Raw genomic sequence first — 72,089 nt, forward strand, 5'->3', positions numbered from 1 at the left:
AAACTCCCAGTGTTCAACCCAATCCAATTCTTCTCATCATAAACCATCTCATTCCATCCGTGCATCACCAAGTTGTAATCTTTATACCTCTCCCACGGAAGCTCAAACGCCATGTCCGTAAACATAGCATCACTATCCATCCACCAGAGAAACTCAATCTCAGGGTGAGACAGCAGAAGCTTCCTTATCAACGGCAGCTTCGCCCAAAAACCAGCCATCTCAGCATCGAGGAGGGCCATGTTGTAGAAAATCTCGATCCCGTGAAGCCTACAGTAATCGATCTTGTTCTTGATCGACTTCAATAGGTAATGGTCTCCGACGGGATTCTCACACGGTTTCGGCGCCGAACCAGTCACCAAGAGGACACGTGGCTTGTTTGGTCCGATGAAGTTGGGGAAGGTAGGGTTCTTAGCTAACCAGTCGGATCTCTGTTCATCCCAATCGGATATCTTGGGTCCGAGAGTGTACGGCTTATTCGGGTCGGGTTTCTCTTCTTCTCCTTCGTCAACGAATATCTTGTTGATGTCAAACGTCTCGTAGTTATTGCTCCCGCCGCCGGATGAAGAAGAAGAAGAAGACGAATCGCCACCGGTCTGTATCTCTTCGAGTACACGGTGAGGCTCGACCCGTTTGCGCGATGTGTAGATATGCTGACGGATCTCGTCAAGATCTTGCTCCGGAGTTCCGAACTTGCCGGCGCCGATTGTGCAACGTAGGACGACTACGGTGAGAACGAGACACATAACCGTTACCTTTAAGTGACGTAAAGCTCTCTGTATTCTCCGGCACCGGTTGGCTCCTAAACACCTCTCCATCATCGTCTCTTCCAGTCCAATCTTCTTACAGATTCTCTCTGTTTGATAACGATCTAATCGGTGGTCTGTTTATGAGAAGATCTGAGTTTCCATTAATGGAGATTCGAAAACTTGATATAAAAAGAATATTCAGACACGAAGTTACTATTACAACATTTGACATTACAGTTAAGGCTGTCTTATTTTCACTCGGTTTTGTCGGTGATGGTGGTGTGTTAGTAGTGTTGTTTACACGTGGCCGGATTTTAGGGTATGTGACTTGTGATCTATTGTCCTGACCGTTGATGCAGTATGGATCTACAGATCCAACATCGTTGAAAAGTCAGCTCAGTAATACTGTGGTTTTTATTTATATAAATAGAAAAAGGTTGAAAAGAAAAGGGAACATTAATAGGAAATGATTTTCAACTTGTTTGATACGGTTAATTACTAATTAGAGGTTGGTAGGTTATCAAATAATAACTTTTTGAAATAATTATGGTCCGATATGTGTGTAAATTTTTAAAAGAAAGTGACTGTTTCGATACATATTAGACCATTAACTTACCTATTTTTAAAAATAATTTGCCAAAATTTCTCTCCTTTAAAAAAAATCTCATTTATTTATCAAATTCTAAATTCTCTTCTATTTATATACATAAATGAAAACGACAGAAGAAAACACGAGAAAGTTGGTATAAATAGCTATTTGAATATATTGTTACGAGTGTTCAAAAACAGAGAATAAATTGTTACGATTGTTTTTTTGGCAATAAATATAAACGCATTTCACTATTTTGTTTTCAAATTAAGAACAAAAAAATAGTTAAACCAAAAGAGATTTATTTTATTTACAACAACAATATTTAATTATTAAAAACGCAAATAAAATTCACAGTTAGTCTCTTCTTCTTTTTTTAGATGTATATGTTCATACATTTTCTCTCCATAAATAAATAAAATAAAGTAAAATTTGTATAAATTTCCACTTCAGTTTATCAAACTGACTAACAAACTAGTACTAATATACTATATGTAAACTATTTCTCTATGTTTTAATACCGAGCAAGATTTATAACCATTGCAAACAAAGTTTCTGAATTAATTTTTCTGAAATGGTATACATTATTATGTATTTATGTTACAAAGTCATTATATCGAAGAAGAGCATTTGTTTAAAATAATATAATTTATGAATTAGTTTATAAGATTTTGAATGTAGACTTTTATATAACTATTTTGTAGATCTGGATACTTTACCGGATCCAAAAAACCAAACTAAAATCAATCTCAAAATATAGTTTTCATTTTGGTCTGGGTCCAAGGAAAAGTACATATTTGATTATTTTTTCTTCGACCCACGTATGTTCGATTACGGATCCTACCCGATACTCGATCGGGTATCCAAAGTACATGAAATGTTTTGTGTTTGTGTATTAGGTATATTTGGGTATTCCATATATGTTTTCAATATTTCGAATGTGTTTTCGGTATTATGAATACTTTTCAAGTTTTGGATTCAGGTTTCCGATTATAGTTTCGAGTTTCTGGTAAAATTTTAAATTTTAAAAAGTATATTTTGGGTATTAGGTTGCTCAAGTAAGATTTATGGTAAACTTTTGGGGTTTTTTTGGGTATTTGCATATTTTTTCAGGTATTTGTTAGTGTTTTCAGATATTTTTCGTGTTTTAGTATTTTTGAATTTTCAGATACTTCGAGTATTTTTGAGTCATAATATATATATATATCCATATTAATTTGTACCCATTACTTATCCAAAAATTATGTTTTTTACATGTATTTGAATTATGGATCCAGACCCACACTTAAAAATTTGATATGTATGTCACGTGACGTTATTTTGAATTATTAGAAAAATATAAGGTAAGACCAATAATTAGCTAATGAATAGATGCGATAGCTTTGTTTTAGTAGATTTTGGGATGATTCCTTTTTAATAATTTTTATAATCATTTTCTGTATTCTTCTTTGAAATCGTATATATAATATACTCTTAACAAAAAAAATCTCAGAATATATATATACATAGCATATTCACAATATATTCGTTTTGCTTTGACATTGTTTGTTATGATTTAAGCAATACTAGCTTTTGACCCGCGTGTCTGCGAGGATGTCATTTTGTGTCATTTTCTTTCAATGAATAATATATATATATATATATATATATATATATATATAATATTTAATATATTAAATAATTTGTTTTATATGACATGTTTGCTATAGGGGTGTCCAATCTGATATTGGTTTGATTTCGGTTTGGTTTTTCTGGGTTTTCGGTATTTTGGTTTATAAAGAATAGGTACTATATTAAAACCATATCTACTTTGGTTTGGTTCGGTTTATATACAGTCGGTTTTTGGTTTATTCGGTTTTATACCAAAAAAATCATAAATACATTTATCTTTTATAATATTTTGTAAATTTTACTTTATATGGTTAGATATGAGTTTTAATATAACATGAAGATATTTTTATTTTTAAATAGACCATTTTATTTTTATTTTTACTATTTAAATAATTAGTAAACAAAATAAGTTAATAATTGTAATATTTTTAAAATAAAAATAATAAAAATTTGTAATCCATAATACTATTAAATAACTAAATATTAGCACACATATTTGTCAACAAAAAGATAAAAAAATATGTTTTGTTTAATTTGATAAAAATAACCTTTAACTTATTATCTAATAAATTGTGTATATAATCTAATAAATTCTGTAAATCATATCAGTAAAATAAATTGTGTATTTATTATTAGTTATATTATATAATTTACATATAGTTATACTACAATATTTTAATTGATCAGTTTATTCGGTTTATTCATTTTGATTGGTTTATATACCAAACCATATCTATATACTGTGGTTTTCTAAAAATAACATTCATTCAGTATACTCGGATATTACCAAATCCAAACCAGAACACCTCTACACATAAACATTCGTATTGTTTATATGTTCTAATTTATTGTTTAGATTATTCAGTTCCTTTAGTTGTTTATTTATATGAATGTATTGCACTTTGTAAAAATTTGGAATATAAATTAAAAACAATTTATACGAACGTGTGTATATGGTTTTAGTAAGAGTCTCTCGTGGCTTAATGACTCGAGAGACTTTCGAAGAAGATATAACTCATACTTTTGCTAAACTTTATAACATCTATCACCCATTTGGGCACAACTCTTTCAAATATCCCCAGCGACTCAGCCTTGTACTGCAGCGCAGCTTCTTCACCAGCTGAGTTATTTACCCAAGTTAAGGTGAATGATAAACCTGTCATGGTCAAAAGCCATGGAGAAAGATTCAAAATTGGTGCTTTTCTGGTGGCTGATGATCTAAAGTGTATTTTTTACGTGAGAACAACCCGCATAACTATACAATGACATAACTATGTGCCAAAAAACAAAATGACCGCTTGATGGATGGGAGGCAACAATGCAGACTCGTTTGTCTTTATTAATTTTTGACAATTTCATTCCTGTCAAGTGTTCCCCAAGAGCTTGAAATGGATAACCAGCAGATTACTTGATCCATAGTCAGTTGTTTTACAGAATTGTGGTTCAGCAACCAAGAGAGTTTCCATGAAACAAAAGCAAGAAAATAGTATTAGTAAGCAAAATTTTGATGACTCACTTAAAGAAGATGATTCAGCTTAAGTCAATTTGTTTTATCGTTGTTGATATGTGACGTATGCTAATATAATATGAGGTGATACCACATCCGTTTCCATGATATCCTCTGTCTGCCTGCTATGTTTCGTCATGCTTCTCGTAGGTGATACCGTGTCCGTTTCCACCATATCCTCAGTCTGCCTGCTACGGTTCCTCATGCATCTTGTTGTAACTTGAGGAGATTTAGGAGTCTTTCGTATTCTTCCACTTTGATTTTTGTTATTGTGAGGAACTCCCTCTGATATCAGCTCTTTTAGTTTCTCAACTTGCTGGGAAAGTGCCTTGTCTGTAATTTTTTTTATGCCCAGTTAGTAAAAGGACAAAGCATTTGATGCAGAAATCAAGAAAGGCTCGAGAACACTCTCCATTAAGAAAAAAGAAACTTTCTTACTCTTTCGTTCTTCTTCCACAAGACACTTTTGAGATTCCAGACGCTCCTCGTCCCTGGTCTACCTGTGGACCAAGACAGCCATGGTTTTACATTTCACAAGAATCCAGAAGCAAGTCCAGGGGAAGAAGATTAACACAGTAATATAGGGTACTACATGACTGATTTCAGCTATCTCATTCCTCAATCTCTCCATGTTCTCCGTTAAATTCTGGTTTTCACTTCTCAAATGTTGTGTCAACGCCTCTGAGGCTACAAAAGCAAAAGAGATAAGGACATGCTAAGAGCATACTTTTAAAACACTGGAGTTCAGCAGAGTCCAGCATGCAATAAACAACATAAAAATAAAAATAAACTGAATTGTTACATAATTCCAAATGTTTACAAGGAAGCTTAGGGATTCGGAGTGGCATTGATGCTCTTCTTGTTTCCTATTAACCTCGTCCAATTCCGAAAACTTCTTCTTCTAAAAAACAAAATCGAAACAAAAGTTTTGTAAGATCGAAATCCCTAGAAATTAAAATCAGAAATCAAACCTTGAAAGTGTGTATTTGTCGTAGAGCTTGGCGTAGAGAGTTTCCATCTCCTGCTGAAGAATCAAGAATAATTTGGAGATATAGCGACCCGAAGAAGACGAAGCAAAATCAAGAAGAAAAAAATAGAGGGTAAAGTAATGTTACAAAACGACCGTGTATAAGTCCAATGGCATTAGATTATAATTATTTAGAAAAAATTAGGGTTAAGTACTAAATGTACTTTTGTTTTAATAGATTAGATAGTTAGTGAATTTAAAATTTTAAAACAACGTTTTCAACAATATATATGAACAATTTTTTTTAATTTAATTATTTGTTAATTAGCAACTAATCTTATCATTTTAACATTACAGGAATCATTTTAATAAAATGTATATCAAAACATTTTAATAGCATTGAGGTGAGAGTATGATCGTAATATAGCTTATGTGATGAACATGTTATGATTGGGTCATTTCTATGGGGGTCTAGCTATTTAACAATGTCATGGTCTTGATATGAACAAGTGTTTTGACATCTTGTATTTTTGTTTCAGGAAGAGAAGACATGTAATGGGAAAATATATCTTACATTCTCCATTATCAAAGAGAAGCTATGAAAACTATAAAGTTAACATGAGACATCGAAGGAGATTTTTCATTTTAACAGACAGAAGTTCGATCTTGTAAAGGATGGAGTGTACCTTATAGTTCGGTCAGATTTTTATTATGATTTTAATGACAAAGGTATAGGTGTTATAAATCATGGAGTGGATTGCCATTAACCAAGACAAGAGGAGAAAGTTCGTCGGCCACATCAAGCCCAGCCGCGGCCGCAAGGAGGAGAGAGAGACGGTCAATGACCTAGCCGACTTAGAACTTAGGATGTTTTCCTTTTCTATGTTTTAGTAGTTTTCCTATTTCCTGTTGGATTAGGATATGTAGTCTTTCCATTTATCTTTATCTTGTAATCCTTATATAAGGAACCCCCATTGTTCATTAATATACACATAAATATTCAGTCTCTAAACTCTCTAATTATAACACGTTATCAGCACGATAGACTCCAAAATCCTGAGACAAAACCTAACCTAAATCCGTCACACATAAATCCTAAATCAGGCGCAACCTAAAATCGATCTATCTCTCAAACCCTGAGGAACCAGACGACGAGCCACATATCATCTTGAAGCTCTTGACGAGACGAATCCATCAGCGTTCTTCGATCCGATCTCAGACGCGCCCACATTCGCAGAAACAATACGCGGCGCCGTCTTGATCTTTTGGAACCCTAATCCCGAAGAACCCTAAACTGTTCTTGCTTGCGTTCCGGCTTGCAAACTCCGATCAAGCTCAACTCCGATCAAGCTCAGCTTCAGGCGTTCCCTGTCCGTGATCAACGTCCTCAGCCTCAGCTCAGCTTACAACTCAGACCAAATCCCCGACCAGACGCAACCGTCCGCAAGAAGAAACAAGCTCGCGATAGCTCTCGGCAACGCGACCCGATAGGAGCCGTCCCGCGTCCGTTCGTCTCAGCTCGTCTCTGATCTTTGGTGGTCCGGTTCAGACCTGCAAAAACAAAGGTACAGACTTAATCTGAGAACATGAATCAAACCTGGTTGTTTTGTAAAGATTGAAATCCTAAAAGATAATCTCTAAAACTGAAAGCCATAGGTTAAATAGATCAATCCCCTATGAGTAAATCGAAGCTCTATAAGTTCGATCTAAAACCTAAAAACGAGATTGATCCATTGATCAATTAAAATCAGAACCTTAAAGGTTTTTGAATCTCAAATCAAATCCCCTTGATCAAAGATCAAAGTTTTCGAAATCCCCTAAAACCCTAATTTTGGAAAATCGGTTTTTAATTTTGATTTGAAACTTGAGTGTTTGATTGATCGCCTAGAGCTATGATTAGTATTGTTTTAAAACTTGAATCTAAATCTTGTTTAAACTGAAATCCTAATCTCGAATTTAAAATCCTAAAGGTCTTGAAACCTTAAACTTTAAAGATTGAAAGTTTAATATTGTTTTGAATGAGAGTTAGGTTGCTAGAGTGCTTGATTCTAAAATCTAATATTACCAACCTTGAAATTGGTAAAACTTAATAGATATGCAACTAAGAAATAGAATTGAATGCATCTAGATCCCGTTTTGTATATGGTCGTGTGGCCTAATACATTGTTCATACTTGCGGCCTTGTGCCCTTGATTGATTAAAAGCCGTGTGGCTTAGTGAATATCAAAGTGACCGTGTAGCCTAGTATCCGGATGGTTTAATAAACCGGATTGCATTATGATCCGATCCTTAAGATCGTTGTATCTTATAATGGCCGTGAGGTATAAGCATCACAAATGCAAAGCCGTATGGCCTAAGTATCATAGATATACTTATGAAATCATATGCACTGATTATTTGAATTGGTTGCAAGAGTTATAAATCATAAATTGATTAAATGATTTCAGATGTCGAGATTTGAGCCTTCGGATTATGCTTCCCTAAATCTCTCTGGAGATAATTATCAAGAATGGAAAATGAACACTTCAATTGCCCTGAAGTCTAGAGGACTCAGGAGATGTATCATTGAAGGCAATAATGCAATTGAAAGTGAAAAGCATAGAGCCATAACAATTATGCGCTACCATCTCACTAAGGAACTGAGAAATCAGTATGAAAATATATAGGATCCTTGTGAACTTTGGACAAGACTAGAATCCAGATACTCAATGATATTTTAGTGAAAGACCATGAATGAATGGAAGCTTCTCAGGTTCTAGGATTTTGAATCCTTGGAAGAATATAATTCTGCTCTAATCGCCCATAGTCTTGAACTATGTGGTGAAGTGGTAACATATGATGATTTATTATATAAAACATACTCCACATTCCATCCAAAGGATGTATTGTTATCACATAAGGCTAAGGGTTTTATAACCTATAATGACCTATTGTCATACCTATTTGCAATCAAGCAAAGAGAGCAGAAACTTAAAGATACTATTAGTCGATTTGAGAAACTTCAGAAAAGATACATTGAGCAACGAGATAGTGAGATGATACTTCCTGAAGCCAATGAGGCTAGAAATGATAAGGAAGAATCCAAGAAAGCCGCCTGGGAAAATATAGATTGCGAGGCCGGCTTATACATTGACTAAAGAAAGATCTCGACATGATAATTTTATTTTAAGTCTATGATTTTGTGATTTGCTTTTAAACCTATTTGATGTTTCACGATTTTATATATATAATAGAATTGATTTTGAATTCATTATCTTGTCTGATCTTACTTGAACATATGAATGTTTTAAAGAGTTGCCTAAAGGGCATAAAACCAAGTAAGAAATCATGAATGGGTATAGTAAGCATAGTAAAGAAACTATGGCTAAGGCATTGCCTTAAAGGACATTATACACACCCAAAAGAACATGTGACCCATTGAAGTTATAATGTATGGTTTCCAAGTAGAAACAATGGGTAAGGAAGGAAACAAGTTCCTTTAGACTTTAAGAAGAAAAACGCCTAAGACCTTGAAATGATTTCAGATGTCGAGATTTGAGCCTTCGGATTATGCTTCCCTAAATCTCTCTGGAGATAATTATCAAGAATGGGAAATGAACACTTCAATTGCCCTGAAGCTAGAGGACTCAAGAGATGTATCATTGAAGGCAATAATGCAATTGAAAGTGAAAAGCATAGAGCCATAACAATTATGCGCTACCATCTCACTGAGGAACTGAGAAATCAGTATGAAAATATATAGGATCCTTGTGAACTTTGGACAAGACTAGAATCCAGATACTCAATGATATTTTAGTGAAAGACCATGAATGAATGGAAGCTTCTCAGGTTCTAGGATTTTGAATCCTTGGAAGAATATAATTCTGCTCTAATCACCCATAGTCTTGAACTATGTGGTGAAGTGGTAACAGATGATGATTTATTATATAAAACATACTCCACATTCCATCCAAAGGATGTATTGTTATCACATAAGGCTAAGGGTTTTACAACCTATAATGACCTATTGTCATACCTATTTGCAATCAAGCAAAGAGAGCAGAAACTTAAAGATACTATTAGTCGATTTGAGAAACTTCAGAAAAGATATATTGAGCAACGAGATAGTGAGATGAGACTTCCTGAAGCCAATGAGGCTAGAAATGATAAGGAAGAATCCAAGAAAGCCGCCTGGGAAAATATAGATTGTGAGGCCGGCTTATACATTGACTAAAGAAAGATCTCGACATGATAATTTTATTTTAAGTCTATGATTTTGTGATTTGCTTTTAAACCTATTTGATGTTTCACGATTTTATATATATAATAGAATTGATTTTGAATTCATTATCTTGTCTGATCTTACTTGAACATATGAATGTTTTAAAGAGTTGCCTAAAGGGCATAAAACCAAGTAAGAAATCATGAATGGGTATAGTAAGCATAGTAAAGAAACTATGGCTAAGGCATTGCCTTAAAAGGTATTATACACACCCAAAAGAACATGTGACCCATTGAAGTTATAATGTATGGTTTACAAGTAGAAACAATGGGTAAGGAAGGAAACAAGTTCCTTTAGACTTTAAGAAGAAAAACGCCTAAGACCTTGAAAGAAAGTGGTCGAGACTATACCTATGATCTCTACTGATCAAAACTATGCTACAGATCAGTATGATAAAGAGGCAAGAGATGTGGTAACCATATTGAGATAACACCACGAAATTTTACACTATATGGCATGATAGGATTAGCCATCCTAAAGTCTAAACTTGATGCAAAGATTGAAAAGGCACAGAGTTATCCCGTAAAAGATCTCACGTTGTGAAACATGTACACAAAGGGAAACTCATTAGGCTTAATTGTCCCAAGCACCACGACCTTATAGTATTGTCATGAGGGGGAGAGAGGATAAACCCATGATCAATACTACAATTTCGTGTATGGTCTACGACCATGTTATATGGCTCGGTCATTACTCGGCCATAAAAGACCATTCCTCGGCCGTAGAGGCCATGATACAAACAGCCAAACCGAAGAGGCCATTACTCGGCCGAAGAGACCATGTTATGGTCGGTTGCAAAGACCATCACCTATAAACGGCTTGACCACGACTTGGCCATGAATTGGCTGTATAGTGCAGGCTTGGCCGCATACAAGCCATTACCTATAAAAGGTTCGGCCATGTAAGCCATTATCTATAAGACTAAGATTCTAAAGTCTATAAGCTTGGAGACATTATGTTTTACATGTATAGAATGATAATATGCATCAGGCCATATAAGTGAGCATAGATATTCCCATCTCAGATTGAATACGGGTCATAAAACCAGACATACACCATCTTAAGATGTTTTGAATAAACCACCACATACATATATGTGCCGTCTAAGATGGAACCTCAGAAGAGGATTGGGAATATATAAGAATAAGATCTTCTCCACGAATTCAAAGGACCGTGAGCCAAAACATGGGTGATTAAAATAGTGGACAGGTACGGATTGCATGAAACAAATGAACCCGGATATTTAATATTAAAGGAGAAAGATTATAAGCTGGACAAAGAAATATTAAAAAGTAAAAGAATGATAAGAATGGTTTTAACCATCATTGTCTTGGTAAAAGATCCTCGGACTAGAGATTATGATTTAAGACGTCCAAAGAAAGATTATATAAAGCTAGCTAATTGAGAAGCTAATTGAAATGCCAGACATTGACCCGAGAAATGACTAACCAGCTTAGCACCAAATGAATGTCCTAGAAGAGACATAATCAAGTTGCTATAGAGTCTATACAAGATAGACCAAGTGTTCCATAAGATAAAGGAATCTCGGATAGAAAAGAATGGTGCATAGAATACAGATCCGAGATTATAAGAGAAACCATACCAGACATTGAGAAAAGGTCTGCGCAGCTACACATCTAAGGTACCAAACCATGTGGCTTGGGACGCCAAGCTACTAGGTAACAAAGGTCCTGGATAATAAGATCTCAAATCTATAGATCATGTATGGAACCTAATGGAACCACATGAAAGTGTCGACACACACACATTTGTATAAAGATACATAAACTTATAGCACTTGAACATAAAGAGATGAACGAGGATCATGAACCCACGAAAGAGTACTCATGCAATCATAAAAGATCATAGAGATTAGAAAAGATAAAACGTGGAGGTTCAAAGTATCTAAAAGAGAGATGGGTGTATTGGCCATATACATATACAGATACGCATCTAATAAACCAGTGAAATAGATGGATCTTGTGAGAAATAAAGAAACCGTGAGAGATGTACATGATGTAAGAGTATTCATGTTTTCCTAACTAGCAGCATTCGATTATAGCTTGTTACACAAGGTACTCACAGAGATCAAATGAACAGATTATAAGGAGATGAACTCCTATGTGGTGGATGCTGCTACAGATTTTCGAAATTGACAATGGTCTGGTCATAAGAAAGAAATTAGATACAAATGATGTAGTAAGCAGCATATGGATCACTGGATAAGATGACAGAACAACTTCGTTCCTAAGCTGATTCATGGACTGAAACATAAAGCAGCTGCTTATAGTATGTAAAAGAAATTGATCACGCATGATCATTGATCTTGGAGTTGTATAAAGGACAATCCAATACAGTCCATATATTTGAAATTCCTTGTGATTATACTAAACCTAAAAGAGGTTAGTAGGCATAGAATAAATCTATGTGGGTGTCCAACCAAAAGCGTCCGGCCCCGGCCCTTCAAACTAAAGATGTTCGACTCTGTCCGTCTAAGGACGTCCGGCTCTTCAGCAAAGAACGTCTGGCTCTTCTGCTAGACGCGTCCGGCTTTTAAGACTAAAAGGCGTCTAGCCCTTCTTCTTGATCACGGGCTAGTAGAGACAAAGGATCAACTGGATACAAATGTATTGTAGTCCATAAGCTTGTGAAAGCCGAGATTCATGACCTAATAATATATACTTAGCGTGTGATATGATCCACAGCAACTAAGGTCTTGAGACGCCATCATTAAGATAGGAATGCAAAATGAATACGGCATTACCTAAGGCAAAGAAATCGATGTCCACATACATGAGAGTGTTTCAGCCGCAGAGCCATAATAAGAGATTATAAACTCACATCAATGATCATTGATCTTGAACACTCATGAGACAAGTAGTGGACATGTATAGACGAGGTCTATGACCCAGACATGGATCGGCCAGATCGGGACATAGGTTCATGATAACCCTGTCTAGTACATTGTCCATAAGTACTTATTTTGTCCGACCAAAGTAAAGAGTTAACAGTAGACGATCACGTCTAGACTATGGACACATGCAAACACGATTTGCAAAGACCCAATAGTGATCCCCGAGAACAATATGGTTCACATTGTTTAGCACACATGTTTTACCGGGACACTCAATGTCAAAAGACATGAGAAACGACCTAAGAGGTTGAAGTGGTCTAGATACGGCTTAGTAATGAACTTGGCCGATTACTCCCTTCCTACATATACAGGAAAGATCACGCACCAATATGCGTAGAATGTAGAACCTACACTGAGGTTCACATCAGGGGGAGTAGTGCGTGTTGTACTCTTTTTCCTTCATCATGGTTTTGTCCCACTGGGTTTTCCTGATAAAGTTTTAATGAGGCAACATGAAGTGTACTACAAGTCCTGTATGGTTATGGCATCCAAGGGGGAGTGTTATAAATCATGGAGTGGATTGCCATTAACCAAGACAAGAGGAGAAAGCCCGTCGGCCACATCAAGCCCAGCCGCGGCCGCAAGGAGGAGAGAGAGACGGTCAATGACCTAGCCGACTTAGAACTTATGATGTTTTCATTTTCTATGTTTTAGTAGTTTTCCTATTTCCTGTTGGATTAGGATATGTACTCTTTCCATTTATCTTTATCTTGTAATCTTTATATAAAGAACTCCCATTGTTCATTAATATACACAGAAATATTCAGTCTCTAAACTCTCTAATTACAACAATAGGAGATTGGTCACGTTATTGACTAAGGTATTGTTAGGAAAATATAAGGTAAATATATATTTCCTAACGTGAGTTACATCATTCGGTAGTCTAAAAATATATAATGGGATTGACTAAACCATTTAATTTGATATATATATCCCTGTTACTTTGTAACTAGGGAAATATTAGGTAGAGCCAAAAAAATAATTAGTTAATGGTCCAATAATTTTTTTAAGTAGATTTTTGGAAATGATTTTTTTTTAATAGTATACTAGAGCTTGACCTGCAAGTCTGTGCGGGTAAAATTACACATGAATAGCTTTAATATAATCGTAAACATTTTAAATATATGATTTACATTTTAATATTATATATAATGTAATTTTATAATATTTTTTTTTATGTTTTTTATTTGACAATATCAATATATAAAGATTTGTTTTATTCATTTTACTTTGTTATTACTTATTATTACATACTAATATAATATTAAGTTTGGTGTTATAAATTCATAATCATAAATAATGAAATATAATCCCTTCAAAATATATCCTCTTTTTTTTTGTCGTCTACCCATCTAAGCTAGATCAAGTGAAAAATATATCATTTTTTAATTTTTAGAATTTGCATACAAAATATTTTAAATATTTTATATTGTTATACTATAGAACAAATATTTGTTCAAGATCATTTATATATCCTTGTTGTGTTTAAAAAAAATATCCTTTAGCATCTATAATTTTAGTATATAGCATGATTTATAAGTAAATATATTTTTATGTTTAATTAATTTAGACTTATTATTTTAGTAGATTTTATATATAGTTTACAAATTTTTACCCGCCTTAATGGTGAATGATATTTTAAATGAATTTTAAAAAATAAATAAAATAAGTTCATTTATCAATTTAATTGAATTTTATATATAATTCATATAATCATTATATTTTAATATAATATAGACTGTAATTAAAAGTTTATGAAAATAACATACAAATTTTATTTTCTATTTTATAATAAAATATTAATTAACATTAATTTGTCGAATATTATACTAGTAATTACGAAATTAATCAATACATTATTTTATAAAAATATTATTAATATTTTGTTTGATTTTTTTTTGTCAACAGAATTTTTATAATTTAAAATAAAATAATGACATTTTTATAGGCGAAGTTGTTATATGTGTTGATTATATAAGATTTAATATTTTAATGATGCCAAAATATCAATAGAAATAAATGAAATGATTTTCTAAAGAAGGTCCATTTAAAAAAAAAATCACACGTGAAGAGAAGTTGTGACTTCTATTTTAATATAATAGATACTAGATTTTGACCCGCACAACCGCGCAGGTATATATTTTCATGTTTATATATAGATATTTGTTTTACACAATCAATATACATTTTTAATGTTACTCACATATTTAAATGTTTGTATAATTAATTCAAATACAATAATTTTATAGTTTTCATGCTGTAAAGTTAAATCATCACATATATATGTTGCTTCTTATTATATATTTGTCATATTGAATTTGCATTTGATTATTAAACCATTTTTATGCATGAAAAACATATTTGAAAATTATTTTATATATAATATATTATGATCATAACCCGTAATTCAAATCGCTAGATTTTCTTTAGCAATATTTTTATGTTTTTTCATTTTATATAATAAATTACTATATATAAAAAGTTTAGATAAGTTAACTTTTTATACATGTATTATATATTTTACTAGTGGTAACCCGTTATGCCAACATATTTTATTTTTAGCATATATATCTTATATATATTTTAAAACTTAAAATAGAAATAAATATTTATTTCTAACAAAATATTTTAAAATTATTAGTAGAATGTATTTTGAAATTAATCAATTTCATTTTTATTATGACTGAATATAATTAAAAATATTTAAATTTTTAATTTTCGTTTATAAATCAGAACTAAATTCAATTTTAATTTCTAATTATATTTTATGATAATTTAAATTAAAACTAACTAATTTTTGAAAGTAAATTTAAAAAGATTGTAAAAAGATTTTGTTAGAACATTTTAAATATATTCATTTGTATTTCCAAAAAAAAAAGACAGGCCCCTAAAAATATAAAGTTAAAAGATATAATAATGAACTTATGTTAAATTTGATATTTTTTTATGAATTGTCCAAACTAAAAAATTACACATGAAAGAAGTCATAACTTCTGTTTTAATAGTATAGATAGATAGACAGTTATATTTTATGATGTCTCTGCCTACCTATAACTGCAGTATTTTTTTTGCATTTCTCACAGAATCTTGATATGATGTCCGTCTATGCCTCTGATTATTTCACACATAGTGCAACTCTGTGAAAACTATACATTGTTCTTTAGACCCAAAAAAACTATACATAGTTCTAATGCTCCGAGAACACAATAACAAGCCGTTAATCTATTGGTTTGCATTACTCATGTGTAGAGGATGGATTTGACCATCCCACAAGGCCCGAGGAGTAGAAAGGCCTGGCCCGGATTAGGTAGAGCGACGGCTCGATCGATCGGCTCAAGTGTCAGGTCTCTCGGCTTGACTCTTAGGTACTTTTAGTCGATCATCATCGACTGAAGTACATCCAGCTCAGCGGCTGCTCGGACGCCTACGGGCTTCTCGGCCCAGCAGAGGAGGCCCACCAAGATGGCGTAAATTAGGTCAAGGACGAGGCATCAGGACGTCTATATAAGGGAAAAGGGGAGACAACGAGAGAAGGATCCGAAATCACTGACTAACACTTGGCGGCTAGATTAGGGTTTTCACCTTTGCTTCATCTCGCCGCTAGTTGTACTTTTCCGGTAGCTCATCGAGCCACCGGCTTCCTTTTTGTCGCACTCTCTTCTTTCCCCTTGTAACCGATCGAACGTTTATATTTCCGACCATTAATAAGACGTCTTTGTTTAAACCCACATCTTATTTGTTACCGTTTTCCGATTAAACAGTTGGCGCCCACCGTGGGGCCACTAGCAAAGTAACGTCAGAACTATGGTCGTTAGCAACGACAGTTCTTCGTCAGGCGAGGAGCGCGAAGCTCTCGAGGTGACACCGGCTCCAGAGGTGACACCTACACCTACACCAGTAACTCCACTTCCTCATCCTGCATCTATGGAAACTATCCTGGCACGCCTCGCCCTACAAGAAGCGGCGCAGAAGGCGGCAGTTGACCAAATCACGGCGATAGCAAAGATCCTTGCTCCTCTCGCTGCAAACGCCGAAGCTTCAACGGCGCAGTATCGTCGACACCTGTTCGCCACAGAACGAACCACCGACTTGGCACCTATGCGGGATAACGATAACCAAAGCGCCGGTAACGACACCAACGCGCACACCGCAAGCGAACTAGCCGCGTTGAAACAGTCGGTCCTCGACATCAATTCGAAGATCCACCAGGTGACGACGTCCGCGCCCTAAATCGAGCATGTACTCGCGGAATCTCTTCGTACACCTTTCACGCAAAAGGTTACCGGCGTGCGGCTACAGAAGATGGAGAAACTCCGTCTTCCAACCCTCAAAGGTCTCTCTGACCCTTCTACTCACGTCACGTCTTTCAACATAGTGATTCGACGCGCAAACCTGACCGACGAAGACAAAGACGCCGGCTTTTGCCAACTCTTCGTCGAAACCCTAGAAGGACCGGCCCTTACTTGGTTCACCGGCCTCAGAGAGAACTCCGTCGACTGTTTCCACGACCTCTCGACGGCTTTCCTTAAGAACTATATCATGTTCACCAACCAGGAAGCGACCGTGTCAGAATTGTGGAACCTCACTCACGCCAGCGACCAAAGTCTCCGTAACTTCATGGAGAAATTCAAAGCTATTGTCTCGAAGATCGATAATCCCGACCATATCGCCGTCGAATCTTTGATGAACACCTTGCACGTCGACTCCACATTCCGCCAGGATCTTTACCGATATCCGACAAAATCTGTCTCCGACGCCATCGCTCGCTCGCACAATTTTATCCGCATGGAAGAAGACACCAGAGCAAAGTTCGCAAAAGAAGCAGCAGCGAGACAACGATCCTCCCGAACAAACGACACCCGCCCCGAGCCTCGCCAGCACTCCTCCGGTGGAAATACCACTCAGAAGCGAGGCTACGTTATCTCGGTCGATGATGAGGAATCTCCAAAATCAGCAGCCATCACGCGAGAGAAAGGCTGCAACCACTGGGATCGTGACTCCGCTCCGAAGCAATCAACCCCAACCGAACCAGCGAGTTCAAACTCCGAGGAGCCGAAAAAATGGTGCCTCTACCACCAAAGGGATTCCCATGACACGAAGGAATGCAAGGTCCTCATCGGGCAGTTTTTCGACGGGATCACTAATGGGACAATCCAAATGCCCACTTCTCCTACGACACCGAAAAACACTAAAAGCTGGAGTAAGAACAAGGAGAAGAAGGCACAGAAGTCTCAAAAGAACACGGCCCCGAGCGAGGAAAGAGCAAGCCCTGAGCGCACTCCCATCAACAACGTCGGCCCCGCCAACGATTCGTCAGAAGACGAACACCCGCGTCGCCGGCGATGAGTGGAAGTCATACTCTCTCGCCCTTGCGACTCCTCTGATGACGACGTCCCGACAGTGCAACCAGATCTGCGCGATAAATTGGACAGCAAGGATAAGCAGTCTCTCGCTCCCTCGAAAGCAGATAAAGACCTACGCAATCTATTGAAGCGAAAAAGCACCACGAACGAAAACACAGGAACCACCGACCTCCGTGCGACCATCTCAAAATGCAACGCTCGGAGAGTCGGTCAAACTGGTGACTTTAGTGACCAGCTCAATTCGAAGGCCGATGACCTGCGAATCCAACTCAACCGTTCGAAAGGGTCCGATCTGCGACGACGTCTTGAGTCAAAAAAGAAACAGCCCGCAGAAATTCCTACATTCGAGAACACAACTGACGATTTGAGGAAGCAACTCGAATCAATGCGAGCTACCCGAGCCCCGCACATTAGTGTCGTAATGGGCGGATCACCACCTTGCGGTGACTCGGTTCGAGCCGTCAAAGATTACAAACGTCAAGCAACCACCTCTCAGAAGTGGCCTTCTCCAGTCGAAAATGATCACCAGATCACTTTTTCGGCACTAGACACCAAGGGCGTCCACATGCCACATAACGATCCTCTCCTCGTCGACCTGGACATCGGCGAATGTCTGGTCGCAAAATTCCTTATTGATACCGGCAGCTCAGTCGATTTCATCTTTCGCGACACGCTCGACAAAATGGGAGTCGATTTAAGGGATATGAAGCCTTCCTCTCGCACGCTCACCGGCTTCAACGGAGCCTCGGAGCAAATGATCGGGACAATTCGCCTTCCAGTTTACGCATGTGGTATAACCCGCACCGTCAAGTTCTCTGTCATCCGCGCCAAAGCACCCTATAATGCCATACTCGGAACACCATGGCTGCATTCCATGAAAGACGTCCCTTCGACTTATCATCAATGCATCAAGTTTCCCGGAAAAGACGGCAAAACTCAGACGATTCGGGGCGATCAACAAGCCGCAAGAGAACTGCTTATCGCAACTGTAAAGATGCAGCAACAAGCTTCCCTTGTCAACTCCGTCAGTAAACCACTCAACAAGATATACCCTCAGAAGGAGGAAGTTCGCCTGGAAGACTTCCGACATGAAGGGAATCGACCCCGCAGTTACCTCTCATGAACTGCACGTCGATCCAATGTTCAAACCCATCCGATAGAAGCAACGAAAACTCGGTCCAAAACGATCTAAAGCCGTAAACGAAGAATTCGACAGGCTCCTCGACGCGGGTTTCATAACAAAAGTCCGATACCCCGAATGGTTGGCTAACCCGGTTGTCGTCAAAAAGAAAAACGGCAAATGGCGCATATGCGTCGACTTCACGGACCTCAACAAGGCATGCCCAAAAGACAGTTACCCACTCCCTCATATCGATCGTCTCGTCGAATCAACTGCTGGTAACGAACTCCTAACCTTCATGGACGCTTTCTCGGGATACAACCAGATCTTAATGCATCCCGACGACCGCGAGAAGATGGCATTCATCACCGACAGAGGGACCTACTGCTACAAGGTGATGCTCTTCGGGCTAAAGAATGCCGGCGCGACTTATCAGCGACTCGTCAACCGAATGTTCGCTGATCAGCTAGGCAACACCATGGAGGTGTACATCGACGACATGTTAGTCAAATCGCTCAAGGCTGACGATCACCTAAACAACTTACGCGACTGCTTCAAGATCTTGAATGACTACGGGATGAAGCTCAACCCGGCCAAGTGTACCTTCGGTGTCACTTCGGGAGAATTCCTCGGCTACATTGTCACTCAACGAGGAATCGAGGCTAACCCCAAGCAGATCTCGGCGATCCTCGATCTTCCAAGCACAAAGAACAGCCGCGAAGTACAGCGACTAACCGGACGCATAGCAGCTCTCAACAGGTTCATCTCGCGATCAACCGATAAGTGTCTTCCCTTCTACGAGCTACTAAGGGGCAACAAGAGGTTCGTCTGGGACGAAAAATGCGAAGAGGCGTTCAATCAACTCAAGGACTACCTCACAACCCCCCCAGTACTATCAAAGCCAGAAGCCGGCGACACATTGTCTCTCTACATAGCCGTCACATCCTCCGCTGTCAGCAGCGTGCTCATTCGAGAAGGTCGGGGAGAACAGAAACCAATCTTTTACACAAGTAAAAGAATGACCGAGCCGGAGACGAGATACCCAACACTCGAAAAGATGGCCTTAGCTGTCGTCACCTCGGCCAGGAAACTGCGACCCTACTTTCAGTCGCACACGATTGAAGTGCTTTCCAACCAACCACTCCGAACGGTTATGCAGAATACCAACCAGTCAGGACGGTTGATTAAATGGGCGATGGAGCTGAGCGAACATGACATCGTGTACAAGAATCGCACAGCAGCAAAGTCACAGGTCCTTGCAGACTTCTTGATCGAGTTAACACCAGAGCTGGAGCAAGACCTCATCCTACCAAGTTTAAACTGGATCCTCCACGTCGACGGTTCATCCACGAGTATAGGGTCGGGGGCAGGAGTGCAACTGCAATCACCAACAGGAGAACTCATCCGGCAGTCATTCGGTTTTGGTTTTGCGGCGTCAAACAATGAAGCTGAGTACGAGTCCCTCATCGCAGGGATCCGTCTCGCCAAGGCAGTAAAGGCCAAAAGAATCAGCGCTTACTGCGACTCTCAACTTGTTGTAAGCCAGTACCTCGGCGATTACGACGTCCGCAACGAAGGATGGACGCCTACCTAAAAATCGTCCAAGACCTCACGCGAGACTTCGAGTTCTTCGAACTCACGAAGGTTCCTCGCGGAGAAAATGTCTGTGCCGACGTCCTCACTGCTCTAGGAAGCAAGCTACACGATCAAGTCAAGAGGACAATCCCAATCCATAAAATCGAGAAACCGAGCATCGACATGAAGGCGGAACAGACTGCAATCGCAGCGGCGATTAGCGAAGCGATGGACATCGACGAAGCAGAACCTCCTTCACAGGATGATCAGCCAACAGATTCGCGCAAGGAACTCATCGATTATCTCGCTGAAGGTTTATTGCCCACCGAGAAATGGGACGCGCGGCGACTGAAGCGACGTAGTGCACACTACGTTGTCATGGACGGGGAACTACACCGATGGACCGCGACGAAGGTGCTACTCAAATGTATCTCCGGCGAAGAAACGAGACTAGTCATGGCCGAAACACATGAAGGAGCAGCAGGCAATCACTCGGGCGGACGAGCTCTTGCATTAAAAGTGAAGAATCTCGGATTCTACTGGCCAACCATGAACGCCGACTGTGAGAGATACGTGCGCAAGTGCGACAAATGCCAGCGTCATGCTCCCACCTTACACAGCCCAACGCAGTTCCTTCATACCCTAACTGCTCCATACCCATTCATGCGATGGGGAATGGACATCATCGGTACAATGTCGGCATCTCGCCAAAAGAAGTTCATACTGGTCCTCACAGACTACTTCACCAAGTGGGTAGAAGCCGAAGCCTATGCCAGCATCACCGACAAGGAGGTACAAAACTTCATCTGGAAGAACATAATCTGCCGACACGGGCTCCCATACGAGATCATCACAGACAACGGTTCACAATTCATCTCGCATCATTTCAAGGGATTCTGCGACAGATGGCGCATTCGACTCAACATGTCGACCCCGAGAAACCCGCAGAGTAACGGCCAAGCTGAGTCGACGAACAAGACCATCATCGACGGTCTGAAGAAACGACTCGACTTAAAGAAGGGTTGCTGGGCGGATGAACTAGATGGTGTCCTGTGGTCCCACAGAACAACTCCTCGCGGAGCGACAAAGGCTACGCCCTTCTCAATGGCCTACGGCGTCGAAGCAATGGCTCCCGCAGAAGTGAATGTGACGAGTTTGCGCCGATCACGAATGCCACAAAACGTCAAACTCAACCGTGACATGCTGCTCGACGCACTCGACGACATCGAGGAAAAGCGCGACCAAGCACTACTCCGTATCCAAAATTACCAACATCAAATCGAGAGCTACTACAACCAAAAGGTTAAGTCGCGTCCCCTCGAAATGGGCAATCTTGTTTTAAGAAAAGTCTTCGAAAATACTAAGGAGTGGAAAGCCGGCAAGCTTGGAGCCAACTGGGAAGGACCATACAAGATAGTCGAAGTCATCAAACCAGGAGTATACCGCCTCGAGACTTCAACAGGCGAAGCAGTACCGAGAGCTTGGAACTCCAAACATCTCCGCCTCTTCCATCCTTAGTCAAGACGAACACGTTACCGAGTAAATGCGCCACTAAGGCCACTTTTACTCGGTCTCTTGTAAGGAAAAAAAAAAACCGAGTAAATGCGCATCAAAAGCCACTTTTACTCGCAATCTAAGAACTACAAATGGCTTGATTCCCACAAAGGGATACGTAGGCAGCCCAAAAGAAAAAGGGGTCCAGCCGAAAAAAAAAAAAACCTCCTCCCCGAGGAATCGATCTCCGAAGCAGACGATCACTTAAGCAATACCGACACGAGCATGCCCCGGCTTCTCAAACAAGCGTATCGGTACTCGCATCCAACTTTGGATATGTCTTGATCATACACGTATTCATGGGAGTCGACCGTGTTGCGATTTAAACCAGCACGGCCGAGACAATGACTCCAACTCACCCTGTAATTTACTAAGTAAGGTTTGACCTACCGAACGCTTGAAAATTACGTTAGGGTCGATTTGGAACCGTCAATGTCGAGAACTCATAATTAACAACGAAACTCGAATGACGAACGATCGCGAGTCAAAGAAATCAACCGAGACAAAGCCATGACGAGCCTAACACTACGACGATTCGATATCTCGATTATAATTAAGCTCAAATGACGAACGATCGCGAGTCAAAGAAATCGACCGAGACAAAATCATAACGAGCTCAACACTACGACGATTCGATATCTCGAATAATGTTTATACTAAACAAACAGTCACTTCAAATCTTGAGAAATCATGCATTTGATAGACAAGTACAATAAAAAGATAAACAGTTAATACGATTCGAAGAGTTGTAACAGAGGAAAAACAAAGTAGAAGCCTCGAAAGGAAAAAGTCTAAAAGGCAACAACATAAGTCCTCCGGGACTCAAAAGAAAACAACAAACATAAAAGACTAAGCTTCCCGATCGCTCTCGCGATCGTTGAGGACGGAGAGCTCTGAAGCCCTAAAGCTTGACTCACGAGCAGCCGGAGAAGCATGCACTTCACCTGATCACGGGACGATCTCTGGATCGGCCAAAGGACCTTCAAGAAGAAGCGTCGGGTCTTCGCGCCGCTCATCAGTCGGATGAGTGAGCGGAACGTGAAGACTCGCTGCAATCTCCGGATCGATCAAGCCGGCGTTGGATCCATACGGATCGAGACTCGCCAAGATTCGAGCATCCACAAACTGAGAGTCCAATACGAGAGGAGAAAGCGTGAGATCTTCCTCGGGTATCTCGCCCACCCTAAGCATCTCGGCTTCCTCCTCGTACTTCTTCTCTTGCTCGGCGAATATCTCGATAGTAGCTTGCGAGATGTCGCTCCCAGCCCTCTTCAAAGCCTCAAGGCATTTCCTGGTTCCGAAGGCTTGGCTATGAAGCAACCGGGCCTCCTCATAGGGACCTCGTCGCTCTTCTCGGGAGCGAATCCTAGCGAAGCGACGATTAGCTTTCGCGGCCATCTCGGCCTCAACTCTTCCTCTTTCCCTTGTCACTTCCAGGATCCTGGAGTCTCTAAGGCGCCTCATCTCTCTTTCGTGAGACGCAGCGAGCAAAACCTTCTCGCTCTCAAGTTCGGCGTTCTTCCGCTCGAGCTCACGAATGACTCCTCGGGATACCTCCAACTCGGCTTTGAGCTCATCTTATCGAGCAATGATGCGAGCAACCATCCCGTTAAGCCTCTCGACGTCAGCCCTCGATGTCAGCCCTCGACGCATTCAGCTGGCGAGCAGAAGCTTCCTCTTTCTCCGCGCACTCCTTCTTAGCCAGCTCGAGTTCGCCTGAAGCTCCCTTCAGGGCAGTGTCGTACTTGTCGATCACGACGTTCATCGCACTATCCCCCTAAACAAATGAGGAGACGAAAATTGTAAGGAAAAGTCAAAGAACGAAAAAAAAAAAAAAAAAGGGACCGAGCCATTTACCAGCAGCGTGGCCCTCGCGGCTTCCTCGTATTCACCTCCAAAGATGAGGTCCTTCACAGCGGGCAAAGGTTTCGCCCTCCCCCTTAATTGGCGAAGGAACTCTCCACACTTCTCGGGAACGTACACTAGAGGGGCCGGTCCCTCGTAGTGAAACGAAACCTCGTCTGAAAAGTTGACTCCGGGCACCCTCCTCAAGATAGCGGAGCCGCGAGAAGAAGTGCCGACCTGAACGACCCCTTCCCCAATCGCGCCTCATCGCCAACCTCGTCGTTACGTCTCCTGATCAAAAGCGGCGACTCTCCGCTGTCTTCTTCAGAACCGTCCGGACGGGCGGTGTTAAGAGGAATTTCAGATTCCTCCCTTTCACCAACTTCCACCGCATCGTCCTGTTATCCCGAGATTTCAGCCTCAGAAGCCTCCTCTTCGGGTTGAAGTTCTTCTTCTTGAACATCACCCTCCTCATTCTCAGTCGGATCTTCGGGATTCTCCGACTGCTCGCCAGCAGACTTCTCTGTCCTCTTCTTCTTCTTCTTCTTCTTCTTCTTCTGCTTCTGGGGTTCGCCAGAAGGAGGAACGTCGCTCGCCTCCTCAGCGCTCCTCTCGACTCCCGAGCCCCCCTCTTCCTTTTTTTACCCTTCCCCGCGTTTCTAGCGCCAGAAGGGGGAACCTCACCAATGCGAGGAACCGTCGTCGAAGGTCCTTCCTCGCTGGCTAGTCCCAGCTGGGCGGCTAACATCGCGCTCAAATCGGGAAGAGTTCCCATCCTCTTTGCTTCGGAGATTCGCTTCTGGATATCCTTTGGGAAGATGTCTAGTCGCTTGGTGCAAATAGGAAGAACGGTCGGAAGGTCAGATCTCCACTCTCCTGAAAACACAAGGCGGAAAAGTCAGGGTGCGACAAATAAACTTTGCGATAAAAAAATAACCAGAAACGGCGAGGGAACGCACTTCGAGCGATCCGGTCCTTAAGCTCGTGAATCTTCTCGACGGTAATCTCGGACCAACGGTAGATCCGAAGCAAAGCGACGGCTCGAACGCTCTTCAGGAAATCCTCAGGATAGACTGGAGACGTGGGATGGCCAACTGCGAGCACAACAAAAAGAAAGTTCCGTTAAGATCAACAAAATCAGACGTAGCTCGCGACTAGATATTCTACCACAAGAACGGTTCCACATGACCCGATAGTCCTCTCGAGGAGGCTCCTCGAAAGCCGACTCGTCGGACTTGATGAAGAAGTAGAAACGCTGCCAATTCTGCGTTTTGTTTGGATGACCGGCGCACACATTGCAGTTTGGTCGCATCTTCACCGAGTAGGTTCCGTCCTTCATATCGGTTATCGAGGTCATCTCCTCGAACGACCTGACGCTCATCGGCATGTCAATCTCCTCCGCTAGAACTGATAAGGTGACGGCTAGTCGCAGCAAGCCGTTCAGTAACTGACTAATCGCGATATCTCGCCGCCTAGCATACGCGGTGATCAGTCGCGGGATGGGGAACCAACAGCGAGTGTCATCCTGGAAATAAGATTTGTATACTGTCTGGTACCCGATCGGAGGAGACCAAGGCCTTTGCTCCTTCGAAGGAATGAGGAAGGTCACGCCTGTAGCGTTCTTGGCCTGAAGAACCCTCTTCACGCTCCTCAGGGTCGACTTAGTCTCCTCCACACCGTCCCAATCTTGACCGGCCACGAAAGCAGGGCGCAATAAATCAGGATGTAGTCGCGGAAGCTCCTCGAAAATCCCTTCGGGATAGAAGGTCGTCGGAAACGACTCGGCTTCGGAGTCGTCGTCTTCCGAAGAATCGTCTTCCACTGCGCGAACCCTCAAAGTAATCGAGTCAACGGGCACCGCCCCACTCTGTCCGTCTCTCGCACACTCCGTCGCATCCCCCACGACGACGTTCTCGCTCCCTTCCCTCGCAAGCCGTGTAGCATCTGTGACCAAAAGCCTCTGGGAGCGAGACAAATCAACTGTGTCCATCATCGCCTAGTGATGAGTCGACTCGAGATCCCCGATACAACCTCCGTCTGGACCCCTTGCCGGAGCTGATGCCGCCACAACTGAGTTCCCCTTTTGCTGCCTCGATGACCCCTGAGCCGACGACCATGTAAAACAAGGCGGCAAAGAACGCGTCGAATGAAGGCTATAACACTTAGAGAGATAAAAGAAGAAGAGAGAGAAAGTACCTTTGATCGCGGAGGAAACTTGAAGAAATGAGAGGGGATCCACGTATTTATAAGGAAAAGAGAGGGGGGGAACTCGAGGCATCATCATTAGGTCTATTCGGGCCTAGATGGGCCTCGAAACTCTCCCCAAAAATCCAGCGGACCCTCGCGACGTTTCAACTTCTCGGTGCATTTAAAAGAGAAAAAGGGGGGGGGATTCGAGGTGTCGTCATTAAGCCTAAACGGGCCTAAATGGGCCTCGAAACTCTCCCAGATATCCAGCGGACCCTCGCGACGGCTCGGCTTCTCGTTTAAATCGGACGTCGGTCATCCTAAAATCAGAATAAACCAACGGTTAATCTAGATATGTCAATCAGGATCTGATTATCCGCGACTAATCGGCCTTCATGCGACACAACGATCAAAAGGAGCGATAAAGCTTCTACTGCTCGCTTCCGAGAAAACGACGCTGTGCGACTCATCGACCAACCGCTCCAACTTTCCGATAGGCCTTCTATTCCCTCAAACCTTCAAACCTTAGAATCCATCACGAGCCAGAAAGCACTTCGCTCACTAATGGACTGGGGGGGGACTTACTGTAGAGGATGGATTTGACCATCCCACAAGGCCCGAGGAATAGAAAGGCCTGGCCCGGATTTGGTAGAGCGACGGCTCGATCGATCGGCTCAAGAGTCAGGTCTCTCGGCTTGACTCTTGGGTACTTTTAGTCGATCATCATCGACTGAAGTACATCCAGCTCAGCGGCTGCTCGGACGCCTACGGGCTTCTCGGCCCAGCAGATGAGGCCCACCAAAATGGCGTAAATTAAGTCAAGGACGAGGCATCAGGACGTCTATATAAGGGAAAGGGAAGACAACGAGAGAAGGATCCAAAATCACTGACTTACACTTGGCGGCTAGATTAGGGTTTTCACCTTTGCTTCATCTCGCCGCTAGTTGTACTTTTCCGGTTGCTCATCGAGCCACCGGCTTCCTTTCTGTCGCACTCTCTTCTTTCCCCTTGTAACCGATCGAACGTTTATATTTCTGACCATTAATAAGACGTCTTTGTTTAAACCCACATCTTATTTATTACCGTTTTCCAATTAAACATCATGTTAAAAGATCACCCAGCTTCCTGCATCTGTCAAGAAATTGAATGTCTGAATAATATGTATGACTGATTTACCTATTTTCCAAGTAAAGAACAATAAGATATCTTGAGGAAGATAAGAAATAAATAGTTAGGGTTGGTTAATAGATTCTTCAACGCACCAACCTTCTGCAGCAACTTTTAAGCGAGAATAAAGATATTTTCAGTCAAAAACAAAATACAGAACAATTTCTTGAACATCAAGAAAAAAGGCATGAGTCAATAATACCATGTAAATCATCTCAACAGAACAAGAAGATTACTTAACGCACAAGATTATCATGTATATATATATAGTCTCTTAAAGGTCTTTCTCAGTTGTCTCCTGATCCAACAACCCTCTTGTAGATGGACATGGCAAGAGGAAAAATGGCCATGAAGGCTATCTGCAACTGATCTGAGCTGCTGGTTCTGACTGCGAAACGTCCGGTCCTCTTGGTATCAAGACTTGCAAAAGCTGCTACATTCGTTTGTCTTCCTATAGAGACTTGAGACCGGAGATTCGCTGAGAGGGTTAGATCTTCTTCTTTAGACTTGGTTAGAGACAGCCCCAAAGCAGATTGGTTTTGACCTATTGGGAAATCATCTTCTCTAAGCCTCACCTCGACGTTTGCTTCGTAAGCTGACTCTTCCCGCGACTGCACGGTCCCTGCGTTTCCAGCTAGGACGATCCTTTTCCCGAGCGTGATCTGGTCCTCGAGTTTGACACCAATCGCAACATCCTCACCAAAGAATGTCACAGACCCTCCAAGAGTCGTCTTGTTCTTCCTAAAGTTATTGAATTTGGTATCCCCAACGACCACGTACATAAGCTGATTACTTACACTCCGGACAGTGAGCCCTGCCATGGTGGAACCATTGCCCCCGTGCTTAGCACAAACAGAAGAGTCCAGATGGATATCGAACTCTTCCTTGTCCTTAGTCATTTGAACGGTGATTGCAACAGGAAAACGTTTAGCTATGGCCAGACTATGTTCTGCAATGACACAGTCATATCCACAATCATGGTCCCAGACTTGAGTATCCAACACTGACCTGGTAACGAACTGTGAAGTGGATTCTAGAGAGCGGTAACGATAAGCTGAGTTATCACTGTCAAATGAAGGTGGCAATACCATATCTGGTAATGTAACTGGAGCCCCATTGTTCTCTGGATCCACTTCTTCTCCATATACAGTACTCTTCTTTCCATATTTCTTCAAGCCCTCTCTCCATTGCTTCTTCTGCAGGAGCTTTACACGGTAATCATACTCCTCGAAATACGCCTTTCTCAGTTCCTTTGAGAGTTTTGTAAGCTGAGTTCTCCGGATAGGCTGAAACGGTGGAAGCTGGTCATACTCATCCTCATCCTCAGAGTCAGACACATCATCAACTTCACCACCTTGGTCTGAAGGATGTGAACGGGACGGCAACAGCCAAGACAACAAGCTAGGGAGAGACAGCTTGGGCCAAAGAGATCCAAAAACGTTGCGGTAGTTCAGTGGCGGTTCTTCTCGAGGCTTCATCAGATAAACTGCTTCGGACAAAACTTTGATAGAGTAGCACAAAAGCATCAGCTCAGATTTCCAAACTTGGCCGTTTGGGAGAACTTTTTCCCCTGCTCGGTTCTTCCTGCACAAAAGATGATTCTCAACTAGATAAACTGGAGGCGTGTAAACCAAACCAACGGCTTGTGAAATCGAACGCTGAACAATGTAGGAGCGTGCCGATACAAACTCCTCATACTTCAAAGGAGTGCCGGATGGGTCATCGGGAGGAGCTGAAGCAGAATGAGTCAGTATCACTATGGCGTTCTCCCATATGGATGGACCAAGAGAATCAGTGATTGTTCTTAGCAAAGGAAGATTGTTCTGAGCATCATCAAGACGATCAACGTAAAGAACAATATCAGGTGGGAACTTCTTCATTACCTTCTTCACGGAGGACAACATTTTGGTATTACCAATTTGATCCATGGCAGAAGTTTTTAAGCCCGGCGTATCGATGATTGTGATCTTGACACCACCGTCCACTGTTCTAGAAACTTCTTTGACTGAAGTGGTGGAAGGTCCAAACGCATCAATGGATACAGTCTGATGGCCCAAGATGGAGTTTATAGTGGCACTTTTTCCCACACCGGACTTTCCAAGGACCAGTATGTTTAGAGAGAAGTTTAATTCTTCAGACTGATCCATAGCCATCTTCTTTGCAGCGTCAAGACTGAATGAAGACTGACTATTAGCAAGAAGTGAAAGCTTGTAACGAACCTGCTCTGCTATTGAATCTTTCACTGACTTCCCCAGCCTATGCACAAGACGCAGATATTTCACACGCAAACTTTGCAGTTTTTCCAGCTTATGTTTCTCTTCCTCGCTCAAGTTACTCTCACTCCCGCCGTCCATTCCGACTTTTAGACTGGGGAACATGTTGGTGCGATTTAGACGTGATCTCACAAGTCTTAAAGATGAGCCCAATCCAGCTGGAGGTTCTGTTCCATCTTGAGATGTTATGGTAGAATGAAGATCATCTGAAGTTCCACCAGTGGCCGCCTTTAAAAACGTAGCCAAAGCTGCAGTATCAAACTCCTCCTCATCTACAATATTGGTGTCTGCTTCCTCGTCAGAATCTGTGGAAATATGGCCATCAAACCTATATCCTTGATAGCTATGAACATTTGTTACACTGGAATGTGCATCATCCAAGAGCTGTTCTCCAGACCTATCAACCCCCATGACACGTTCTCCTGAAGATCCTTGGCTGCAAAACTCACTTGCAGAAACAATATCCACAAGTGGCTCTGATGTTTCCTTACCTACCGACTCTAAATCTCTACCATATGCAGCAGTCAGATCATCATCATGTTCCTCACGCACAGAATCTGTAGAAGTAATCTCCTCTTTTACAGTATGATCTTCTTCATCATGGACTTTACCACTAACCAAACTCATATCCTCAGATTCCAAAGACTCACACAAGTTATCGAAACCCTTAACAATAATCAAACTGCCACGCTCGTCACCACCGGCGACAAAGGAAGCCCATATTCGTCCTGTAAAAAGTTGAAAATCTCTTTGCTATCAAATATTCCATAAGCAAAGAACTAAAAGATAAAGAGAACCTAACTGCCTAGAAGTGTCAAACGAAGCTTGATCATCTGGTCTTAGCATCGTCGCTGCTACTACACAAAACTTGAGGAGAACGTCTTTGTCTATGATTGGTTACCCTTAGATAACAATCCACACTCGAGAGTTTAATTAGGTTTGGAGTTACCCTTTGTCTACGAAGCCAAGGACTTTATGAAATAGACTAAACCGAATCCAAATATCCGAACTTAACCAGACCCGATAAAATCAATCTGAACTGACACAAATGCCGAGCAGATTTTATTTTATGGTATTTCTGGTTATGGATTTATCCGAACCCGAATGAATATCCCAAAATCCTAAAAATTCAAAATTCCAAAAAGAACTTGTACCAAATTTGATATCAATCACTAATATGTAACCAAAATACACTAAGATATTACTGAGACTTAAAATAATTATATATTACAAAATTAAGTTTAATATATATTTTGGTATTTGGTCAGTATTAATGTTTTTATGTTTTAACAATTGCATTTGAAAGTTCAAATATGAATAAGTTTGATTCTCAAGTTTAAACAATGTTTTTTCTTAAAATAAAAATAGTGTTTCTTGAGTTTATAGAGTTGGTAATTGTTAATTTTAATTTCTTTATTTTTTTTGTTATGTATGATTCTTGTTCGTACAAAGCTTTGGTTTGTCATGATATATCTGATGTTGTCACGTATAGTTCAAAGAAGAATCTTGTATGGTTGATAGACGAGTCGCCACGTACACAAATTTATTGGAAATATATTGAGTTTAATCAAGTATAAATCAATATTTTTGAAATCGATAACCCGATTAATATCTGCAACTGAAACTATTTCGGGTTCAACATGATTTTGGACATGTAACTAAACCCAAACTGAACCCAATTACACCTTAATTGAATTGACAAAACCTTAACTGAATCTGACCCAGAAGTTTTATAATATTTATTTGAATGAAACTGAAATTCATGAATCTGAAAACCGAAACTCGAATGAATCCGAACCGAAACCCGATTGGAACCCTAATTACCCAGCCCTAATAGGCCTTTTTCATCCTCTCTCTTTTCTGAAATGTTTGTCTTACCCTCGGCGTTCGTTGGTGTAACGTTCATATATCAGGGTAGTTTAGTCTTACATTTCTTGTTTTCTATAAGAGCAAACAAAACCTTAACTTTGGAAAATATTAATTTTTAACAAAAACCAATATATTTGCTTTATATTATATCTTATTTTGATAAATTTAGTAATGAATTGTGATATTTTTTTCTATTCTGATAAATTTAGTTATTAGTTGGGAATTTTTTTCCCATAAGTATTTAGATATATATATATATATATAAAACAATGTTATGGCAGATGTGAGAAGAAAAATAATAACAGATTGATTAAGTATAATGCAAGATATATAGATTTAACTTGATTCACTAAAAGTACTATTTCCACGAGCAAAAAAGTATTTTATTAGATAGATGCTGCTTTTTAAAGTACAATTTTGTGTTATAGAATAGAGTTTTAAACTCACATATATACAGAGATTTTTCTGTCTAATTATTTTTATTTCCCGGATTTTGGAAGAGATCGACTGATCCATGTCGAGCGGATTGGCCGATCCATGTCGAGCGGATTGGCCGATCCATGCCGGATGTTGGCAAGGATCAAATGATCCATCACTACCAGAACAATGTCTGCCAAACTGCCTTAAAAAATATGCAAATAGTCACATGGTATCGACTGATCTTGACAACTGGATCGGCCATACATATTCAAGGTATATTATGAAAAATCTCCTCTTTGACTTGAATCATATAAAACTGATGTACCATAATGCACTTCTTCTCGCCTAGAAATATATTTACCATACTCTCTTTTTTCCATAGATGTTTCGTTGAACCAGACGCCAGACGCCATTTACCCTCATTTGGGTCAAATGCAATTTCGAGCCATATGCCCATCATATGTCCATATGATCCTAAAGCGCTAAACTAACAGCTTGAGAAGTTTAGAAAATCCAAACAATGCTTAAACTTGCTTCGAGGAATTGGCTTAGGCCTCGATTGGTACATCTGATGGTAAAGTAATAGCAGTATGCTCTAAAAGCAGTATGCTCTAGAAGCAGTATGCTCTCATTAAAGTTTTTAATAAAATGATTGGTATAGCAGTAGCAGTATACAGTTTTAAAATTATCATAAAAGTTAATATATAATAGATTTATTTTAAAATAATATAAATTAAATTGTAATATATATTAATAATATATTTTTATTAAAAAAATAACGAATCATATTTAATTATATAAATTAAATTAAAATTTAGATGTGAAATATTATTATTTTAAAAAATAAATTTAATATTTATTTAAAAATATAGAATTTTTTTTTTTGGATATAAAAAATATTTTTTGAAATTATAAAATAAAATAAATAAATTATATATAATTTATATAGGGGAAATTGCCAAAAATGACTCAAAACTTGATTTTGAATACAAAACTGTATCCCAAATTGAATCAAATACAAAAGTAGCCCAAAAGGCTAGTGAAATTACAACGACCTCCTTATGACTAAACAAAAAACATATATTGAGTTTTACTATTATAACCCTCCGCATGAGAATACTTACAAAGAAGTCTTCTCTGAGGACACTTCTTTGTAAGTCTTCTCGTTCAGTAGATCTTAAAAATAATTTAAATTTTTTATAAAAAATATTTTGATGGGAAAAAAATTGAAATCATGTAATAATAAACATTTCTAAATGATGTAAATTTATTTTTACTAAAATTGAATTATTTTCAACATAGATGAATGAAAATAGATTAACTCATGATAGTCTTTGGTTTAGAGTGAAAATAGATTAACTCATGATAGATTTTGAAATCTTATATTTTGTTTTTTTAAATTTTTTTGACCTATATGTATTTAGTGACTATCTAATAACTTGATTTAAACATTTTCTAAGTATCTTATAAGTTTAAGGAAGTGTTATTTTGTTTAGTTATTTGATTATAGGGTCTGGAAGTCTTCTGACATATCTCACCTAAATTTTAGTAGAATTTAGGGTTGCCGCCTAAATTTTTAGAAGAATTTAGTTTTTCCGCCTAAATCGATGTCTTCCAGAAGTCGTCTAGAAGTTTTCTACGGGAAGTCTTCTCATGTATTAGATCTTAAAAGTAATTAATAAATTTTGTAAAAAGTATTTTGAAAGAGAAAAAAATCAAAATCATGTATTAATAAACATTTCTAAATGATGAAAATTTAGTTTTACTAAAATTATATTATTTTTGACATAGATGAATGGATGTAGATTGAGTCATGATAGCCTTCGGTTTAGAGTTTGGTAACATATGTTATAGTATTGTTGGTATTTTTAGGACTAGATTTTGAAATATTATATTTTTAATTTTTTTTTAGTTTTACATATATGTGTTTGGTGACTATCTAATTACTTGATTTAAACACTTTCTAAGTTTCTCTTAAGTTTAAGGAAGTGTTTTTTCTTAGTTATTTGATTATAGGGTCTGGAAGACTCCGAGAAGACTTTGGTTTAGGGTTTAGTAACATATGTTATAGTATAGTTTGTATTTAGGGTTTAATTTTAGAATCTTAACTTTAAAAAAAAATTGACATACATGTGTTTAGTTTTGTGTATATTAAACGCTTTATAAGTTTGATTTTATGTTTAATGATTTGTTTTTTGCTATCTAGTTAGTTATTTTATTAGGTTGCCGTTTGAAAAATTTCTAGAAGACTTCCAGAAGACTTGTTGGGAAGTCTTCTGACATATTTCCGCCTAAATTTTAGTAGAATTTAGGTTTTCCGCCTAAAACGAAGTCTTACAAAAATCTTCTAGAATGTATTTGATTTTAAGGTCTAGAAGACTTCACAAGAAGGACTTCCCAAGAAGTCTTCTGTGTCGAAAATATTTAACCTAATTGGAAATTTTGTCTCCATATATAAAGAAAATTTACACATTCTCTTTCTTCCTCTCAAATGGCTGCAGCAAAAATGTAATGTTTCTCACTCTAAAACTCTCCAATCTCTCTCTAATCTCTTTGAACATCAAAACACCAAACTTTAAATTCATTTCTTATTTTTTCTTATGTCTTCTCACTAATTTATCTTCTTTTTGCAAATTTGTCATTACATGGTTCTGATCTTTCACTCATTCAAAGGTATATCTATAAATTTTGGATATGTATTATTTTGTGTTTTATATATTAGATTCTAAAATGCTATAGGTTCAACTTAATGTGTCTGTTTCGTTTATTATTTAATCATAAAATTATATTTTTGAAGTTTTTCTCAGTTTTGAAGTCATTTGAATGTTTTTGAATTTGCAGGTTTTTCATATCTGAGACAGACTTTAAAAGACTTCTCAGAAGACTCTCGGAAGACTTCTCAGAATACTTTAGGCAAGTCTTCTAATGCATTTTATGCTAGAAGACTGCCCACGAAGTCTTCAGGAAGTTTTCTGCCCAAAGTGGTACAAATTTTGGATATGTATTTTCTGTGTGTTTATATCTTAGATTCTAGAAAGTTATAGATTCAACCTAATTTGATTGTTTTGTTTATTATTTAAGCATAAAAAAATTATTTTTGATGCTTTCTCTGTTTCGAGGACATTTGAATGTTTTTGAATATGCAGATTTTTCAGATCTGAGTCAGACTTTGGAAAAATTCTCAGAAAACTCTTGGAAGACTCTCGGAAGACTTCTTGGGAAATCTGCTAATGCATTTTATGCAATAAAAGTTCCCACGAAGTCTTCAGGAAGTATTCTGCCCAAAGTGATACAAATTTTTGATATGTATTTTGTGTGTTTATATATTTGATTCTAAAAAGTTATAGATTCAACCTAATGTGAATGCTTTTGTATATGCATATTTTTCAGACCTGAGTCAGTCTTTAGAAGACTTATCAGAAGACTCTTAAAAGACTCTTGAAAGACTCTTGGAAGACTTTTGAAATACTTCTTGGGAAGTTTTCTAATGTATTCTATGCTAGACGACTTCCCGCGAAATCTTCGGGAAGTCTTCTGAAATCATATGCCCAACAAGGTGGTACAAAGGAATGATGTCAAATGGAGTCCAAACTTATCTATGTTGATGAATTATATCTAGCTCCATGTGTAATAGTTTTGTTTATTGTATGTTTTATGAATTGTACGTGTATTATTTTAGTTGTGAATTTTTTTTGTAAACTTGAAGAGATGTTAATCAAAAGAATTTGGTATATATGTTCATGTTTTTCCCAAAGTACTTGACATTATTGAAGTTATTGATACAACATACCAAAATTTTTTTTAAACCATTCTACCCACTCATAACAAAACACAATAATACAAAAACTTAGTCAAATTTACTAAAACTAAGAGAGAATATTTCATAAGAAAACTTAGTCAAATTCATCAAAGATAAAACTTGAATTTTAATTGAAAGAGAAATTTTAAATCTCATGTAAGTTCTTAAGAAGTCTTCTCGGATTAGCTAGAAACATTAGTAAACATAACTATTTGAAATTTCATAACTATCACCAAATAAGTTATAAATTTTATGTAGGAGCCCCAATATTAACTAATACACATGAATTAATAAGAGAATATTAAAAAATCATTTTAATTGTAGAGAAAATGAAAGTTTATTAAACATTGACCTAGAAGACTTCTACGGAGGTCTTCTCCGAGAAGACTTCTCCGAGAAGACTTCTCTATTTATGTCATTTTTGCAATTGCAAATTTACGAAGGAAGACTTCTTAAGAAGTCTTCCCTACAGGAGACATCTTGAGAAGTCTTCCTTTGTAAATATTGGCTTAATTTTGAATTTGAAATATTCTCGAAAAAGCCAGAGAAGACTTCTCGAGAAGTCTTCTCGGATAAACAAGTTAGTTTTGCAATTGACTGAAGTTTGTCAGAAACTTGACCTTTTATAGAAGACTTCTCGGGAAGTCTTCTCGGCAGAAACTTGACTTTTTATAGAAGACTTCTCGGGTAAAGAAGTCTTCTCAATGTCGTAAGAAGTCTACCTGGAATACTTTTGCAATTGACTTCCGTCAGAAGACTTTTATAGAAGTCTTCTCTCGTAACCAAAGGTTTGACCAAAACCCGGAATAAAATTTGAGAAGATTTCTAAAGAAGTCTTCTTCAAGAAGACTTCTTAAGAATTCTTCTCATTAATATTAAATGTTTCACTATTATTTTTCAATTGCAAAAGTAACCCACACAGACTTCTTGCGACAGTGAGAAGACTTTGAGAAAACTTTCAGAAAACTTCTATAGAAGTTTTTTCCGAGAAGACTTCGCGAGAAGTCTTCTATAAAAAGTCAAAATTTTGACAAACTTCGGTCAATTGCAAAACTAACCTATTTATCCGAGAAGACTTCTCGAGAAGTCTACCAGGAATACTTTTGCAATTGACTGTATTTGATTTTTCTAGAGAATATTTTAAGTCTTCTCAAGAAGTCTTCTCTTGGATTTTCGGGTTTTTTTTCTTAATAAAGGAAAGTTAGAAGACTTCTAGGGAAGTCTTCTTGATGGAGAACACATTTAGCGAAGTCTTCTGAAAGTCTTCCCGAAGTCTTCTGAAAGTCTTCCCGAAGTTTTCTGAAAGTCTTCCCGAAGTTTTCTGAAAGTCTTCCCGAAGTCTTCTGAAAGTCTTCGCGAACAGATCTGAGAAAAAAATAATAATTTCATATCTTGAGCCTCTGAGATTACTTGTTTTGCTTCTCCAACTACCCAGAACTTCACTGCAAAAGCTACCAAGTCGTTAATGACCACGAATCATGAGCTTCAATGTCTCTATGACCTTACAAAGCTTGGAATCAAAATCTTAGTTTTTTTGGATGAATTTGAAGAGAGAGTGAAACAGATATGATTTGTGTGCATAAGTAATGAGATATGAAGAGTAAAAATCGAACCTTTGGTGCATTAAGAGCTTCAAATTGGTTGTTCATGGTGGTTAGTGTATTGATGGCAATGACAATATTGTAAATACTTTGTGAAGATGAGGATGATAAAAGTAAAAGAATCATTTGCAAAAAAAAAAAAGAAAAAAAAAATATAATGACATTTTCGTGAATAACTCAAATTTCTAGGGTGAATAGGAAAAAAAAGTTTCAAAAAAAGCATGAGTTATTTTTGTGTTTGACTTGAAATTTTAGGTCATATTTGAAAAAAACCTATTTATATATAAATTATCATTATTTATTTATTGGTAGAGCAGTAAATGATTCATATATAATATTATCATAAAAATTAATATATGATATATAATTTATTTATTTCTAAATAATATAGATATGCTTATTTTATAATATAAAAATATATATTATGTTATGTTTTGTTAATAAAAATAATGAATTATGTGTGTAACTATATAAATTATGTGTGTAATTATATAAACCTAGACGAGCGTGCTAAGTGGGCTCACACTAACATGGGTAATGTCACGGGGCGCAACGGGGACGTTGCGTTCTTTGAGGGGATGAATCGTAACATCCCGGTTTGTGATATATTTTAGAAGACTTAAGATAATTGATTTGGTTACATATGTGTTATTAGGACGAAAGCAGTCCAATTTCACCCATTATTGGCAAAAAATTCAAATTATTTGAATTAGTTAATGTGCTATTTAATATGACGAAAATTTTGTAATATTTTAAATAGAATTGATAATGTAAAGAAATTATAGAAAGAAGCTTCTTCATTATACATACAATAGAAATTCTATAAATTGATATTCGATAAACTAATGAACACGATAAATTACTAAATTTTTATCGGTACATAGGTGGACAAGTTCAAAATTGGACAAGTTCAAAATATAATATAAATCGACAAAATAATATTTTTTAGGAAATTCTGTATAAATATATGCTCCACTAAAATCATAAATTAATAAGTTATGTATGCAGTTTATATAAATACTAGTATTACCTCCCGTGCTTTGCACGGGTAAATTCCTATCTTCTAAATTATTTGATCATAAAATTATAATGAGTATTAAAATAAATTATTTTCTTAGTTACATATTTTCTAAATCTGGACAACATATTGATATATAAATTTAGAAATACATGCATTTAGTTTTTGTGATTTTGTTTTGAAAAAGGAATACGTCATACATGTTGGAAAGCTTGTTTGAATTAAAAGTTGGGCGAATACATGTTGAAAAAGGAATATGTCCTGTATGTTATTGTCAGTAATGTGCTCTCCCAGATGTTGAATAGAGCAGTGGAAAGGTGTGAAATTGGGTATCACCCGAGGTGCAAAGATGTCAAGCTGTCTCACCACAGTTTTGCAGACGATATTATGGTGTTTACGGATGGGTCTCCACAGTCTCTAAGTGGTACACTAAGGGTGTTTGATGATTTCGCAAAGATGTTAGGGCTGAACATTAACATCGCAAAGTCTACCTTGTATGCAGGGGGAACGGGAAAAATATTATTGAGTAGGAGGCTGCGGCCATTGGACTCTCGGTATCTACGTTACCTGCAAAGTACATTGGGTTGCCTCTTACTACAAAGACCATGACCTGACAGGATTATGAACCTTTGGTGGAGAAAATCAAACAGCGGTTCCAAAATTGGACGTGCAAGTCCCTGTCCTTTGCGGGTCGACTACAGCTCGTCCAGTCTGTCATTTATATCACATCAAACTTTTGGAGCTCTACTTTCAGTATCCCTAAAGGCTGTCTAGATAAGATTGAGAGTATGTGCTCTGCTTTTCTATGGAGTGGCTCCCCAAACTGTCATGGGAAGGCGAAAGTATTGTGGGAAGATGTGTGTATGCCGCGAGATGAAGGAGGGCTTGGTCTAAGACGTCTCTCAGATATTTCCAAGGTTTTTTCTTTGAAGCTCATTTGGAAGTTGTTTACTACATCAGGGTCTCTCTGGGTAGCTTAGGTGCGCCAAAACTTATGGAGTAATGGCTCATTTTGGGATATAAGTGAATCAACTAAGGGCTCTTGGGTGTGGAGGAAGCTCCTCAGGATGATGCCTCTAGCTTCCCAATTCATCAGAGTGCAAATTAGTAATGGGCGGAGTACCTTATTCTGGCTGGACCAGTGGCTTCCTCTTGGTCGATTGATCGACATGGTTGGAGATGCTGAGCCACATAGGTTGGGAGTCGGATGTTATGCAAAGTTTGCTGATGTCGCAAATGAGTCGGGATGGCAATTTAGAAGATGTCGAGACCCAAATCTACAGAAAATAATATTGAGTATTAGTGGTGTACAACCTCCTGTTGATGGTAGTGCTGAGGATAATGTTCTATGGCGATCGGGGACAGATCTCTATGACTGCAGGTTGTCAAAGGAAGAAGAAGGAGAGAGTGTGGATCCAACACTCTTTAAGAGTTTAGTTGGAAGTCTACGTTACCTAACTTGCACAAGGCCTGACATCCTACACGCAGTTGGAGTTGTGAGTCGATACATGGAGCATCCAACAACAACTAACTACAAGGCAGCTAAGAGGATCCTATGCTATATCAAAGGTACAATCAACTTTGATTTGTACTACTCTATTTCTGACGATTACAAGCTTGTTGGATATAGCGATAGCGATTGGGGTGGAGACATAGATGACCGGAAAAGCACAAGTGGCTTTGTGCTTTTCATTAGAGAAACCACTTTCACATGGATGTCAAAGAAGCAACCGATTGTCACCCTTTCTACTTGTGAAGCGGAGTATGTGGCAGCTACTTCATGTGTTTGCGATGCTATTTGGTTACGAAACTTGCTATAGGACCTACCACAAGAGGAGCCAACGAAGATATTTGTGGATAACAAGTTGGTAATAGCATTGGCGAAGAATCCAGTCTTCCATGATCGGAGTAAGCACATCGATACTCGTTATCACTACATTAGAGAATGTGTTACCAAGATGGATGTGCAATTGGAGTTTGTGAAGACAAATGATCAAGTAGCTGATATCTTCACCAAGCCACTCAAACGAGAAAACTTTATCAAGAGGAGGAGCTTACTCGGAGTAAACAGATCAAGTTTAAGAAGGTGTGTTGAAAGTTAAACTTGATTTGGATCACATTATTGGGCTAACAAGTCACTAATCATGTTTAGCCCAAACTTAGCCCAATATCTAGAATTATCCTCCACCTCCTTAAGATAAAAATCTAAATATTTTCATAGAACTATCTAGATAATTAGGATAAAATTATTTAAATATTTAAGTAGAATTATCTACATTTAGTATTATAATATTTGAAATATTTTGTACTTTAGAGACTATAAGTACCTCCAATCCCCCTTTCATTTTGTAATGATCCAAATTTGTAAGAAACTTTCAACTAATAATAAATTCTCTTCTAAGTTATAAAAAGCTTTTTTCTTCACAAAGTTTATCTCTCTTCAAATACTTAAACATTTTCTTCGTCTTAACAAAGTTTTTCATTCCAACACTGTGACCAGTGGGGTTCTTGTCTGCTCTAGAGGTTCAAGAAACCCCCATAGGTTCTCTTTGGGGGGTAGGCGTTTCAAGTGGAGTGGTGGTGTCGTCTGGGAAACGACCCTTCCTCCTTTCTCGGCTGTGCGTGTGGTGTTTAGTTCTTCCCAGCACCGGAGGATCTCCTTGGGTCTGCTTCGGTGGACCTAACTTTTTTTCTATTTCAGATAACTCTCTCTCTGCGTTTTGAGAATAGCCGCTTTCCAGGTCTGCTTCTTGCATTCGGTTCAAGATGGAACTCTCTCTCCTCCTGTTGAGGGTGGATTTACATCCTCCCCCAAGGCCCATTAGACAATAAACTAGGCTCATTTTACTATGAAACCCTAGCTTCTTCCTTGTATAAATAGAGATACACTTCTCTTTATCAAGTGATCTTCTCTTCTTCCATTTTACGCATTGAACACTTCTTACAAAGAGTTTATGAATTCTTAGATTTAATTTACACTTGTAATCATACATGTAATACAATCTTTGATCAATAAACTCTTTTTGACGTTCATTTTCCATTTGATTTCGATGTTGATTTCTCTCAAGCCTCAAGAATCTAAGAAATCTATTTCTTAAATTCTTCATTGTATGAATCCGACAAGCACACCATTTTCGGTTCAAACAGTTGGCGCTAGAAAGAGGGGGCCAAAGAGAACTATCTTCAAAGCAAATCAAACTTGGAAGAACCCTAGATCTACCACACAAAAAAATAATAATAAGAATGAAGTATCAATGTCGTTTGTTTCTTCACGAATATACACGGCTTTGAGCAAGAGAGATAGACCACAAGAGGGGAAAGTTTGAAACTTTCTTCAATCTCGATCCGCCGGTGAAGTTGGCTCCGAGTCACGATCAGACAGAGCTCGTCCACATAAGACCGAAAGTCTCGGTCTTTTCCGGAGAGAGAGCTGCGACTTTGACAAGTTCAACGGATAGGCTGCGAAGGAGAGAAGAGATGGACCAGGTTGAAGCTTTCATGAGAAAGCTTTGCTTTTGGTATATCTCATCGACGCGTCACTGACGGAGAGAGAATCCTCGTCATACTCAGCAAGCTCCAAGCCCGACCTCACAAAACGACAGCTCCATACTCCGTATACCCAATAATGAACCGGATCTTCGAGCCCTCTATCTTCCCAGGAAGCAAGAAATTGGTCTCTCCTCTCCCTGGAACCAAAATCTATCGATCTCAGACATGAAGTCCGCTCTGCTCTGCCTCTACACCTTTGATCTTATCATGAAGCTTCTGGGACTGCTTGTGACTTTATCTTGGTGAGAAGCTTCAGCATCCTCCAAAGAAGAGACAGAGCGAGAGAGAGCTGACAAGAGCTTACAAACAACACCACATCAACTCGCTAGCGGTTTGACAGAGCTTCTCTGCCCGACGACGAGTTCACCATGACCAGAGGAGTTGTGAAGTTTCGAACTTGAGTTCGTTTCAATCATCATCGAGAGCTCCTCAGCTCCTCAGGTTCCAGTCAAGTCTTCCCAAGTCTGCAACGATATTTGGATCAAGACTCTGATGGTTCTCGTCTCCGTCTATATGTCTTGTTTCTTCATCAATACACGGAGAGAAGAAGAAAAGAGTGACCTTGAGTCAATCACCTCGTCACCAATTCAACGAACAGAGACAGCCATGAGATAAGAAGAGTTCAATCATCTCGACATCTCAAGACAATCATCCCGCCAAGACCCTCGGCAAAGATGTGGAATTAGGCAAGCCACGTTCTCGTCTAGCTTCTCTTCACCTCGCCACACCGATCTCGATCCGTGACCAGCACCAGACACGATTGGATAAAGTCATCAACTTTGGTGATGGCGAGCAAACGTACTCGATTCCAGCGTAATCTCGCCACAAGATGTTCTGAATCAATGATGAAACCCCATCACACCTCCATTGAAAGCTCTTGTTTCTCTTTGCCGACTTGTTTTGTGAAACGCAGAGCTCACCACCATCTCAGCTGAGACAAGAGCGATCCATTGAGATCATCTCTTTGGAGACACGCCGTGCGAAGTTTTTGAGGTCGAACTGAAGCGTGACGAGGAGCAGCTTCATTTGTTGCGTTACTGATCTCAGATTCAACAACAGAAATATATGATGAAGGCATACAAGTCGTATCTCAGCGATAGGATCATGACTCAATCATGGTTCATACGGTTGCCTATAAGAGACTGAAGAAGAAAGTAGTTCGAGCTCATTGTCTCTTCTCGGCAAGCACGCTCTTAAGTTCTGTTTTGTCATATGTCAGCAGAAACATTAGTAGTTGTACATCTCGACCGTATCGGATTCTATCCCGGAAGAACTCAGGCCTCATCTCAGTATTGGCTCTGATCTTGATTCTCGATTCTTTGTCGATCACAAGCTTATGATTTGGCCACACTTCACACCATTATGTCATTGGGGCTTAGTCATCTCGTCAAGTACTTGATCGGCATTCTCTGCAAGTGGAGATATGAAGAGTTTGATTCATTATCTCTTTCTCGGCAACCATTCCATCTTCTCCACGGCAAAGATAAGTCCTTTAATTACATTATCACATGCTTTCGTGACTTTTAAATAACACATATGTGTCCCCGCATACATTATAACTGTGGTTTAAATCATTAAACAACTCTAAGCTGCTTATCCTCTTATAAGTTTGATCGCTTGCTTATTGATTATACCAAAGTTGATTATGGCTTGGGGTTTACATTGATCTAATCATGATTATGTCTTTCGTGACCAGTGATCGTTGGGCCAAAGAGAATCAACAAGCGCTCGCCACCATCATGTCGTCACGCTTCGAAAGACAGCTACGAGCTTGTCGGAAGCAATACAAACAGCACAAGCCATCACATTTCTCAACATCATCATAGCCTGACGAACACACAAGCCAACAACTTGCTTGGCACACACGATCTCAACACGAGACTTCGGGTCAACAATAGTTCGGTAAACGTGTATTTTACGCACAAGTTTAAATTGAACTTGCTTTTTATTAGGCACGAGTTTGCGGTCGACTCGTTTATTGTTAGACACGAGTTTACAAAAACTCGTCTTTGGCTAGGCATGAGTTTACAGAAGCTCTCCTTCTACCAGGCACGAGTTCTCAGTAAACTCGTCTCTGTCTTAGCATGAGTCAAGTAAACTCGTCTTTCGCTAAGCACGATTTTAAAGCAAACTCGCTTTTTACTAGGCACAAGTTCGAAATAAACTGGCATAAACCGTCATAGGCATGAATGTGTCTAGTTCATTGTCTAATAAACCCTATTCGTAAACTTCGCAGAGATCGATTTCATCTTTCTCAACGAACTTTGGGGGGACTTACTGTTGGAGGTGGATTTACATCGTCCCCCAAAGCCCATTAGACAATAAACTAGGCCCATTTTACTATGAAGCCCTAGCTTCTTCCTTGTATTAATAGATATACACTTCTCTTTATCAAGAGATCTTCTCTTCTTCCATTTTACACATTGAACACTTCTTACAAAGAGTTTATGAATTCTTAGATTTAATTTACACTTGTAATCATACATGTAATACAATCTTTGATCAATAAACTCTTTTTGACGTTTATTTTCCATTTGATTTCGATAATTTGATTTCTCTTAAGCCTAAAGAATCTAAGAAATCTATTTATTAAATTTTTCATTGTATGAATCCGACAAACACACCATTTTCGGTTCAAACACCTCCGGTTGAGGGGAACTATTCCGATGACGACCCAGCCCTCTGTCTTACGATGTGGCAGTCGGTGGCAGTGAGATTCTGCTTCGGCGATGTGGCTTCTCTCGGCAGTTCTATGTCGGTCTACAGTAGTCGGTTGAGTAGAACCTGTTTCCAGAAGTTTAGGATATGGTCTTGTACCGTTTTGAATTTCATTTAATTAGAAAAAGCTAAGTTCTTGTATATATGCATATGCATATATATGTATATTTTTTTTTTGACATCTTCTTTTATATATATAAAGCCCATTGTCAAAAAAAAAACTATATTCTTTAACATTATTAATTTATAGAGTTTTTTACTCCATATGATATGGTTAATGTAATTACACGCTCTCATAGACTGATTCAAATTATGTACCGCGATTCACACTTCTGAATACTATGTTTTTAATTAATAATCTGTAGAAATTTTGCCAATTTGTAAATAAAGAAGCAGTTGATACGGTCTAGTTTAGGTTTGTGCTTGTGTTGTTTTAAAGAGATTAACATCTCCGGATACAAAAAGTCTTCTTTTTTTCAGCATGATACATAGTCTAACCAGTGACCAAAGAATGAAAAAGAATAATAAATTTCTTACTATTCCTAATTCTTTTCCACCATTTATAAGGATTTGTTTTTCATTTTCATTTTTTTTCATTCCTTTTATTCTAGAAGAATATAGAAAAAAATTGTTCCTTGCTAAAATTGATAAGAAATAATCTTCATTTTCATTCCTATAATTTTATTTCTCTGATTTTTTTTCCTACTCATTCTTAATATTTATATAATGGTCACCAGTTACAACCATAGCAAAATGCTTTGTCTCATGAATGTAATGATTTTTAAAATATCATTTTTCAGATAATATTTGAAAAGTTATCACATAATTTAGAATAAAATTACAAATTCTCATTATTAAAATATTTAAATAATAAATCTATGCATATACCAGATATTCATTAGATATTTATTAAAAATCTTAATACGAAAGAAAGATGAATTTAACTAAAAATATTTAAAAAATTCAGAGGATATCCTATTTTTGGTGTACATATGTGTACGCCTAAAAGTTTAAAGTGACTTGACATTTAAAATAGGAAAGTACATTATGAATTTATGCGTGTGTATAGGGTGGATGTTCGGGTATCCGTTCGCGTTCAGATTGGGTATTTTAGATTTTTGGGTATTTCGGTATAGAGGTTTAGAACCCGTTTGGGTATTTCTGTATTTCGGGTCGGATTCGGGTATATCTAGTTTAGATTAAATTTTGAAAGAAAAAAATTAAAATTTCATTTTTCAAGTTTCTTGTATTTAAAATATAACTTTCACTTAACTGATTTTTTTTTTATTTTTTAATAGATTGAATTATTAATAGATTTGGACATAATATTTTAAAACTAAAAATACACTAATTTGGTTATTGTTTTTAAATTTTGGATGTAACTTTTGTTAATTCTCGAAACAAAAAAAATTTGAAATGCATTTTAAGTGAATAGCAAATCATTTCCTCCGTAATTATATGTATATTATATGAACTTAAAGTATGTGTCGTAGCAATATAAATATTTCAAATAAAATGAGAGATATAAACTAGAAATATAAGGTTAGTAATACATATGTTCGGTTATCTTCGGATATCCATTCGGGTTCGGATATTACCCGTTCGGGTTCGGATATCCAATCTCTCCTAATTCAATACCCGTTCGGGTATTTTGCTACTTCGGTTAGGATTTTGGTTCGGGTTTTTTGGATCGGGTTTGGATACGGGTTCGGGTATCGAGTAAATGCCCACCCCTACATGTGTATATGCACACCTAAATTTTGGAAGTCATACCAAATAGAGAAATATTGTATATAAAATTTTATGGGCTTTTTCAAATATGACCTAAAATTTCAAGTCAAACACGAAAATAACCCATGTTTTTTTTTTGAAACTTTCTTTTTTTCCCACATTAGAAGTTTGAGTTATTCACGAAAATTTCATTATATTTTTTTCTTTTTTTTTTGCAAATGATTCTTTTACCTTATCATCCTCATCTTCACCAAGTATTTACAATATTGTTATTGCCATCAATACACTAACCACCATGAACAACCAATTTGAAGCTCTTAATGCACCAAAGTTTCGATTTTTACTCTTCATATCTCATTACTTATGCACACAAATCACATCTCTTTCACCCTCTCTTCAAATTCATCCAAAAAACCAAGATTTTGATTTCAAGTTTTGTAAGGTTCATAGAGATATTGAAGCTCATGATTCTTGATCATTAATGACTTGGTAGCTTTTGTAGTGAAGTTCTGAGTGCTTGGAGAAGTTAAGCAAGTTATCTCACAGGCTCAAGGTTAAAATCATTTTTTTCTTAGATATGTTCGCGAAGACTTTCAGAAGACTTTGATATATGTGTTCACCATCAAGAAGACTTCCCTAGAGAAGACTTCTCGAGAAGTCTTCTAACTTTCCTTTATTAAGAAAAAAACAGAAAAATCCTAGAGAAGACTTCTCGAGAAGTCTTCTCGGATAAATATGTTAGTTTTGCAATTGACCGAAATTTGTGAGAAATTTGACTTTAAAAGACTTCTCGGGAAGTCTTCTCGGGAAGTCTTCTCGGATAAATATGTTAGTTTTGCAATTGACCGAAATTTGTCAGAACAATTGATTGTTCTTCTCGTGAAAAGAAATCAAAAATGAAAAAATCTGGGAAGAAGAATTTCACCTTCGATAAAGTTACCAAAATAAAGCACATGTGAGAGAATGTGTGATTTTCTAAGGGCCACACGTTACTTTTGAGTATTATTATTATTATTAACTTGTTTTTATTTTTCTTGTAGGTTTCAACCGGTTGTATGTGAGGGAAATATGGTAATATTATGTATAAGAGGCAGAGTGTATAGGTGATGTAGGGTTTTTGGTTAACCATTCAATTATAATTTGTTTGATGGTTATACAGTCTAATTTCCCTATATTTTATCGACTGATTTGTTAGCAATGGGAAGAAAGCTCTTATAAACAATATTCATCTTGCCGATTATATTTTATTTCTATTTGATTTACAGAAATAAAATCAAAACTAGACTTTATCCGTGCATGCAGGTGTTATTTTAATTTGATTTATATAACGTTTATAATTGTTTTCAGTTAGTTCACATTTCTATATGTTTGATCTTGTTCATAATGTATTGTTGTTAGATTTATAAATACTTGAGATATTATATAAGTTAATTATTATTCAATAGGATCAGTTATATTATTGCATTTGTTTATATTTTATATTTTTATTTTTAAAAAAAATCATATTATATTTTCATAAATCTAACAAATTAGTCTATTTTCAGAATTACTAATATATATATATATATATATATATATATATATATATATTTTTTTTTCCATATCCAAATTATTTTATGGCTTGAAATTTTCTATTTTCTTGCAAATTAATATGTCTCGCCATTTATTGTGTATGCTAAATAAATGTTAACACTCATAAGTTTTATTAATTTGATGCGAATTTTTTTTTAACTTTAATGTTTTATTCTTATACTTTAAATATATTTGTGTAATTAAATGTATATCATATGTGTTCGCTAAGAGTAGAGATTGAAATTGAAAGATTGACATCTCTTTCGTTTATGTTGTAGTCTTATAAAATAAACTAGAGATTTTGCCCGGGCTACGTCAGGGGTTAGACAAATATAAATGTATTTAATATAATAGTAGTCCACACATATTACATCCCATTTTATAAAATATGAACCATATACTGAATTAGAAATGAGTAAAACTGACTATTTATCAATTTTACTATATAAAAATACATGTAGAAAGATCAGCAAATGTGAAATGAATAAAGAATAGTTAAATCTAAGTTATGATCCAAATATTTTTTTATTTTATATATTGGATTGTCATGAAAACAAATTATTAATCATAGATAATGTCCATCTGGTTGAGATAAAAATGAACCACGTATTACACGTGTAAAATTTGAGAACATATTACATCACTATTCTAAGTTCTAACATAGTAAAATATTCAAAGATTTATATTTTTTGCTTGAAATCATTGAGCTTGCACTATTTATTAACAATGAAGTTCTAAGTTACGGTAGTAGAAATCTTGTGTGGTATTTAGAATCAATATGAGTTGATGCCACTAACAATGATATTTTGATAACTGCTACCCATTGTAGAAAAATATTCAAAAGGTCGCGAAAAAAGCCTCAAAAGTTTACATCAACAATGTATTTAAAGCTAAATCTGAAGAGTTTATAAACTTTAAAACTATTATTAATAATTAATAATTTTAAAACATATTCTATATTTTTTTTCATGAAAAGAAAATTTTCTATGATTTATTTTCACATTTATTTTGGTTCATTACCAATGATTATTAATTCAACTAGAGATTTTACCGCGCTACGCGCGGTTTGTTTGTCTATAAACATTAAACCTTAGATTTTTTTAAAAAAATTAAGTTTTTTTTTTATATTATATCATTTATTTGTTTCGATATATTTTTTTTGTTTGAAATATCATTAATTTATGTTAACATATTAAATGTCTCTATTAATCTTTTCGTAACCATGTTTAAATCTTTCTTAAAATTTTAAATACTCTATATTTAACAAAATAAAAAAAATTCTATCATCTTATGTATATTATATATTTTCTTATATATCGTTTGATTGATTTTGAATTATTTTTTGAAGCATAGGTAAATAACCTTTATTTCCCTTTATTTCATATAAATATATAATTTTATAAATGTGTAATAATTTTGAATACTTAAATCTGTAAATTTTGATAACCAATAAAATGATTCAGCAATTTTTTAAATTTTGAAGCCATAATTTATTTTCAATATTAAACTTTTTGGTATTTATTATTTTGTAAATAATTATTTGTTATAAAAATGTGAAACATGTAGTAGATTTCAATATGAACAATTCTGTATTTAGTTACTACATAAAAGGATATTGAGAACCATTAACATATTCACAGATGGTCACTTATTTAACTAATCTTAAAAATTATCTCTTAACGCTAAAAATACTTAGGTGTTGAGTTTCAGGATAGAATCTTGTTAACATATTCTTTCTTTGTTAGAAAAAATCAGAGACGTGTATGAAATCAGAAGCATAATATTGAAATATGGACACGTACCTCTTCATCAATCATCAACATCTCAAGGCCGAGAAGGATGTCTTCTTTGGAATTATTGCGAGCTTCACAGAAATGGATTTGCTTAAAAAGCTACTGGGAATCTCCAGGTCCTGGTGAAACCTTACTGAAGAAAAGTGGAGAAAGAGCTTGGGTGGTGGTGACTGCTGTTTGATTTGCCATAAAGTTAGGAATGGATTTGAGGATCTGTGTAATAGATTTTTGGCTTGAGGAAGCATCGTTATGATTGAGTAAGAGGAGGGATGTGGAGAGTTAAACGCCGATTTATCTGGAGGAGTAATTAAGTAGCTTTAATTCGTCATTATAGCCATTGCAGGCGTTATACGGAGGAAATAGGAAGACAGTGAGTTCTGGAGGTCTTCTTTAGACGTCGTAACAAAATTAGGTTTGAGTAAGAAGATGGCAAAACAAATGGGTCATTAAAGCTAAAAGGCATATTACGCAGCACAGATTCGTGGCCCAACAACTTAACATCCATGGTGACATGCATGGACAAATGATTGGTTGCGAATATTTTCGCTGACGTGAACAGCTTAAGAGGGTTTCATATTCTCCTTTTAGTGTAAGAGGTTTCGTAAATTAAACTAATATTTAATATCTTTGCTAGCTAATAAATACAAAAGTTGAGTATAATGAATTATGAGTATATATGATCTTAAGTATTTTATTACTATTTTATTTTTTTAAATATGACTATATGAGTATATATAATCTTAAGTATTTGATATAGTATTATGACTAATCAAATTAACTTACAATTTGTAGCAGTGAAGGTAATATCGAAGTATACAAAAATTTCTATAGATAAAAATTAATTAATATAATTAATTAATATTATTTTATTGTAAGATTAGTAACGTTTGTTTACTTTTACAATTTATGTGCTGAAGAGATGGATCTCACCGATCAGCAATTGAAGCCTTGCAAATGTGGCTATCAGGTCTTGCCATCTACCTTCATATTCTGTTTATTTACATGTTATCAGTTTTCAGTAGCAATAATCAGCATAACCTTTTAGCTTTAAGCTCAAAGTTTCTGCCGCAATTTATCCGTGAAGCATGAAAAGTAGAATAGATGTGATGAGAAATGACTCAGTAGAACCATGTGTAGAAGCCGGAAAACCGGACTGACATAAATGATAAAATAAAAGCGATGTTAAGGAAATATACAAATGTTTAAGGTGAATACAAGAACGATAAGAAATCGTATTCGCAAAGAGACATGGAGTCGAGATATGATCTCTTTCCTTAACTCAAAATATTTGCTCCGTAAGTGAGACGGAACTATACGAATATAGAGTCCCATGATACAACCATGGCAGAGGAATCACGCCTCACTCGTGATCGCCCTATCGAACTATTAACTCTACGAAACACTCTCGCAATATAAACTTACGCTAAGGGATTTTTGCTGTTGGATTTGGATACCGAAAAAATTCAGAAATGAAGAGAGAAGAGAGTCGATATATAAAGAGGAGAGGAGGAGCGGTTTTTCGAAATTGTTGCCAACGTTTTCCGAAAATCTCTCAAGGATCTCGTAGTGGAACGTTGAGCAACTTTCTCTGCAAGTTTCTCTCTTGTTGACTCGGTTCTGATCCATTTCGAACAGATAAACTTCGTGTCGTTTTTAGACAAACTACATGTCGTTTATACACAAATGTCATGCTTTTTTTAGAAATGAAATGGCAAAAACGTTGAGCTTAACTTGGTCCAAAAAGAATCTTATTGGGCCGGAGGCCTTCCACCAAGACCCAAGACCCAAGCCCACGCCCACGCCGAGCCGGACGGCGGCGGCAGCGCGCGCATGGGGAGCCAACCTCTCTCCTTGAGTTGTTTACACCCTTGGGTCATGGGGACATATATAAACATCTCAACTCTTCTCTTCCTCCCCGATGTGGGACTTTCCACAATTATTTACTTGTGTTTTGTGGGCTTTTAATCTTTTTAGCCCAGTCATTATTCATTCACATTTCCATTAAAGCCATTGGGCTTTAATTGACCCACCACCATGCACGTCTTTTCTGGCCTCATTGACCATTGAACTTTGTTCTGTTAATGATTTTTTTTTGTTTGTGATACAGATATGTGTTTGGTGCTGGCATCACATAGTAGCGTGGCAGAGAAAGATCAGATAGAAGGGCGTTGTCCTTCTTGTCGTACTCGTATAATATTTGAAATATGCTACACAATTTGAGAATTTAGTTACTAATTGATTGCTAAAAATTAGTAGATCTATTGCATAACATAGTTTGTTAATCGATCTTATTTATTTGATATTATTTTGAATAATAGTATTAGAAAGTATTGTTATTATTTTATTTATTCCTACTATTATTTGTGTTCTTTTTTTGTATTTCGTTATTTTATGTCCATACTTTTAAATTAAATTATATAAAATCATTTCATTGTATTTTCACAATGTTAAATTCTGCCAATTCTATAAATTGTTTGGCTGCCGTTTTTAAACCAACTTTACCGTGAAACAAAGCTAAAATGAATCAGATGGCCATCTCACAAAGATTTTAACGTCACTCATCCATGCAAATGTGGATATGTAAGATTAAACTTGCCGCTTAGTGATGCAATAAATAACCTTAAAGAAAACCATATATATGCCAAGTTTCATATGTTTCAAATTATATGGTATTGAAAGGCTTACCTAATAAATCCTAATGAGTTTTAACCATGTGATCCCATTCTTAAGACTCTTTTCGACCACTGTCTTTTCATGCCATAAACTAAATACTTTATTTATCTTATATTTTGTATCATCATTTCTTATCGGCTGACTTTTCATTTTTGTCTTTTATCTATGGTATTTTCATTTCATTGTATATTTATATACTTTCCATTTTAATGACAGTTATGTCTATATTCCCCTTGTTGATAAAAAAGAAAAGTCTATCTTCTCCTTGTTTCTTGATTCCAAAATTTGTTTCCAGTATACGAATAGCATATTAGCTTTACATTGCTACCATCTTTAGCTTTACATTGCCACCATCTTTAGACAGTTTCTATTACCAAAATAAGCTAGTTCTGTATATTTCATTTCAAGTTTCTTTTACGTTAGCACATAATTAAAGACAAAACATGACGAATGATACATGATCTTAACGCAAAGAACATTCTCATGCTTCAAGCAATTATCTCACCTCGACAGTCACCTTTTCTGTCTGATTTGAAAAACAAAAATAACTCATATTTAAGGTCTTTTTTTCTTGTCTTTTAGAAATCTTGGAAAATATAGTTTTAACGTCCGAATTTTGATAACCACATACCATAATCGCGTGTTCACCAGTTTTTGGCGCTGATTTAGAGCTTTTTACTTGTGCATTCACTCATTCGTCATCCCTTGATGTGATAAAACTGAATTTGTTAATCTGAAGTCAGTAAAAGTTTATGTCTCCATTTCGCTGGTTTTGTCGAGTGTAAGATGACACAGGGAGAATAATAAGTTCGTGCCCCAAACTTCTTTTGTTGAATTGTAAACTCGCTTATGATTATACTTAAATGAATATCAGTTACAAAAAGCAACAAAATATGATCATATCACGACGATCTAATAGCAGTCGAACAAATCAAGCATACCCTCCCAAAGAAAGAGACAACTCCCTTCTATGTTAAACTTACATACCTAAAGCTTCTCACTGGGTTGATTATTTGTTTCAGCTGACAATGAAAAACCAGATAATTACCTTTCAGTTGGCTCTCCCCTGAATATGCATGCAGTTGCTTAATGAAGTTTCTCATGTTCCTATCAGAAGAGTAGAGTCAAGCTTAGTTTGTGGAGAACATAAAAATCTCTTAACATATCCTTATGTTTATAAATACGGGAGTGTTAGTAACAGTGTTGCATGGGATTCCATCTTATCCTTTTCCCTCCCGTGGAACTGTTTCAAGGCAAGCCCATCGTTGACTTTTCTGGATGCTAATTCATTATCAAACACAAACTTTTCCACAAAAAAAATCGTGAAAGTTACTCACCTGTCTGATGGCTGTTGAGAATTAGGCAGCCTCTTAGAGTTTATTTTGACCTAAACCTGATGGAGAATGTAAGAGACATAAGAGGAAGGCACAATTTAAAAGGTGTCGTCTTAAAGACTAATCATTATCTTGGTACATATGAACACTAAAGGTTTCATATACCTTCAACTGTAAATCCCATGTGAGGCTCAGATGGAGAACATTCTTTCAGGTTGGTTGTTACATGATCATTATTACCCAAATCAAAAGACGGGTAACTCTGAAAAGGACAATGTCCGTAATAATTAGAAAAGGTACAAAATCCATGGCTCAAATTCGGATAAGCATAGAGTGAAAAGTGATGGGGAATTCAAACCATAATGAAATATTCTATCTACTCTTTGTACTAAAACGGGTAAACAGAACACAGTAAACCTTTCTAGTGCTAAGTTGTAGTGAACATGTACCGTCCATCAGATCCGTTGTTGTGTTTGCTTTTTAAAAATCATTTGTCTGGTTGTCAGGGAGACTAAACGAACTCCTATTAAAAACCATAGGATTAAACATACAAAGAAAACTTTTACAGTCATGATCCGTACGTCTGTCATACTTAGCTCTGATAAAGACATCAAAACGCTGCAGCAAATGGGTTTTACGTTCTCACCGAAAGCTTCATATGAAGGAATCAATCTGTTCAATTTGATATGAGAGAACGTAAAATAAGAAAAGGCAAACAGAGATGTAAATCTTATTGGGCTATACGGTTTTAGGAGATGAACCCTTGGATAACACAACCCTGTCGTTGAATAGTTTCAGTCAATGATAATATTGAATCTTAAAGAGCACAATTCTCGCTGTAGAAAGATTAGTTCATACCTGTTCATCAATAAGAATGAGATGTAAACCAATTAGGAAGCCAACGTTTGCTGTGTTTCTCGCTTACCAAAGCGAATTGATCAAAACCGAAGCTCAGATTGCCCCATACCAGGAACAACGTCACTGAAGAAGAAAGCTATGCGGGGCCTTGCTAGATGATTTCGCCGTTTGGTGAAGGGGACAAGGACGAAAGTGATGAGGGATATATAAGGTGTAGAGATGGTAGAATGGAAACCGACGATGATTTAAGGATATTTTTAATTAATATTTGAGCTTTATGAGGTTTACATGTTGAACGTATACGTTCAAACTGAGAATGGGAAGTGGTAGTGACGAAGGTGTTGAAATGATGAGATTGAAGAAGACCATGAATATATTTACAGCTATTATGTTTCGGACAGAGAATGGGCCCAATGATGGATTCATGTTATTTGCCAAATACAAATTCGTAAATGATTTTAAATGGGCTGGTTTATTTAGAGTGACATAAGATCAAATATGACGTGGCAAATATGTTGTTTCTTATTGGCTGATTTAAAATGAGGACGTGGGCTACTCCTCATATATCCCTTTTAGTATTAGTTAGATTATCTTCTTTAGGATCGACCCATGTTCATTGTTCGTATTTCTGTGTTTCTTTGTCACCAGTTCTTTTTTTTAATTCACTTATAGCCATTAATTAGGCTATAAACAAATATACTTCTTTTATTTTTATCTGTTATTTTTAATAGATTTATTATGTGATGTTGTTTCGAAGTTTGTGTGATTTATTAATCTAGATGTAAGTGATGTTGTAATTTTTGGGTATGTGCATTTATTAGATGGGTTCGATAAATTTTAATTTTTGGTAATTATATTGTATTTTTGGTGAGCAATTAGAGTGAAAAATATTTGATTATAAGGTAATTGTGGATGTGTTTTATTTGTTTCTTTTTTGTTATTTTTCTAGTGTTTAATGTGATATGTGTTATTATATTGTTAATATTTCATGTTAAAATTGTAGTTCTACATTTTGTGCTATGAGATTTAAGAGTACTCAGGTTGTATGTGTGTATGAAACCCAAATGGGTAAAGAGAGAGAGAGAGCTTGGAAGCGATTTGAGAGAAAGGAAGTTTAATGAGTGTTTGTGTGTCTAAGTGTTTAAGAGATTAGTGACCAGACTGAGAACGTGTATAGATATTCAGGATGAGAGACTAGAGAGACTAAGAGAAAGTGTTTCAGATTAGAGAAGGAGAAGGGAAACCCCCTTACTCACTTAAGGGTTACAAAAACGTCCACACATAGCCTTTATATAGGCTTTACAAGTTTGCAATCATAAACCCTTAATCTAATGGCTAAAAATGACTTGAGAATGAATGGCTAGGATGTAGTCTTGGATCTGGTCTTCACAATCTTGGTGATGGTCTCTGATTGGCTAAAGGAATCTGGTAAGAGAAGCTTGGATGGTTCAGATTGCCCATGTTTGAAATGGATGGATAAGATGGAGCCTTGTGGTGTTCCATGGTCAAAAGGTGCTTTACCTTTTGACCAGCTACTTTCCAGCTAGCAACAGGTCACGCCCAGCTCCTCTCTTATCCATTCCCAACAGTCACAAGCTCAGATAACTCCTCCTTGCTCCCTAAGTTTGCACATTTCCATTTCGGGTCAATCCGGGTAAAGTGATACGGCCTGCTCATCCGTACGGTTGATGGTACGGACCTGATGTCCGTACCTCGCCCTATATTTGCACAAGTTCACCAAGCTTCTTCAATAGATGAACCAGATCATGCTTTGGGTCGCCCTAACTTTGCACGGTCCGTTCGTACCGTCTGAACCTCGGGACGCCCTATCTTTGCACCATCACCCAACTATCTCCAAATGGTGTCTAAGTCCCTCCTGGACTTAAACACTATCTTTGTACAGCCTTCATGACTCTTCTAGACTTCTCTAAATCCTCATGAAGCCTTGATAGACAATCTCTTAAGATCTTGTCCCTATCTTTGCACCAGACCCAAACTCCTCCATACTTCTCCTTTGGCTCCATTTCACTCTTCAAGTCAACACTCCCCCTCAAGCTTGACTTTAGGAGATCCTAAGCCAAGCTTGGAACTCTGAAGAGTCTCCCTCATTAAAAACCTTACAAGGAAAACCCATTGGAACAAAACCTTGCAAGGGAAAAAGAGTAGAGCTCTCCAAAGCCTAGGGATTGGCCAGTGAGCTCTTGTGCCTTAGAACCAATGTGGTTAGACACAAGAAGCTCTGGATCACGGCCTAATAGGTGCAGCAACTCTTCACAGCTTTGCCTACACTTCACACTTCAGCTTCACCTCTTCATGGAACCGGTTTGAAGTCTCCCCCTCTCAACTGACTTCACAGCCATCTTAGAGAAGCTAGGACACGACCAGATCATCTTCAAAACACCAGTGAGGCTGATCAATCACTTCACACACGGCTTGCCTTCTTCATCGACCAGGTTTGGAATCTCCCCCTCTCAACAGACTTACAGCCTCTTTAGAGAAGCTAAGAGATGACCCGAAACTGTTTAATGAGGCATCAAGCAATGGTACCTGATACATTATCCCAAAGGTGCATCAGTACCTATCAAAACCAAGAAAATGAATATCCTGCATCACACTTGATGCACACAATCTCACAATTCAATCATAATCATTTTAAGTATCTTTTCACGCACAAGCAATGAATAAGATGAATGAAGAAGATTTGAAGAAAGAGTTTAAAAGTCTAAGGGAACTTCCCTTGTGTTTTTGTGAGTTTCCTAACTCGGCCAATGCACCATCTTCATGGCATCATCAACTTCTTGGAAAGGCAGAATGGATTCATCAGCTTCTCCTCAATCACCTCTCATTGAAGCCGCATTGATGGAGAGCCTTCTTCCTCACTCGCCAAGGCTGCTCTGAACAGCCTCTTGCCTAGACACGCCACTGACTTGGTCCGGTTGATGATCCTTGTAGAAGCTTTTGCAAAAGACTTATTACTGACCATGGATCATATGCATTAAGACTCCCCCTCAAGCTTAGAACCGAGACTAGAAGGAGCTAAGCTTGTGATGATCCTATGCATCTCCATGGTCTAATAACTATCATCTTTCATGATAGCTTTCTTCTTGTGAGTTTACTCTCTTCCTTAACCAGGAACTAGGGTGTTTGAATCACCATAGAGAGTCTCACAAGACACACCTCTCATTGCATAATGACCCATGCTACACTTCCTGTAGACTAAGGACTAGATATGTCCAATGGTATTATGCAATGGCCATCTCTCATTGCATATTCTATCACACTACACTTCCTGTAGATTATGGACTAACATGTCCTAGTGATGATATGCAATGGCACAAGACCTTTGTCTTTACATTCTTGGTTGTTGGCGAGTTACATGTATCACATTCCTTGTGTACCTAACACCACCACAACTCAATGCAAGATCAGATCATCCCATTGGAATCAAACCAAGATTATCCAGCCTGTTTGATCACCAATGCCACAATAATATATGATACTTGAAATAAGCTAGACAATCAAGACAATCAAGCAAAGACAATCAATTCAGTTTTTTTTTTTTTTTTAAATGCAACAATAAATGAATGCATTAGGTTACATACTCACTATATGAATGAAATAGATTTAACCCAAATGAAACACAAGCCTAGATGATACTTATGCAATCAAGGCGACAAGAGTGACTCAATTCATGCTTATGCTCACTAGTTTTATCAAAGCCAATGATTTAAATAGCTTAGACATACTTCTAAATGCTTATAAGACATCACTGATGGATTTAACTATGGCATAGCAACAATCAGAACTGGACTGAATCAAGACAAGTAGATTTCAATCTCTAACAATGACAATGCAAGTTCTATTTTAAGTTCTCTAAATGCAATGCAAGCTTATCAGTACATTTGCAATTTAGGCTCATTTTTAAATGCATTACTACATGAATGCACAATCTTAAAGCTTTAGCTATATGAATGCAACAGGTTCAATCCATGAGCCATATCAAGGCTATGCACAACAGTTTCAATCAAAACCAATGATGCAAGCAACTTAGACAATTTCTAATTGATGCAAGACTTTCATCAATGGATTAAACATAGGCACTAGTATCAGATAACAACAGGATTGAACTTAGACAGTATGAGACGTGCTTATGTATGCAAAATAGCTTATCAATCATGATGCAAGCAGCAGAGACATTCTACTCAATTCTACAACACATTCATGATGATTTCAAGCTATGGAAATACACAAGACAATGCAATGAACAGAACATGAGATTTTGGGACTCTAGACTTTACTTAATATCAATAAGACAATGCAGCAGCAAAATATTTTCAAAACAATTAGCCTAGACATTCTACTAGAAGTTATAAACTCTTAATGTAAATTAGGGAAAGCACAGAGTATAATCAAGAGATAGACCTATCAAGACATATTAAAATAGATGAGACTAGGTTTACTCCCTTGTTTAAGATGGTGAGGAGTGGTCTCTTCATTTCGCCACTTGAGTCCTCACTTGCTAAGCTTAACAGCTTCTCCTTTCATCACACAAGCTCACTAACAACCTTGTGGGAACACCTCCATCTTCTTCAGACTTGATGCTTACTTCCCCACTTAACCACCATTGCACTGAGGAGATACCTCAGCTTACTCTCCAAGTACTTCTTATTAGAAGCTCATTGAGTCGCTTTCTTCTTCCCTCTACTTCGGCTGCATCTACACATGATCAGCTTGCAATGGCCTTGAGGAACCAGGTCATTGAGCTTAGAGGATCTTCTGATAGCTCACTTGAATCCTCACCTCAAACTTGACTTAGTATAGGTGCAAGCTTGAAGTGAGCCTCAATGAGACTTCAAACCGGGAGCGCATCACTACCTACAGCTGCGCTTAACCCAACCGATCTGCCATTGCCTTCAGCTCCAATGCCTTCAGGTCATCAGTCTCCCCAAGACTTAGGTGATGACCTTTACTTGTGTGTCTCCATGAACCAGGAGCACATCACTATCACTAGCTGCGCTATCTTAACCGGCCATACACACAAGTCTTTCTCCATTGCTTTAACAATGGCAAAGTCTTCCTCTTCTACTTGGGTGGATGGTGAGCAAAGAACACTTCTTGTGAACCTGAAACACCACTCAAACTCCAGCAAAGATAAGACACAAAGGTATTGGAATCAATCCTTGAAATATCATCAAGGTTGATCACCAATATCACAAGCATTGCAACAGATTACACAAGACATATTCAAGTTCTAATCTTTGCAAGCAATTTCTCTAAGTATATGCAAGATCTAAACAGATTCAATACAAGTTACTTAGGCCATTTTTACTTCTGCCTTAACTGCATCTTAGACTTGAATCCAAGTGCATCAACCTAAGGCAGCAACAACACTCTAAGCTTTATTATACTACTCGGTTTCAATCAATGAAAGTAACCAGGATCAGACACATCTAGTATCCTATACAATCATTGTAGAACCGAGGCAAGCTTTACAACTCTCAATCACCATTCACAACTCTCAAGTATCTTGGGACAGATTCTAAACATTTCATATCTAGCAATCTTTAAACATCCACAAGTTTTCAATCACATCACAACATCACAACCTGTTCATACACTCAAGCTTTATACAAGAGAAAGAGATTTCCTTACAGCCAAGGAACTAGTGTTAGTTCCTTGAAACTCCTTAGTACATGGGAAGATCCGAGCTGTTGGTGTCAACTCCTACATCTCCTTCTTTCATGGACCTTTCTCTTGAACCCACCATGCCTAAGACACCTCCTCTCTTCATTTTTGAGTCGCCATACCAGGTACAAGTTGAAAGCTTTCACCTTTCTTCTTGGACAGTGAATGGGAATGGCTTGGACATGCTTCCAATGGCCTTCTTTCTTCAGGACGACCATGAGAGAGTGGAGAACGACCAAGAACAGCTTCTGGACGCCATTGATGAGCACACCTTCTTCTTGAAGAGGTTGAACAGCCAAATGAACATGAAGCTTCTTCTTGGTTTGGAAATGGCATGGGAGTGAGCTTTGAGCTTAGGGGAAGCTGGAACCAAGTTCTAATGAACCTGGCTCTGATACCATATGAGATTTAAGAGTACTCAGGTTGTATGTGTGTATGAAACCCAAATGGGTAAAGAGAGAGAGAGAGCTTGGAAACGATTTGAGAGAAAGGAAGTTTAATGAGTGTTTGTGTGTCTAAGTGTTTAAGAGATTAGTGACCAGACTGAGAACGTGTATAGATATTCAGGATGAGAGACTAGAGAGACTAAGAGAAAGTGTTTCAGATTAGAGAAGGAGAAGGGAAACCCCCTTACTCACTTAAGGGTTACAAAAACGTCCACACATAGCCTTTATATAGGCTTTACAAGTTTGCAATCATAAACCCTTAATCTAATGGCTAAAAATGACTTGAGAATGAATGGCTAGGATGTAGTCTTGGATCTGGTCTTCACAATCTTGGTGATGGTCTCTGATTGGCTAAAGGAATCTGGTAAGAGAAGCTTGGATGGTTCAGATTGCCCATGTTTGAAATGGATGGATAAGATGGAGCCTTGTGGTGTTCCATGGTCAAAAGGTGCTTTACCTTTTGACCAGCTACTTTCCAGCTAGCAACAGGTCACGCCCAGCTCCTCTCTTATCCATTCCCAACAGTCACAAGCTCAGATAACTCCTCCTTGCTCCCTAAGTTTGCACATTTCCATTTCGGGTCAATCCGGGTAAAGTGATACGGCCTGCTCATCCGTACGGTTGATGGTACGGACCTGATGTCCGTACCTCGCCCTATATTTGCACAAGTTCACCAAGCTTCTTCAATAGATGAACCAGATCATGCTTTGGGTCGCCCTAACTTTGCACGGTCCGTTCGTACCGTCTGAACCTCGGGACGCCCTATCTTTGCACCATCACCCAACTATCTCCAAATGGTGTCTAAGTCCCTCCTGGACTTAAACACTATCTTTGTACAGCCTTCATGACTCTTCTAGACTTCTCTAAATCCTCATGAAGCCTTGATAGACAATCTCTTAAGATCTTGTCCCTATCTTTGCACCAGACCCAAACTCCTCCATACTTCTCCTTTGGCTCCATTTCACTCTTCAAGTCAACATGTGCTACTCAGTATTGTTTGCGGTTTGGTTGTGTCCCAGAACATAGGAGATGTTGTCCAAGATAGAGGGTCTCTTCGTCTAAAGAATGTACTTAGCAAAATGCTTGGAATCTTTACAAAATGATGTAGTGTTAGATTTGAGAATAAATAAAAACATTTTTAGTTGCGATATCAAATGCCATATGACAATATAATTTTTCATAGATAGTTTCAAAAATATATAGAAACAATTATTCACCTAAAATTTTCTTGCTTTCACTCGTCTTTCATTGTCACTGCTTAACGAAATTTGTAGAGCACATGAATTTTCGGAGCAATTCTGGTTACATTGGTTTACAAAAAGGACATTGTTTTTTTTTTCCTTTCGCCTCTTTAATACAAATACATGAACATGTTCTCTGTTTTGCCTTTGTCTCTTTTCTCCCCGGGTGATTAGATGATCAATTATTTTTTCTTTATGTGATCTTTGTAGTGAATAAGATATGGAATCTTCGTCATTGTTTGTTAATTATAAGTGTAACATATTGGTAATTCACGAAATGACTCTTGTTCACCCTAACACAGCACATCATTTGCTATAATGTTTTTTTGGTGATAGAGATTGTGTTAGAAAGAACAATTTTTTACTTCAACTACACTCTACAAACAAAAGACATAAAACCAAAATGTTGAGAGATTATTCAAGTTTCTGAATAGTTGAACCAAGATGTAGGATCTCATTCTTGATCCTATCCCTGAAAGATTCTCGTCTTTTCCTGTATATGTAATTGAACTTGTGCATATCCAAATCAATCTCAAAGTAGTTTGGTCCTGTCCAAATGATCAACACACACACACACATCAACATTAGCACAGACCTCTGAAAATTAAATGTGCGATTAGCTATTGGAAACTAAATGAAAGATTTGTAATCCAGCCTGGACTAAATATCAGGATAACTATCGTTGTAAGTTGTGAAAAAAATTGTTTTTAGTAGAACTTAGCTGAAGACTCAATATTCACCAAACCAGCCATGATCTTCGACCTTTCTCTGAATAGAACTGTAGATTCTCTTCTGAATCATTTTACTTTCTCCATTTTTTCATACATAAATCTTTGCAAAAGAAAAAAATGGAGAGAAGACTCAAATGCGGGTAAACGTTATTTCTCTGACGTTGCTTTGAACTGTATTCCTCTCCATGCACATCAACAAACATCCTAAGCTCACTATCGGTCAGGTGCTCTTGAGTCGCCACACTTAATTAAACAACCTCTGTTGTTCCTTCAGCCACCTCCTGTAGCCACTGAATTACGAAAACAATCACTGCTTAAGTCTGAGCAACAAAGGATCTAGCTTCGGCTGATCCTAGAGACAGGAGCGTGTTCACCTGATGATCCACAAATGTAAAAAACCTTAAGCTATTGTTATCTACACGTTCTTCCTAATACCATTTTAGAGCTTTTTATTCCATTTTTTCAGTCCCACTTCTAAGCACGACAATCTTTAGCTAGGCCATCTTTATTGTCTTTGCCACCACCAGACAGGCCTCTGCCTCAACCATCTCTAACAACACCTCCATGTTGGTTTTGGCTGCCACTAAGTATGATATAATTAGATGATAAATACCGACACCACGTTAATACGAAAGTGAGCTAAGTCAATAACACTTACTTTGGTAGGTGTCTCACGGAAGGAGCTGCATCACTTCCTAGTCTTCCTCTCCTGCCTCCAACTCTTTCTCTGCAAAAATCACTGGCTTGTTTAAGTCCTTCTGAGTGCAATCATCAAAAGAATCAACTCGCAAACTCAACTATTCTCTTGTGAATGGAAAAATGGACAAATAAATATCAAGACTTACACCCATCTCTAACATCACCTCTAAAGTCTCTTAAAAGCTTCAACTACCATCTCATTCTCCATATACTTTTCGGGAAGGATCAGTATCGCCTAACAAAGCTCACAAACTCAATATACGTTCTTCTTGCTTATGAGTATCTAGCAACTAATAATGGTGGAGAGACATGCACATCGAAGAAGAAATAAAACATACTACCTTTTCTTATATTCCCGGTTGATATAAGCCATGTAAGCGCACAGCTGAGTAGTGGCGAGCACGATTCAGTAACCGAGCAACATCATCTGACATAACTCCATGCACTATAGACTGCACACACTGCGATGATAAACAATGGATATTTAATGGTAGAAAAGCGCTGCAACAGTCTGAACCTTTAGGTTGTGAAACAAAGGAAGCACTTTTACCTTTTATCAAAAGTCCTTTCTTTGACTTCTCCATATCTTCTTTCTATGTTCCTCCTTTCTTTTCATTGTCTCTTTGGTTTCACACCATCACACATTCATACTTGTGCTTCTTCTGAGCCTACTAAAAGAAAAAAAAGGAAGCAATTTTGTAAGTTAAAATGTATGATACCAAAAAAAAAAAAAAATTTGCAGGAGGATAAGGAATAGATGAAGCAGTGTGTTCTGCAAAGGATGAATCAAGGAGTAAACAATAAGCTTTCCTCAAATAAACTAAATGATGGGGAGAAGTTGTGCAAGAGATCTCTACGAAAGCCTTCGGTTCCTCTGTGCTTTTCCTTTTAGCATTCAAGATCTTTTTTGCAAGTCTTGCGTCTGTCTCTGCTGGAACACAAAACAAAAGTCTTTAGTGTTAAAAGAAAAGAAGTCTTTAAACTTAGTACTTTTGAATCAGAGTTTTTTACCATGACATCATTAGAGAGAACATCAAATAGATCTTTGCCTCAATCTCTTTGTAATTTTCTTGGTTCTGCTTAACTGAACCGCTTATAATCATTTTCTCCTATTTTTCTCATTCAACAAAAAAAGAACACAATTCCAATCTACAATACAAAGAAACATGATTTCTGAGAGAACCACTCAAATGTTTGCGTTCGTGAATGCAAAAGTCGATTTAATAACGTACCTTAAGAAGCTTGATTTAGAGTTTCAGAATCCTGAAGTTTAAAAAGGTGACTCTAGAGCAGGAAAAAGTTCAACATACGTTTTGTTGAAAAGATAAGGTCAGAAAGAGGAACCGATTGACTGGAACTGGAGTATACTTAAAGAGGGGTTCAGCAGGGAAGACGAAGCGGAAACAATAACTGTTTGGGAAAGGGGTCGTCGATGGAAGAAAAGAGGATGTGTCAATTACTTATGTTTTAATTGGATGATTTTTTAGAACGACGTGGATAGTCTAGATATTGAGTATTAACAACTTTTAGTATTGTTAGATAGTCTGCTTTTATTTCTTACTAGATGCTTCGTCTGCGCTACGCGCGGAAAAATTTCCGAGTCTTACTAACTTTGAGATTGGAAATCTTGTGATAGATGTAAAACATGTGTGTTAGCAAAAGTATGCGAGTAATTTCATGTAAATTCTAACTTTAAAAAAAATAGAAAAGATGAAATGTATTAAAGTATAGATAGAATGGTGAACATCCGAAAAAGAAGTTGTGTGGAGGTGATGAGATCTCTCCAAGTGAGAGCCTGAAATCATTTAGAGGTCAATCAGTGAGCATATCTTGATAATATACATCAACGTATATATTTCATAGTGTAAGTTGACATACCTTGAAGTAGTGATATAACAATCATGAAGATAAAGTTTAGCTTTCAGCCGTTTAGGGTGATCGCTAGAACACTGAGTACGATAAACATGTGAATAATTAGATAAGTAATAACTGAAAAAAGTATGGAATTAGGTTTTAGATGTGGAATTTTACTTACTTTCATGGGTACAGAGACGGTTGAAGATCTCCTTGTATACTATGTTCTTCACCTTTTGTGGATGCTGGTCTTTGGATTTAATGATTTTTAGTCCTGATTTGCTTGTTACACGTGAGAGGGCCATTATTTTCTTATATATCTACAAATTTTATAAATATTGTTTAATTTAAATTTTTGGTGATTATGCAACTTTTACAAATTTATTTATAATATTTAATTAAAATAAATAGATAGGAAAATTTATGTAAGATTATAATTTCAAATATATACATGCATATTCTTAATATATAATTTTAATGTTTAATTAAATCTAATTTATATTAATATATTGGTACAAAAAAGAAAATTTACAATATTAATAAAATTTTATTTTAAAATATAATCTATATTTATCTGTTAAAAAATATTTCTAAATTTTTTTACTGCACATGGTGCAGGAAGACACCTAGTAATAATTTACACTACAAGAAAATAGTCATATTGCAACAGAAAAATTGCAACATCCATTTTCGTTAATAATTTGCTATAATTATTGCAATATTTTTGCGATAATAAATATTTGTTGCTGTTTCATTACAAATTTATTGCAAAATCACAACTATAATAGATGTTGCATGTTTTCATTACTAAATTGCAACATTTTGCAACAAAAACAAATATATTGCGAATTTTGCAACAAACATTCAACGTTTTGAATCTTCGTTAATTTGCAAAAGAATAATAATAATAATAATATATGGCAAAAAATGTGACATTAATTATATGTTTTTTTATATAAAGTTCAATAGTTTCTCTATATTAAGTACAAGAAATACATAGTATATAGGGCTTTTTGCAAAAGTGACTCAAAACTTGAAGTCAAACAGAAAACTAACCTTTTCTTTTGACTCCTTTTTTTTTGAGATTTTAACCCCACACCTGCATTTTATCTACGAAAATGCCATTAACATTTTTTTTTTTTTCGAAAATGGCTTCTTTACTGTCTCAACCTCATCTTCTTCAAGTATTTACAATATTGCCACTGCAATGAATAGTGGCAACAACCTTGTACGAACTGTTTGGAGCTTTTAATGCCCTTTAATGCACGTAAATCTCTTTACACTCTCTCTGTTTCAATTGTTATGAACTAAAAACAACATTTCTTTCACTTTCTCTCTATATTCATCCAAAAAACTCAAGCTTTTGATTCAAAATATGGGCTATGGTTGACAGAGCCATATTTCTTTCGTTTTGACTTACGGTTGCTTTCGTTTGAGGTTCTGGGTGGTTGGAGAAGACCCTGTGTGCAAACGAAGTCATATCACCTAGTTTAAGGTACGAATTTGAATTTTTTTTCAAGATCTGTTCGCGTAGAAGACTTACTAGTAAGTCATCTGTATGTAGAAGACTTACTGATGAGTCTTCTGGTCAAACGGACGACTTAAATTACGTCGTCCAGCTTTGTTTGTTAAAAAAAAACACTCCAGACGACTTATATATACGTCGTCTACGAGAAACGGGCTAGTTTTGCATTTGACCGAATCGTGTCAGATCTTTGACTATTTCTGGACGACTTATAATTCAGTCGTCTCTGGGAAAGTTAAAATTTCAATATTTTATGAAAACTTGACGACTTACGTGTAAGTCGTCCTAGGTTAATTTTGTAATTGAAAAATAAAACTTCATAATTTAACTTTAACCAGACGACTTAATATAAAGTCGTCCCTCCAGAAGACTTAATTTAAAGTCGTCCGGGGAAAGCAAAGTCGTCCAGAATTTTTCCCAATTTTCTGGTCAAACCTTGCTTATCCCGGACGACCTTAAATTAAGTCGTTTAGCTGGACGACTTTCATCTAAGTCGTCTGGAGAAAGTTAAATTTCAAGTTTTATTTTTCAATTACAAAACTAACCTAGGACGACTTACACGTAAGTCGTCAAGTTTTCATAAAATATTGAAATTTTAACTTTCCCAGAGACGACTGAATTATAAGTCGTCCAGAAATAGTCAAAGATCTGACACGATTCGGTCAAATGCAAAACTAGCCCGTTTCTCGTAGACGACTTATATATAAGTCGTCTGAAGTTTTTTTTTTAACAAACAAAGCCGGACGACTTAGAATTAAGTCGTCCCTTTTAATTTTCAATTGCAAAAGTGACCTCTTTAGACGACTTACCTTTAAGTCTTCTGGACGACTTAATGCTAAGTCGTCTGCGGCAATGTTTATTGAACTTCTTCATTTTCTCTATGTTTACTAATGTGTTTTATTTTGAATATTTGCAGATGATTTTTCAGTTACATGCAGTGTATGGAGAATGGTTGTTGAGAGATTTCCGTTGGGATTTTGTAGTTGATGATCTCAAAGGAGCAAGATTGTTTTTATTGAATGAAGATTCAACACATGCTGAACTTGTTGCAATGGCTCAAGAAGATTATAACCTGGACATGAGAACAGTGAGTGTGGAGATTAGCTACTCATTACCAGCAGAAATGATGATGGCTCCAGGCAGTCTCTAGCCTCTTCTCTAGCCTCTTCACTAGCCACTTTAGGAGCCTCTTTACGAGCTTTCTTACGAGGTCTTGGATTGTCTTCCTCCTCCTCCTCCTCCTCCTCCTCCAACACAACCATCTCTTTGGCCTTCTTCGATGGAGTCACAACCTTAGGTTTTGTATTACCTTAGTACCAGTGACTTCCCAGCAATCCATGGTCCACTTCCACGGTCTCCGCTCATACATGACTTTAATGATGTTCTCCGCGGGCAGGTCCTCAACCTCAGAGTCCCATTTTGGCCACATTTCACTAATGTCCTTCTCAACAAAGTTGATCACGCGGGTCTGCAGTAAATAGAAGAATCGAGTTAGATATTTGAAAAAAAATACTAAATAGACGACTTAATTATAAGTCGTCTACTAAGTCGTCCAGCTGGAAGACCTTCCAGACGACTTATAATAAGTCGTCTAATAAGTCGTCCAGATGGAAGACTTTCCAGACGACTTAATTAAGTCGTCCGATAAGTCGTCCAGCTGGGAAGACTTTCCAGACGACTTATTATAAGTCGTCCGATAAGTCGTCCAGCTGGACGACCTTCCAGACGACTTATAATAAGTCGCCTGCGCAGTCTTTTGGATTGAAGTAAATACCTGACTCAAGATAGCAGCTTTCATTGATCTGCGGCCTCTGCTGCCCTCGTAAGCCAGTATCGGTGGAGACGGACTGTCTGCTCTGGGACCACCAATACTAGCACCCAATTCCGGCATAGCTGTGTACGTCCAGACCTGAAGAACTTGTATAAACCCATCCACGGTGTAACAGCCAGCAATTTCTTTGTTCCACAAAGAGTCCATCAGCACCTTAAACGCGACTCTCCCCCATGGATAATTCTCAAACCGTTCTAAATCCATCACTAGCCTTGCCAGAGTAGATCGTGTAGCGGTTGAAAACTTTCTCCCTTCAATGAATCCAGTGAAGATGGAGAGGTACGCGAGCCGCTTGCGATCTTCCCTGGACCAATCCCCGCATCTCTTCAGTGCTGCTATTATCTGATCAGTAGTTGGCCCAGCTTCCAGATGAACTCCCAGCATCCCCCAGAAAGAAACCATCTCTGGGGTAACGTCACATTTTGGTGTCTCAAGGTCCTCGATGTACTCGCAGTTTAGACCAGTGAGGTTTTCAAACTCTAACAGTGAAAACCTCAAAGGTTCTGGACCAACGAGAGACCACATCTCATACTTCTTCTTAATGTCCAGCTTGAAACTGAGCATGTAGTGAACCAGCCTTGAAGCCCAACCAAATCCCTGCTCCTTGAACTTGATGAAAACTCCCAAACTCGACTCCTTGAGCTCTTCAAATTCGTCATCAGTAAGAGCTTTCCTAAGAGCAGTATGCAACTTGCTGTTATCCGTATGATACGAAATGCTATTGTGGGCTTCTGGCTCTTCCCCTGATGTGTATAACCTACGGGGGAGTTCTGGAATATCCATCCTTTTTGTCTGCAAAATAATCAAAGACAACAATATAAGTCCAGACGACTTAGTAGACGACTTAAATTACTTACAAGTCTTCCAGTCGGAGAAGGAGTTGGAGTACTCGTCATTGCGGTTATAGATCTGAAAAAATAAACGTGAAACGGTGAGAATGAGTAAATTGATAGAGACAACGTTTTATGTTCATCTTTTCCTCGAGATTGATGACTTAGCGGCGTTAGGGTTTATAGAGAAACGGCGCTAAGGTTTACAGAGAAGAAGCGGCAGCGCTAGGGTTTAGAAGAAGCGGCGGCGCTAGTGTTTAGAGGAAGCGGCGGTGAGAACGTTGGTGACCACGGTGGCGAGGGCGACGGTTTGTTCGGAAATAGTGGAAGCAGCGGCGCTAGGGTTTAGAGGAATCGGCGGCGCTAGGGTTTAGAGGAATCGGCGGCGCTAGGGTTAGAAGAAGCTGCGGCGACAACGGTGAGAATGAAGTGAGATAGATAGCTGACGTTGAGAACGATGGTTTGTTCGGAAATCGTGGGAATTCGAAATCGCCTTTGAGAGAGAACTGTTAGGGTTTCTGAATTTCGCGAAAAATAAAACAAAAAAAATAAAAATCACCTTATATATTGGGTAAATAATCCGGTTAGCTTTAAAAGTACATTGGTAAACTTTAAGGTTTGGTCCGGTTTAGACGACTTATTCTGGCTGATAATGTACAACAGACGACTTAATATTTAGTCGTCTGTTTTCAGATGACAAAATATTAAGTCGTCCTAGACCCTAAAATGAACCCCTAAACGAAAATGACTAGATTAACTAACTAACCACGTTATAAAATCAAATTATACTTAAATAGTGTTTACTATACACAGAAATGAACACGCATAAGTAATTTTAAAAATTTTCAAAAACGGTTTTAATGCTTTCCAAAATCTAACCCTAAGAACACATACAATACTACAACATATGTTGATGAAACATAAACTAAAGAATATCATGACTCACTACTTTCACTCATCTATGCTGAAAACAATTGAAATTTGTTATATCTTAATTTATACCTCCTAAGACATATGTTAATTACATAATTCCCATTTTTCACTTATCAAAATATTTTTTACAAAATTTTTAAATTATGTTTAAGACTAACTGTCCAGACGACTTTCAGTTAAGTCGTCTAAACAGACGACTTGCGAGGGGTAGAAACGTAAAAAAAATTCCGTTTTTTTGTTTGGTCACAAGGGGATAGTTGTAATTTCAATAGCCTTTTAGGTTACTTTTGCCTTTGACCCAAGTTGGGGTATTGTTTTGGGTTTTACTCCAAGTTTTGAGTCACACTTGGCAATTCTCCCTAGTATATATTAAGTACATCGACATACCCCAGAATCTATTTCTCCACTTTTTGTCGTGAAACAGAGCATATCACAGTTGGTTTCATATCACAGAATGTTATGTTGATCATTTCAGATACACTATATCTTCTTTCTAGTACTGTCAAAATATAGTTTCTTGTTGTTACTCGAGAGTGACTGCGTTTTCTGGTTTTGTTTTAGTTTTCTACCTCTTTTCAAGCATATATTTTCTCTGTTTTAATTGACTTCCATAAAAAAAATGATAAAAATTTCTGGATTCTCAAGTTTATAGCTAAATTAGCTATCTACCTTATGCATCTAATCTTTCACAACTAATATATCACCATAGATAAGTCCAAATGTTAAATTCATGTGTTCAGAAACGTCCCCATATATCGTCTGTCCCCATATACACATCACCGTCCCCTCACTTTATATGGAAATTCGAGGTCAAGGGGCTATTGTTCGAGAAGTTATGGGGACATTTCTGAGCCGTCCCAGTGCCATCCCTGTTTCCCAAACGTCTCCGGTACATGAGAGGCTAGTGATAGACGTACCCGTATAACGTAACACTCGAGTCCTCTTCACTGTACATGAGCTAATACATATTCTCTTCAACACATGAAGCGCCACTTCTTTCATCAGGATTCGTTCCCTTTTGAAACCCAAAGCATCCTCGGGCATTCACAACATTCAAAGCTCACCTATGATATCAATAACAAAACAACCTTAACCCACACTCACGATATCTTTATTTTTGTTTCTCATGTGAAAATTTATTAAATGGCTCATGCGGAAGTATGACTCGCCCAAAACTAAAAACGGTTAAAAAAATAGTAGTAATGTCTTCTTTCGTGTATACTAACTCTATCAGATGAATCAAATTTCATATGCATGCCCATAATTCATATTGTCAACGTTCCTAGTACAATCATTTAGATGCCTTTTATAAACTATTGAACAAATATTTTTCTTATTCTAAGAATTGCGGAAGGAACTTGCAACTACTAGAATATAGTTTTTTTTTATTTTATTCCAGCCTTTTATTTTATTTACAGCTTGACTTTAGTTTGTTGAGAGAATATAAAACTAAAAAGATATGGATATATCCAAGCATCGAGATAGTTTATATTTTATTTTTTCATTATATATACAGTTTATACGGTGCTTCAATAATTCATTGATTTCTGTACATATTTTTTTGAAGGGACTCTTCTTTGAAAGCAACTCATCTCCAGTAATTTGTTTCCGTGTGCTTTATTTATCCTTTATTAGTTTTCTTTCAAGTGTTAATTTTGATCTTATATTTTTTTCCCGATGAATCACACGGCAAACGAGGA

The 72,089-nt window shown here is 37.4% G+C and overlaps 2 protein-coding genes and 3 long non-coding RNA genes across 7 annotated transcripts in view; all 5 read right to left on the minus strand.

The window, feature by feature from the left end:
- Positions 1 to 980, minus strand: part of LOC106381598 (xyloglucan 6-xylosyltransferase 2) — a 2,113-nt gene extending 1,133 nt beyond the window's left edge. The window contains exon 1 of the mRNA XM_013821514.3: positions 1 to 980. This exon is cut by the window's left edge and continues 193 nt beyond it. Within this exon, the coding sequence (XP_013676968.1) occupies positions 1 to 818 (818 nt within the window). The 5' untranslated portion in view covers positions 819 to 980.
- A 3,148-nt stretch (positions 981 to 4,128) lies between these two features.
- Positions 4,129 to 8,624, minus strand: LOC106379588. 2 transcript variants are annotated; one of them, XR_001276112.3, is made up of 5 exons: positions 5,425 to 8,624; positions 5,256 to 5,354; positions 5,046 to 5,140; positions 4,892 to 4,953; positions 4,129 to 4,786 (listed from the first exon to the last, which is right to left on the minus strand). It is a non-coding gene; the product is annotated as an uncharacterized LOC106379588 (long non-coding RNA). The 2 variants fall into 2 exon arrangements; XR_001276113.3 differs by having other exon boundaries at positions 5,274 to 5,354; positions 5,425 to 8,621.
- Positions 8,625 to 27,167: 18,543 nt separating this feature from the next.
- On the minus strand, positions 27,168 to 31,660 carry LOC106378299 (translocase of chloroplast 159, chloroplastic-like). Its single transcript, XM_022696281.2, has one exon. The coding sequence runs from the start codon at positions 30,304 to 30,306 to the stop codon at positions 27,694 to 27,696; it is 2,613 nt and encodes an 870-aa protein (XP_022552002.1). The 5' UTR covers positions 30,307 to 31,660; the 3' UTR covers positions 27,168 to 27,693.
- Positions 31,661 to 52,792: 21,132 nt separating this feature from the next.
- LOC106381599 lies at positions 52,793 to 57,365 on the minus strand. 2 transcript variants are annotated; one of them, XR_007319677.1, is made up of 6 exons: positions 54,682 to 57,365; positions 54,206 to 54,534; positions 53,922 to 54,018; positions 53,760 to 53,815; positions 53,471 to 53,665; positions 52,793 to 53,141 (listed from the first exon to the last, which is right to left on the minus strand). It is a non-coding gene; the product is annotated as an uncharacterized LOC106381599 (long non-coding RNA). The 2 variants fall into 2 exon arrangements; XR_007319676.1 differs by lacking the exon at positions 54,682 to 57,365 and having other exon boundaries at positions 54,206 to 54,643.
- Positions 57,366 to 60,885: 3,520 nt separating this feature from the next.
- Positions 60,886 to 65,329, minus strand: LOC125581913. Its single transcript, XR_007319678.1, has 2 exons — positions 63,967 to 65,329; positions 60,886 to 63,877 (listed from the first exon to the last, which is right to left on the minus strand). It is a non-coding gene; the product is annotated as an uncharacterized LOC125581913 (long non-coding RNA).
- Positions 65,330 to 72,089: the final 6,760 nt, after the last annotated feature.

Source organism: Brassica napus, chromosome C2 (assembly GCF_020379485.1).
Source record: "Brassica napus cultivar Da-Ae chromosome C2, Da-Ae, whole genome shotgun sequence".
Taxonomy (NCBI): domain Eukaryota; kingdom Viridiplantae; phylum Streptophyta; class Magnoliopsida; order Brassicales; family Brassicaceae; genus Brassica; species Brassica napus.

Bases quoted from the DNA above. Each gene is read 5' to 3' on its own strand.
- LOC106378299 (XM_022696281.2), bottom strand. From the start codon at position 30,306: ATGAGTTTGGTTAGTGGTAAAGTCCATGATGAAGAAGATCATACTGTA.